This window comes from Lucilia sericata, unplaced genomic scaffold (genome assembly GCF_015586225.1).
Source record: "Lucilia sericata isolate MDLA Ls3-8-SP2 unplaced genomic scaffold, ASM1558622v1 Contig000003F_arrow, whole genome shotgun sequence".
Taxonomy (NCBI): domain Eukaryota; kingdom Metazoa; phylum Arthropoda; class Insecta; order Diptera; family Calliphoridae; genus Lucilia; species Lucilia sericata.
Window position 1 is genome coordinate 1923617 of NW_023994044.1, and position 72089 is coordinate 1995705.

Below are 72089 nucleotides of genomic sequence, written 5' to 3' on the forward strand. Positions count from 1 at the left end.
AATCTATGTCGATAGTAAAACTGCTTTTAGAGCATGGGTAGTTCATACGGTAGATTCGCGTCGTGGAATGGATTGTGGAATGCTTTTAGCGTCATTTCTGGATTGTTTTTGTGCAAAACACTTCCGCGGCAAATCGAGTTTCTAACCATTTATATGAATTTTTAATAGTATAATCTACATGTTTGGAGGGGGATAAACTGCAGTTCGTATCATTGCCTTTTCACCAGATAAATGTCAAATAATGACACTTGTTTATATCAAAAAAATCCGATTTTGTATTAAAAAAATTCAAATTTGTTTAGAATAAATATTGAAAACTTTGAGTCAGGATTCTTCTTATGGTCACTTTTTTCTACATATTTGTTATACAAAATTTTCATTCGAGACTTACAGAAAACTACTGAACCGATTTACATGAAATTTGGTATACTGATAGGTCTGACCTCAGGATCTGGATCGGACGCTACACCCCTTTTTACGGCAACTTTTTGTAAAACAATTATTATACCAAATTTACGTTCAGGCATAAAAAAACGATTTTCATGAAATCTGTTATAATGAATGTTGTGGAATGAAAAGTACGTAACATTACATCCTCAGAGCGTATAATAAATATATAATAATAAATATTATGAGACTCTTTTTTACTTTTTCACTACGCACATTTTTAGGTTCACTTTTAGTATAACAGCTATAACGCCAAATTTCTAGGCTATATATATATAACAAGTAGAAGTGTTATATTCGGCTGTGCCGAATCTCATATACCCACCATCAAACCGTATGCCATCATGATCACTCATCAAATTAACTGATCGTTTTTCATAAAATTTTTTAGACCGATTTTGGTTAATATAAACATGTTTACATCGAATAGCTGTACTCGCATTTTAGGGTAAGTTACCGACACTTTCCGCATGAAATTCGGTAGGAAGATTTAAGTTTCTATAAACGTTTCTTATATCGAATTTCATAAATGTACACGTATTTTAAGCGAGAAATGATCGTAAAAGTAATTTTCTGAAGGGGACCTTATGTGGGGGGGGTCAATTGTGGACAGATCCGCACCAAATTTGGTAGAGAGATCTCATCGCTTTACTCGTATTTTTAAGCCAATAATGAACTTTAATGTCATTTTCTGAAGGGGAGCTTATATGGGGATCAATCACACGCCGATTCCCACAAAAGTCAGTAGAGAGGTTTTGGCTCACAAGAAACCTTCTTATGTCGAATTTTATCTCAATACTCGTACTTTTAAGCCAGTAATGAGCGTTAGAGTAATTTTCTGAAGGGACCTTTATGGACCGATCCACATAAAAATCGGTGGAGATATTTTGGTTTTGGAGATTTGCTATGTCAAATTTCATCGCTGTACTCGTATTTTTAAGCCAGTATTGAGCGGTAAACTAATTTTCTGAAGGGTAAATTATAGGTAAATTATATACTTACTTATGTCAAATTTCTTCGTATAGTCGTATTTTTGAGCGAGTAATGAGCGTTAAAGTCATTTTGTGAAGGGGCCTTATATGGGGGGTAGGGTCAATTATGGACCGATCCTTGTAAAATTTGGCAGGAAGTTTTTGGCTCATATAAAACTTATTTATGCTGAATTTAATCGCTATATTTACACATTTAAAACATATATGCCCGTTAAGGGTCTTTTTCGGGGGTCCACTTGTATGGGGGATATCCGAAAACGCCCATTTTCAATACCAAACAAACCTTACCTATAGAGAATACTTCTGGCTCATTCCGTTCGGACTCTATCGTGTTTTCAACAGACGGACGGACGGACATGTATAGATCGTCTTAGAATTTAATAAGGACCCAGAATATACATATATACTTTTGTGGGTCTATGACGAATATTTCGATATGTTACAAACGGACAAAATCAATATACCCCTCATATTTTTTGATGGTGGGTAAAATAAAACATGAACCTATTTTCAAAAAATTTGGCAACATACAGTGTATTTTTGGAATCAACTTTTTGATCTAGACTTTATGCTTCATGAAATTTTACATGATAATAGTTTTATCGTGGAAGGTTGGGTTAGTTTACCGAAGAGAATGTTTAATACATCAAATCCGAATAAATACAAATATACCACTATTTTAAAACAGAATCGGATGTAGTTTCCTACGATCGAGAAAACTATAAGCTATATTAGATCTTGAATGAATGTCTACTGAATCTACGCTCCTAAAATAGGGTAAACAATATACACAGGTATTAATATTACATTTTCACAAAAATTCGAATTTTAAATCGGCTGTGGTCCTTATATAGCATTTAAATCTATATAAAAAATCATTCATATCTCCCCCTAAAATTTTTAGTTATATAACTCTTTAAAAATTTACTTTAAATAACTCTCAATTCGAGAAAACAATAAAGATTCGTAATCACTCATATTTTCCATACAAATCGAGTTTTATATCAAACATATAAAATTTAAATTAATTGTTAAATCGAGATAACAATAAAAATCTATGATCAATTAAATATATCATCAAAAAATTATCTTGATTTAAATTCGATTGCCATTTTTTAAATGCAGCTCAAATCTAAAAAAAAACATGAAGATAAATACATATCTTCATGGTTAGATATATATTCTTTGGTTAGATACATATAGTAGGTATATTGGAGAAACTGAAGGGCATATAGTAGCATATAGGCGAAAGTGATTGTCAAAGACCTAAGTCCCCTGTCAAAAACCTAACTGGTGAGAATATATTAGTAGAAGCACAAAAATAAACACTGGTAGATGAAATCCCACTAATAACACACAAAAAATAACGTATCAAAAATACATTTATTATTTAGTACTTTTTAAACAACTGAGTTTAATACATTCTCACCAGTTAGGTTTTTGACAGGGGACTTAGGTCTTTGACAATCCCTTTCGCCTATATGCTACTATATGATTAGATATCTTCACACATTAGACTGTCTCGAAAGGCAGACTTTTGCAAATCTTTTATAGGCATTGTTCATATAAAATTTTCCATTAACAAATTCCGAAATTTTTTAATTAGAGGAAGATGTGGATTATTTTAATATGTAAAATTATTTGGGTATCTTTTTTGTATATCTAACGACATTTGATCTTTTAACCTTTATTTCTTCGGATTTAATAAGTGGTGTCTAAATTCAGCCAAAACTTTAGTGTGGACGTATAAAAGCTAATGAATAACAAGTTAGAGTGCTATATTCGGCTATGCCGAATCTTAAATGCCATCCACCAGCAAGCTCCTTTTTAGCAGAGATGGGTGTAGTGCACTAAATTATTAGTGCATTATTATTATTATTAACTAGCACTAAATATTATTTCAAAAAATATATTTTTCACTAATTTTCAGGAGCGTAGTGGTAGTGAAGCTTATATTTTTAGTGATAATGTTACTTTTTTAACTATAACTCAATTGAGTGGTAGTGTAGAAAAAAGCACTACACTCAAATAGTTAAAAATTTGAACAGTCACTAACAAAAGGCTTCAATAATTTTCTTTGCAGTATTTTTTATGAGAATTATAGAATTTGTAAGACAATAAATGGTTCAATTTTTTAAAAGATACATCTATTAAAATGGAAAATACAGATTTTGATGAACCCTACATATGCAGTTATCCCAACAACATCTCATGCTTTAAAAAGAAATGGTTGAAACACGTAAATTCCAAAACTTTTGCCTTCTTTTGCTTAAGTATAATGATTTTTTTCTTTAGCGGAATGGTGGACTCTCCTCGAAGAATTAAATTAATAGGTCAATTATGTATCTCGATTGCCACTTCAGCTGCGTTGCCAGTTGCCAAAATGATGTGGTTACTGAATGTTTTTTAGGCAATAGCTTGGAAACTTTGTAAATAATGAACGTTTTATTCATTAATAATATTCGTCCAATGAGTTTTTGGTTGACTTAAACCATTTCTAGACTGACCTATTAACTTAAACTTTCCAATGAGCGAAACATTTCTCTGTTGAAAAAAATAGTGCAGGAAATTTTTTTTGAACTAATAATTTAGTGTGGAAAAAATTATTTCACTAGGATGTAAAAACAAATATTTTAACTATTTTTAAAATATTTTTAGTTAAAAATTTTAAATATCACTATTACTGAGTGAGGCTTATATTTTTCAATTCATCACTAAACGTAAATAAAAGTAGTGAATAATTTTGAACTACCACTAATTACACAGTGATACAGCAAAAAAATGCAGGGGTTCTCATATACCAATTCCATTTCGTTATAGTCCATAGAGTAGGAATATATTTTTAATTTTTCCCGATCACTTCGTTTAGTTCCTTTTTAAGAGCAAAAGATGTGAAAAAGAGGTATTTTTGAAGTTTGAACTTTAAAAAAATATATGTTTGGTAGTTTGCAACCGATTTTCAAATTGTATATTTTGTTTTAAAGATACAAGTGTTGTCTTTCAACCCAAAAAAATAAATCCAAAATTTATGATTAATGTCTTGGTTACGGCCATTTAAGTAAAAAAACTCACACTTTTTTCACAATTTTTAATTTTCATACTGCTTTACGTTGGCCATGAAGCAGTAACTTTAGCTTTTATTACATTTGAAAAAAGGCACATTAAGTTGGTTTGTTTCTGGTTTTCTTTGTAACAAGTTTAAAAAAATTTTATAAACATTTTTATACAAAAATTAATTTGTATGGAGAAAACCAAAAATTTGAGGAACATGCTATTAGAAAAATTGGCATAAATCATCCAGTTTTTCATAGATTTTTATGAAATAACAAGTTTTAGAAACCTTCCTTTATGTGATTCTTCAGGAAATTAATAAAAGATGAACTCACCGCCTCATGGCCAAAGTAGAGCAGGATGAATATGAAATTTTTTTAAAAAAGTGTGAGTTTTTTTACTTAAACGACCGTAACTCATTTAACCATAAATTTTGGATTTCTTTTTTTGGATTAAAAGGCAACACTTGTATCAAAAAAAATATCGGATTTGAAAATCGGATGAAAACTACTAAACTTATGATTTTTCAAATTTAAAACTTCAAAAATGGCTCTTTTTCGCATCTTTTGCTCTTAAAAAGTAAGTTAACGAAGTGATAGGGGAAAACTAAAAATATATTCGTACTCTATGGACAATAACGAAATAGAATTGGTATATGAGAACGTCTGCATTTTATTTTTCTTCACTTTTGTATCACAGTGTTATTAGTGATAGTTAAAAATTAGTGCACTACCCCCATCTCTGCTTTTTAGTAAAACCCATTTAACTATCTAATTTTTAGATAACTTGCCAAAATTTTTGTTTCCGTATTGAGGATACTAACATTTATACATATGTCGAACTAATTTTGATTAGGTCCAGAAAAATTTTTATTAATAGGCCAGTTCGAAAACATTTAAATACAATGATTTATCTATACACAGAATATACTCATACCGAATTTTACTCCAATAGCTTTACTAATTAATTAAATATGTGCGTTTAGGTGATTCTAGGAAGTGTACTTTATACAGGAGCTATGACCAATTAAGGGCCTATCCGGAAAAAATTCGTAGAGTGAATCATATGTACACAAAATATATTTGTGTCGATTATTTGATAATGTAATATGTGCGTTTAAGAGATTTTTTGAAGTGGACCTTATATAGGAACTATTACCAAATATAGACCGACCCAGAAAAAATTTGGTAGAGTGATTTATATTATTCAAAGATGATTTAAGTGATCTTCGTAAGTGGACCTATACGGAAAAAATTTCGTAAAGTGATTCATATAAAGACAAAACATATTTGTGTCGAATTTTATCAACATAACTTTATTTGTGGACCTGGAAGTGGACCTTATATGGGAGCTAATTGGTCATGGGCCCATTCGGAAAAAATTTCGTAAAATGATTAATATTTAGATAAAACACATTTTTGTCGCATTTTATCAAGATAGCTTTATTTGACAATGAAATATGTGCTTTTAAGTGATTTTCGGATGTGGGCCTTATAAGGGAGCTATGACCAATAATGGACCGATCCGTAAAAAATTTGGTAGAATGATTTGTACATGAAACATATTCAACTCGAATTTTATCACAATAGTTTTCATTGTCAATGAAATATGTGCGTTTAGGTAATTTTCGGAAGTGGATCAATTGTGGACCGACTAAGATCTATGTTGATAATATGATTTCTGTTCATATTATATTTGTGTTGATACCGATATATTTGAGGGAGTTGTTAATGATAAACTAATTTCCGGGAATATATAACTTTGTATGGGGGCTATTGGAAATATTGGATCAATTGTTATAAGCTGGAACATACTTGATCCTTGAAAAATAATGTGTGAGAAAATTCATCGAAATATCTTTGGTAGCTTCTGAGAAAACTACTTAACAATTGAAAAAAAACTTAATTTTTTTCGAGGTAGTCTGAAATTTTTACTCATAGCTTTTTACATCGTGAACCAATTTTGCTGATTTTCAATACCAAACTCTACCGGATAATAAAGAATACATTTGGGTGAATTTTTATTGCTTCGTTTTAACGTGAGCGTGTTTTACACAGACAGACGGACGGACAGACGAGCATAGCTAAATCGACACAGACAGATGAATATTTCTTGGTGTTACACACGGAATGACAAAGTTATATATACCCTCTATCACCACTGATGGTGGTGGAAGGTATAAAAATAAAATTTTTAAACATACTTTTGTATAAATGGATGGATTTTGAGAAACAATGAAAAATATAATAACAATTTTATCGTTATAAGCTAAATTTTGACATCTATTAAAAAAAGTATAGTCATTAAAGATAGAAAAACATTATCTTTATTTTTCAAAGAAACCCGGGCAATGGCGCTACACGCAGCTAGTTTACCATAAATTAGTTTTTTAAAAAAGTTGGCTTGTTGCCAAAAATCATAACAAATATTGTCAATCTAGCGTTTCTAAAACAAGTTAGCGAGTATGTCTCTTAGTGAATTTGTGTAAATGTTTATTTTAATAATATGTTTGTATCATGAATAAAACAATAATATATTATTAATGTTTTGTTACTCGGGAGAGTTTTCCCGTTTTTTCTACCTAGCGCGTCCCCGGGTGGCGGATAGAGGGTAGTGATGGACCATCTGTCCTTCCCTAGTTTTAGTTTCACTCAGCTGAGGGAGGGCAGATTGTCCACCTCCTGAGAATATTATATTCCCCGCGGACCAAAAAACTGGAAAAAAATACATGGAAAAAAGAAAATAAAAAAATAAAATTTACGGTGCAGGGCCTAAATAATCCTGTCACGAGTCGTAGTCATCTTGCAATCATGAGCGAAATACTACGTGGTTACCTTGGCCTCCGTGGCGGACAATGCGTCAAGTGTACAGCATGCCATTGACAAAAACATAGGGGTGAAAGAGAAGGATGTACTCGGAGAGAGCTCTAAGCTACATCAGCCTTTAAATATATGTGAGGGTTCCGACTCTGACAGATGATAATAACAACACCATTATAGCAAATCCCAAGAAGGATGAAGTAGAGCAAATGGTGAAAGAGGTAAGAAAATACTATATGGAACACAAATTGAAAAAGATGCTTCAGGATATCATAGTTAGTCAATCCCACGACATTCCTAAGGAAAAATCGGACTCTCTCACAAGATCTGAGGCAAAGAGGATCAGGTCTCCCGAGGAGTTGACAACTGAGAATAGACCTAAGAAGAAAAAGAGCTCCCCGTCTTCTAATTCGAAGTCGAAGCCAAGCCACACTTTACTCAAAGGAACCTCAAGTCAGAATTCTGCGAGTAAGGTTGACAACGCCAAGCTAGATATTTTGAAGACGAATTCACCAACCTCAAAGGTAAGGGTATCTCAAAAGAAACCCCGAAAAACGAGGAAGGAGAAGCTAGACGGTGTAAAAGAAAAAGAGCCGCCATCTTACTCCAAAGTGGCCTGATGAAGACACCGGGACGATCTCTGCTACGTAGTTTACGATTCCGGTAGTCCGACAGGCAAAATTCCAATAGAGTAAGGTAGAAGATCTGGTCAACAATACGATAGTGAAGCACGCAATCGCTTCAGTGAGAGAATCCCATAAGGCCTCTTGGAATAATGAAACGGTGGGTAGAACCACAGAGATCCTATGGGGTGACCCTGATGAGAGCAACACGAGAAATCTCCTCAAAATGAGCAAGTCTAAAGTTAGTATGATAATACGTATTCTGAGTGGACACACAGGATTACGAGCACATCTATGCAAAATTTGACGTGCGGTTTCAGACGAATGTACAGCATGTGGAGAGGACAGTGGAACTCGGGAGAACTTTCTTTGCCACTGTCAGGCATTCGTCGAAGTTAGATCCAAGTATCTTGGAACTGATGTTATTCCGGAAATAACATTCCTGACTAACACTGATTGGAAGATTCTTAGGTATTACGTCCAGGAAACTGAGTTTCTGAACACTGAAAAATAATTCATTCAGTGAACATTTTTTTCTTTCGTAAAAAAGAGAGGTGTATTTCTTCTGATTTGATGTAGTATACATCCCATTTCGACCTAACCTAACATGTTCTGTTAATTTCATATATCCATTTATTTATATGAATAATTATATTTTCAATTGCTTGTTTTTGGTGTTTTGTTAGCGATTGAGATCTGCAAAAGGGCATTGGGCTTGTAAACCTTGTAATCAAACTATAGGAAGATAATTCAATGAAATATGGCACATTATCTTCTATGGTACCGGAGACGAAGCCTATTGAAAATGGTTAGCATTGGTCCATTATTTCACCTAGCCCCTACACAACTCAACCCGCCGAATAGGGCTCTTAAGTTCACAATTACGTTCAATATACTCGTATCTCCACAAAAAGCTGCAAAAACAAGTTCTATACTAGCCTTGACGATCCTCATGAATTTTATACTTATAGGTTTTATTTAAATTTCAATACTTTTATTATTTTTTAATTTACTTAAACAAAGACGTTAACTATTTTAGAATTCACACAACAAAATTTTTGTGTTGTGTGAAGTGTCCACACTCTCGCTTACAAAGGGGACTCTACAGTGACGATTATCTTCACCCTCGTTTACAAAGAGTACATCCGTAAAGAAATACGAATTAGAGCCAACCAGATGGTTAGACGTTAGTGGAAATCACAATTTTTTTCGGATGCATTGACTCTTTGTAGAACTGCAGGGTGTTCATTATCTTTGCACTCAGACAAAACTCGTCATGTTTTCCCTTTTTCTCTTCACCTTCATTGCTTAAGTTTTTTTCAAGTGTCCCCTTTCTTGTTTACTCGGTGGACAGTAAAGTGACGACTACCCCATCTCTTGTTTACTTGGTCCACAGTAAAGTGAAAGGGCGACAGTTTCGCCGTCGATTACGAAGAAAACATTCGTGACGAATGTCCACAAACATACAAATAAGATACAGCTGGTCAGACTTCTCTACCTTTTTTAACTATTTGTCTGTTTAAATATCTATGACCAATTAAATGTTTTGCATTTTCAAATGAAACGCAGCATGACTCTCTGAATTAAATCTATTTATCATATCTCCGATCTAGAATTTCTTAAATATCTATGCCTTGGTAATGCAAATAAAGAACCAATCAAGATTCTGTGGATTGGATCGTTTAAACCATCACACATTGAGCGAAAATACGTATGATAATTTGACAGTCGTATGACTCTCTTCATTTCAAGGATTTATTTTTATATAAACACATACAAAATAATAAAACAGCTGCTCCAATCTTACTTTGTTATTGTGTTATACCAATAGTGTAAACGTAAAAAATATAAATCATACGACTTTAAATCACGTAAATTTCCAACATTTCTACGCTGATACAGGGTCTCGCCCGAGAACATGTATCTTATGTCACAAGAACTTATGTTTTCTCCTCTCAACAGGATTATCAACATCGGATGCAACGGTGCTGAAGCAAGGTCGTGGCAACATATTCCTTGCATCTATTTACCTGCCTTTCGATTCTCCGACACTACCACCAACGTCGGATCTGATGAAACTGGTTGAAGAGGCACAAAGGAAAAATAAGAAAATTGTAATAGGTTGTGATGCCAACTCGCACCATGTAGCTTGGGGTAGTACAAACACCAATCGCAGGGGACAAGCCCTCATGGATTTCCTTAATACTAAAGACTTGATAACATTGAACTTAGGTAATAAAGCTACCTTCGTCAATAGAATCAGAGAAGAAGTATTAGATATAACTATATGTTCAGAAGAGCTTATAAACGAAATTCAGGATTGGAGAGTTTCGGACGAGCACTCCTTTTCTGATCATCGGTACATAAGATTCAAAATACTAAGGCCACCACCAAAGCCGATAAAGTTTCGGAATAAGTCTAAAACTAATTGGACAATGTTCGGGACCTTACTAAAGAACCGTTTAGGTCAGGACACTTTTCAATGTCGAAATAAAGAGGATATAGATGCCAAAGTGGAAACGTTCACAAGTGCCCTGGTTGAATCGTTCGAGGACAGCTGCCCTCTGCGAGAGCGGAGATCTGCCCAGGAAAAACCCTGGGTAACTGGGGAGATCTGGAACCTTGGGAAGACTCTTCGCAAACTATTTAACCGGGCACGGCGTAAAAAAACCGCAGTATACTGGGATGAGTATCGTAATAAACTTGGTGAATATAAGAAGATCGTTCGAAAAGCCAAACGAGACTCCTGGAAACTTTTTTGTGAACAGGTAGATAGCGTAAATGACGTATCGAAGATAAAAAAATTCCTATCCAATACTCATATCCAACCGGAATCTATGATCGATGACACGGGCAGGAGGCTTGTGAATACGGAGGAGACAATGAAACTCCTAATGGACTCTCATTTCCCACCCGGTATATCGAATAACATAGATGAACCTATATTGGAGGAAGGGGAGGGTAACACGGAAATAGCTATTACATCTGACATGGTTAAAGGGGTAATCAAGAGCTTTGCTCCCTATAAAGCTGCAGGGCCGGATGGCATTTTCCCGGCACTTTTGCAGATGGAGGCGGGACTGGTTTCCGTACATCTGTCACAGATATTCACTGCATGCTTAAAATTGGCATATACCCCAGTTAAATGGCAAGATGCAAGGGTAATATTTATACCCAAACCAGGGAAACCTAGCTATGCGACACCTAAGTCCTATCGACCGATAAGTCTTACGTCCTTCCTACTTAAAACCTTGGAACGGATAGTCGATAGCATGGTTAAAAGCAGTATACCATACAAAGACCTTAAATATAAGCAGCATGCTTATGTAAAGGGACGATCGGTGGAAACCACTTTAAACGAAGTCGTCCACTACATAGGTGAATCTTTCGATAGCTAACTGTATACACTGGCGGTATGCATTGACATCGACGGCGCTTTCAATAACGTGCACACTGATACCGTTATTCAATCCCTAGACCAGTTTTATGTTGACCGGGTGCTCCGTAACTGGATCAACTACATGCTAAGGAACAGATGGATAAGCTGCGAGATGTACGATATAACTATCAGGGAAAAGGTATTTCGCGGTATACCACAGGGTGGCATTTTGTCACCTTTACTCTGGGTTACCACGATTAATAGCCTCCTAAGGACCCTAACCGAGAAAGGACTTAGACCTGTCTGCTATGCAAACGATGTCGTAATACTTTTAAAGGGAAAGGATCCAAATTACTTGTGTAGAAGAGCTGAGGAGGCTCTGAATACGGCCTTGAGCTGGGCTCAACCGAGAGGCCTCAATGTTAACCCGGCGAAGACGGAAATCTGTCTTTTCACAAGAAAGACAAAAATTTCTACATATACTGAACCTTGCTTCCTGGGCAAAAAGATACCGGTGACAGACAAAGTTAAGTACTTAGGTGTAATACTTGACCGGAAATTAAAATGGAGACACCACATAGAGGATAGGATCAACAAGACACATCGGTGCTGGGCGATATGTAGGAGAACCATAGGCATAAAATGGGGTCTTAGTCCTACTATGACAAATTGGCTTTATAAAAGCGTAATTAGACCAATTCTAGCTTATGCTTCAATAATCTGGTGGACTGCTTTAGACAAAAAGTGCAATATCAAACTACTACAAGGAGTTCAGCGTACATGCTACTTGGGTATAAGTGGTGCCATGTGTACTACTTCAACCAAGGCTCTGGAAACGTTGCTAGATATTCCACCCATTGAAACATATTTAAGATATGAGGCGGCGCTTACAGCCGAACGGCTCTTTACTTTAGGCGAACTGATCAAAAGCGGTTATAGGACACGTCATCAATGTATACTGGACACATTGGAAGGTTATACACAATCATCGGACGTGCCTGATCGCATACCAGACACAGAATATGTCGGAAACTTTGAAACGCTAATCCCAGATAGAATGTCTTGGTCAAGCGGAACATTGGAGCAAATACCAGTAGGAATCCGTTGCTACACGGATGGCTCTAAATTAGGGGACAAAGTGGGCCTGGGGTTTTATATTGAAGACCCAGAAACAGAAATATACCACCGTTTACCTAATCATAACACAAGCTTCCAGGCAGAAGTACGAGCAATAACGGAATGTGTAAATTGGATTAAAATAAATATCGCGCCCACAGGGCTTAATATATTTACCGACAGCCAGAAGGCAATTAGGGCGATATCAGGTGATAGAAATAAATCTAAGACCGTATTGGATTGTAAGAAAGCTTTAACTGAATACTCTCCCAGAGGTAAGGTTTACATCATATGGGTACCAGGCCACTCGGGAGTAATCGGCAACGAAAGGGCGAATGTAATAGCTTTAAAGGGAAGAGAGCTCGATGTAGTTAACATGGCAAACAGGATTACGTGCACATCTATACAAAATTGGACGTGCGGATTCAGACGAATGTAGAGCATGTGGAGAGGACAGTGAAACTCTGGAGCACTTTCTTTACCACTGTAAGGCATTCGTCGAAGTTAAATCCAAGTATCTTGGAAGTGATGTTATTCCGGAAATAACATTCTTAACCAACACTGATTGGAAGATTCTTAGGAATTACGTCCAGGAAACTGAGTTTCTGAACATGGAAAAATAATACATTCAGTGAACAATTTTTTTTCATGAATTGGAGCGCACAACAGGCCCGATAGTGGCCTAGGTGTATTTCTTCGGATCTGATGTAGTATACATCCTCCTATCAACCTAACCTAACCTACGACTTTTATTCTCTTTACTAAAATACGGATGGATATGAACAGATATGAACAGATTTCAGTGTAAATGCATGATAAAAAATTAATATTTTACTTACAAGTTCGGACATTTGTGTTAAAATTACAAGCAGAGTGGCATAGAATAAAAACATTTTTTTGTATAGCTAGGATACAAACAATATCCTTAATGTATTTAATTGCAATTTCGAATTTTTTGTTTTTACTTCTTAGTCGTAGTGTATATTAAATAAACTACTTGTGTTAAATATATCGTTTTAATACGCGTGTAATATTGCTGCACGTTTTTGTAACTGCTGCTGCTGTTTCCATAGCCACTTCTCTTGTAATTGAAGAAGATGATGCTAGTGATGACACTGACATACACAAATAATGTTTATTCAACAACAAAAACAATAGCACATGTCCTTGGAATAAGAACACAATGCAATTATATGCATGTTGTTATTTTTGTTTTAATTTTTCTCCTTCTACACATTCACAGACAAACTTACGTAAATATTTATATCTGTATGTAGGTATAAAAGACCATGTACATTTATTTGTAAGTGTTTGTAAAAATACTTTTCTTTAAATTGTTTTTTGTTATTTTGTATTTACTTGTTGTTGCACTTTCTCTTATTTATATAAAATTTATATACTTCAAAACCCATGCATATGTTCATACGTACGTTCATACATACATATGTATATAGTTAAGTAGTATATGCATATGTAAAATAAACGTGCTTACAAGCAAAAATTTTTTAATTGATAGCTTTTTGTTTTATTAAAGGAATGAAGAACTGTTACTGCAAGTATTCATTTAAAGGTTAATAAAGTTTTGAATTACATATTTTATAACCTTTTTTATTTCATGCTCTCTTTCTCGCAATTATTGTTATTTTATTTATAACATACACACACACTCACTATCAATTGTGTATAGGAAATATTTAGACGCCCAAAAGTATGCAAAACTTCTTATATTAAAATAAATTTCATTGCAAACATTTGTTTCCTTTTCCATTTTAACTTATTATGTAAATAATTTACACGATTTAAAACATCATGTTATTTTAATGTAATTATATGTGATTATTTTCAATTGGAAAAAGGTACTTATTATTTTTTTCTTTTTTTAACACAAGATGTCATCATCCTTTATTAGACAAATATATAACATTTTAAAACAGAAAATTGTGATGCACTAAGAAATATTTTATTTCGTATAATTACACTTGTGATTGAAATTTCACATTTTAAATTTCGATGATTTATTTACAAAATACATTTTTAATTAACATTTTTTCATGTTTCTTGAGTTTAAAGAAAAAGTTTTTCTTTCGCGTATTCATTAAAAATGACTAAAGCACCACTCTTTGCTACCACCCAGTGACCTGCGCCGAAATGATGAGAGCCGGCCCATCCTAGCCGCCGTTGAATTTAGAAACAGCCGCAGACAAATTAAAATAGTAAACAAGTAGGAATTATTGTCTGGCATGGCCGCCACCTTATACCCTACACCAGCATATTTCGCTGTATGCAATTTATTGATGAAAATTAATTTTCTAAAAGAGGCTTTATACGTATGGGTGTTAGGGTCAAATATGGGCCAGGACCCAAAAAAATCTGGAGGAGGAATTTATTTTTATATAAAAGTTAGTTAGGTATTTTAAATTTCATCTCGATACTAATGACATACATACATATGTACATACATACATATGTACATACATACATATGTACATACATACATATGTACATACATACATATGTACATACATACATATGTACATACATACATATGTACATACATACATACATACATGCATGCATGCATACATACATACATACATATGTACATACATACATACATACATACATACATTCAAGTTCTTTTAGTTAAAAAAATGGTTAAATATTTACACTAATTACAGTAACGCAAAATAAGAGAAATACTTCTCAAATTTATGAATTATTTGATTAGTTTGCAAAAAGCTTACAATAGTTTATATACACTCCCGCTCACTTAAATAGGTTCACTATTTTGTTTACATACAAATTAATTTTTTGCAAAAAATAATGGACTAATTGGTTATATAACAATTTTAATTAATAGCATAATGTCTTATGTATCACTAGATAAACAAACATTAGTGCAATACTTAGGTTCATCATCTTTAATTTACAAAAACAACAACAAAATGCATTTTTCAATAAACTTTTTTATTTTTATAAATATTTTTACAAGGTTTTAGGAGGCTATTCCAAAATTTTTACATTCTGGCATCGAATCCATCCATTTACAGCCCTGGCGGTATGGATCGGGGCATTATATTTTTGAAATATCCACGGCAAGGGTTCAAAGATATCCCAAAATGTGCAAAAAGCTGTTCCAGTATGGCATTACAATTATTACAATTCCTACTAGGTGAAAGAAATTGAAGCTCACATGTTTCATAATACGAAATTGCCGACAACTCAGGTAGAGCTCTTAATTTCAAAAATCATAAAAATAATTATTATATCGATCTGGACCTTCTAAATTAAACTTTTTTTCATCCGAAAAAACAAGATGTAGATATTGCTTTTTATATATATGTGCAAACTGAAGAGGGTTTTTCATTACGAGTGGCAATTGGAAAGGCTTTTATTAATTTTTTAATATTGTTAAAGCCTTGGCCCTTCTTACAATATGTTTTACTGCAGCTAGGTTTGCTGTAACAACCACTTTTTATTCAATTTTTGCTGCAGAATCACTTGACTTGGAGCCAGATTTTATGAAATCTCTTCTGCCTTCTTTTGTTATGACTGCATATGTACGTTTATTAATGTTTTCTTAATATTCAGACTGTTTTCTTATAAAATTGCAAATAACATTCTGAATTTGCCCAATTTTTTGCCAAATTCCTGTGATTTTGGACAGTTTCCAAAAACGCTAAAATTTTGCCATTTTATTCTTCAGTCAATGGCTTACCGCGGCCTATTTTTTAAAAAATATATGTCTATATTCGCAAACACCAGAATATGAATAGATTTTCCACTGAACTGAACTAAACTGATTTTATTCGGAATGAACCTAATCAAGTGAACCAAAAAAAATTTAGGTAAAAAACGTAGTATGTTAGAAAAAAATACTAAAAATCAGCTATTAGGCATTTCGCTAATTTTTGTCTTACTAGTGATACCAAAGACATCATATTGTTATCTAAAATTATAAAATTACTAATTAGTCCTTTACTTTTTGCAAATAATTAATTTGAATGTGAACAAAACAGTGAACCTATTTAAGTGAGCGGGAGTGTATCTAATGTTTAATCAAGTCTCAAATAAACTTAATTTAGATATGGACAACAAAAAGTCTGTATATCCATAATAATATGAATATATTAACGAGGCAATTTTTAAGTTTTTTATTTTTTTAAGTTGAGAAGTTTCTAGTTATTATTGTTATACTAATAACCAGGGCAAGGATTTGTATGCAAATGCATGTTTGTAGTCAGTAACTCAAAATAACTTTTAAGTAGTTTTCTTTTCGAATCAAAGAATTTGCAACAAAATGGCATCGATTTGTTGTTGCATATTTTTGCATATTTTGTTATAAATGCATGAATTGCATATTTTGCTTTAAAATTCATATATTTTGCATATTTCTAAAATTTTTATAGCATTTTTAGCATATTTTTTAATTTTTCGAACAAAAATTGTGTTTTTTGTATTATGTATATATTTTTAAAATTAAAAAAAAAATACAAAAAAATGTATTTAAAAAAATTTTTAAACAGTAACGAAATATCTATCTAAACTCCTTTAGACAATTTTTCCTAGGACCAATGGGTGAAAAGTTACACTCATTTGAAAAAACCCTGTATAACCGAAATGTCCAATTTTGATCCTCTCTAACTCCGGCAGTACTTGACCGATAAAGTTCTTCACCTATGTGTCTGACTATCCAATAGTATTGGTGCAAATTTCATCCAAATCGATTTTTTGAGTTGAGTCACTTGACACGAGATCGTGATTCTGTTAAATTGGTATTAGAGTACATATAGCGGTAACTCTGTCATCAAGAACCTATATATTTGTTGTCAAAAACTAAAGTTCTAAATATTTATACAAATTTACTTAAATACTATAAAAGAAAAATTAGTGTTAATAAATAAATTTCACAAGGAAACATTTTTTTGGTTCATATTTTCCCATTTTATAGTGCATTTTATAAGCGCATATTTTTAGTGCATGAAAATCGTTGCCTTGCTAATAACTATGACATTTTCCAGTTAAAAAATCCAGAATATTAGAAATTGTAGGTAAAGAATACGAAAAAAGTATTTTAATTTTTAGTCCTTTTCGACTTTTTCCGACTTTTTTCGACTTTTCGATTTTTTTCAACTTTTTGACTATTTTCGACTTCTTTCGACTTTTTTTCGACTATTTTTTTACTTTTTTCGAGTTTTTCCGACTATTTTAGAGTTTTTGACTTTTTTTCCACTTTTTTAAAATTTTCGACTATTTTTGACTTTTTTCTAAAATTTTCGAGTTTTCGACTTTTCCCGACTTTTACGACTTTTAACGACTTTTCGCCTTTTTTTCGAGTTTTTTCGACTTTTTTCGACTTTTCGCCTTTCAGACTTTTCGACTTTTATTAACAAAGTCGACTTTTTTCACAGACGATAGTCGAGTTATCGACTTTTTTGGAACAAAATAGTCGACTTCGACTTTTCGACAATTCTATTATTCGAAAGTCGATTTATAGAACCCTAATGTAAAGCGTTAAAAACGCCAAGTAGACAATAATTAAAGTTGTACGCTTGTATTTATAAAAAAATCTTATTTTGCTTTTAATGCACTCGATAGTTAAAGCACACTTTAGCCTTAAAAACCATTAATAAAATTATGATATTCATAAACAAATAATAAACGTATATTAACTATTGTGCTGATTTATGTTTAAGTTGGCAGCACTGTACAATATGGCTGTCATTTTATGTGTTAGTGTTGCGTACAATTAGGATAAAATATTCGTTGATTCGGTTTTCTTAATTTCATATTTTTGTTTATAAAAGATTTTTGACAATAAAAACAAACTTTTAAGAAAAATAAATATATATATGGCTTTAATAAATGTCTATTTAGTTCAGATGTATAAATATAACATATAATTTCTAATTATTATTAAAAGTATCCGAATAACGGATATTTTGCGACAAAATATACATCACATTGACACATTTTCTTATTTTTACTTATTTTCCTTGTAATTTTTGCAAATATTGATAAATTTCTTTGATATTTGACTAATTTTAATGCCGGCGAATATATTTTGCATTAGTATAACACTAATCAATATAATTTACATGGTTAATTACTTTATTACAAACTTTGAAAAAGCCAAAACAAATGATTTTGTTCATCATTTGGTTGACAGACGGGCATTTCCAAATTGCTTAAAAATAGTACTGGACAATTGGAATATTGTCAAATATTCATGCATTAATCCAATAATGCCTAGATTTGAGTTTTTTCCTCAAAATATAATCGTTTAAAAATTTTCTGGGATTTTATTTACAAATTTGTAAACGTTAAAATTAGAATTTTTAGATTTTATTTTAAAAGAAACCATAATTACTTTTCGCAATCAACCTAAAATTACCGGAAAATCTTTATCTGAGAAAAAAATTGTTAAAAATCAAGTTATTGTTGGCTTAAAGAAGGGTCGAGCCTACAATAAAATTCTTCTAATTGTCAATGGTTTATTGAAGGTGTTTTAAGCTATTTCACGTTTATAAATACGATTTTCCTGAATTTTGCCTAAAATTGTTTAATAAACCTAAAATAAGTTTTTATAAATACAGCCGGTAGTTTTTTATCACTGAACACTAAGAAGTGAAACGCTGTCATTTTTTTACAACAATAACGTTACGCTCTTCTCACAGACGAGTTCTGTGTAACTCCAACACATATGTAAGAATCTTACTCTCTCTCTCCAAACTTCAAAACTTTGTCGCGAAAATTCGTGGCTTATAGCACTTGAATATATTTTTCATCACTTAACTTTATATTTTATTATTTTTTTGCACACTTTAAATATATTTAATAGCCCGAAAAGATTTAATTTTTTACAAACGAAAAAATATTTTTTTATTTTTTTGACATTTAATTTTTGTTGCTGAAATTAAAACTGAAAAAAAAAACAATGTTGTAAATTTTCGTATGGTACAAGACAAAAATATTTAAAATAATTTATTTATTATTTCAATATTGCAGATTAAAAAGCAAAGATACATTCATATATAATGTTTATAGATAAATTATGTTGCAAAATATTTAAAGAAATCTTTTAAATTATAAATTTAAATGTAATAATTTTTTTCAATACTTTTAAATTTTTTGCAACTATGTTGGCTTTAGAATTCTACTAATACATTCTTAGAGTTAGGTCACAAAGTATACAGAGGTGTCACTTTTGACATTTAAAAAAGTCTAAAATCAGCTTTTGTTTGATTTTGAAACTCATGAAATAGTGGGTACAGACAATGATATTCTACGTACGACTTTACATATGAAAAATCAAATGAAATTCCACCCATATTTTAAAAAAGAGAACAAGAGCTGTATAATTTATATTTTTTACGTTTACACTATTGGTATAACACAAAGTAAATTAATAAAGTAGCGACACGAGTTGTTGTACAACAAACGTCTACAAAAACCACAGGTAATTTGTCATTGTTCGAAATACTGAACTGTCAAAATTTGCTTACAAAAATTTGTTGATAAACAACACAAAAAGTAAATCTAAAATTATTTTTTTATCAAAATGTTTGTAATTTTTATTAATTATGAAGAAATTATATGATGTTATTATTGTGAACCAATAATTAAATGAAAATATGGCAATTATTAGTGTACTTTCCAAAAATATTTTGTTATTTGTATTAAAAATCACAGAATTTTATATATTTTTTTAAAATTAGAACATTTTTAAAAATATTAAACACTTAAAATACACTTTTTCATATTAAAAACAACAAATTCCTCAGAAATTTTTACAAAAAGCACGCGTAGAAATGAAAACAAAAATGCAACATAAACATTTTTGTCAAGCAAGTTTAGGAAAAATAGTCAGCTCTTCAAATGAGTCTACTTTATAAATTTTATTTGGTATAACACAATAACAAAGTAAGATGGAAACAGCTGTTTCACTTTTAAGGGCCCTTTAGCTATAAAGGTGGAAGTACACATCACACATTGAGGCGGCAACGCATTTTACGCTTTACAAGCTGCAAGTTACAAGCTGCAAGTTACACACCACGCGTCACTTTGATCTTTCTATTACTGCTTTAAAAATCAAAATTTTAAGTTTTTGTTTATTTTTTAATATTTTTCTTTTATTGTTGGTGAAATTTATTTCATTTTAGTTTATTCTTATTCTACACAAATCAAAATACAACCCTGAACAGCTGCCGACGCGTCAAAAGTTGAAAGTTCCTGAACTATTCGCGGCAGACGCGTTACAAACTACAGGTGTAACTTTAAATGAAAATACACTATTTCAACTTTTTTGACAGAAGCCTATAACGCGTTGCCGCGTACAACGCGTGTTGTGTACTTACACCTTAAGACTTTATGTACGACTTGATCTAATGCGACAAACTTGTTTTTTGAATCATTTCAACGTGTGATGGTTTCATCACATATTGCGTTTATACTATCCCATCCGTTCTCTTCTACATAGTAAATTGACAGATTATATTACTTGTGGTATAATGTAAAAGTAGCTTTATATGTGTTTACATAAAAATACATCATCCCTGGTCTAATTGTATTTTGAATAATTTTAAAAAATAAGAAGAGCCATACGACTGTCAAATTTTCCTATGTATTTTCTATCAATGTGTAATGGTTTAATTACATATTACGTTTAAACGATCCCATTCGTTGTCTTCTACACAGAATTTTGACAGATAATTTCTTATTATGTACAAGTATCCTATCATTTTTTGTTGTCGATTTTTTTACAGTTTTTTCATTTTCTTGACTTTATTTACAAAGTCAATTTTACAATTTTTTGAACAAGTCTACAAAACGTCGATTGTTCGACTCTCCGAAAGTTGATTTGTAAAACCCTACAGACGGTTTATAAAATCAGCTGGTTGTCAAGATCTACAAAAAAAATTGTATTCATTTCGTTGACGTTGTCAAATCTGAAATGCAGAAAGAGGCACTTTAGACCTTTTTTACTTCAAAAGCACAATTAATTTTAACGTGTATCCTATTTAATGAATTACTAAATTAAGAAAAATTTGAGATGAAACTACTTTTAATTATTTTTATCGCTTATCACTTGTCCTGCACGGTTGTGTATGGATGGGATACTGAGGAATTGGAAATTTTCGATTTGGTAGAAGAAATCAATAAAAACTTTTACGAGTTTATGGGAATATCACAAGTAAATAAATGCATTCGATTATTTCTATGTAGGTACACTACTTTTATTATTATTTTTTATTATTGTTAATTAAAGAATGCCACCAATAATGAAATCAAACGAGCATTTCGTGGTCTGTCGATACAACTGCATCCGGACAAGAATCCCTCAGAAGATGCCAACATTCAATTTCGAAACTTGGTTTCAATTTACGAAGTTCTAAAGGATACATCAAAGCGAGAAAAATATGATAAAGTTCTGCGTGATGGTTTGCCCAACTGGAAATCTGCTTTGTACTATTACCGTCGTATGCGTAAGATTGGTTTATACGAGGGAGCCGCTATTCTATTCTTAATCATTACTGTTGGCCAATATTTGTTTGCTTGGGCCGCATACTTGGAGAAGAAATATACGGCCGAACAAGTACTTGGCTCAAAATTGAAAAAGTTACAAAAGAAGAACAAAAATATAGACATGGAGACCATTCTTAGTGAAATTCCGTCGCCTTCGTTAAAGGTATAATATATAAAAACGATTTTTAAATTGATAATACTTAAATATTGATTTCATGTATCCAGAATACATTACCAATACAAATACCTATGTTCATTTGGAATCTACCATCTACTATTAAGGAAGGTTTCAATAAAGCTAATGAGCTAAAAGAAATGGCCTTAGAGAAGCGCAGGCAGTATGTTGGAAATGTTTTCATTATTTTTATTACTAGTAGTCTGATCAATCAATTTATTGTAGGGAATTAGAAGAATTGAAACGTCAAGAAGAATTGGAAAAGGAGTACGAAGAGCAGGCAAGATTGCGTAAAGAGAAAAAAGAAAATTTGCGCAAACGGAAACAAAATACAAAAGCGCCTGAAAAAACTGAAGAGGAATTGAAAGGTTATTCCCAAATCCAAGGTAGAGAATTAACGGAAGATGACGCTATCAGGCCAGTAACACAAAAGGTATTGTAAACATCAATATTTTGTTTATTTACCTTAAAACGAACGATTCTTTTTCAGACATCTGTAAGTGGAAGCTTTTGGACAGACGAAGATTTGGCAGAGCTCATACGTTTAGTTAAAAAATATCCGGCTGGCTTAAGCAATCGATGGGTAACAATTGCTGAAACCATGAATCGTACAGTACAGGAAGTCACATTTATGGCGGCGAAAATGAAGGAAAACGGTTTTCGTATACCCGGACAAACAGAAAGTGTGGCCGAAAATATAGTACAGGAAACTCAGGAAATCGTAAAAAAAGAGAAAACAAGAAAAGAAAAGAATATCATAATACCAGAAACAAACTGGAGCCAAGAACAGCAAAAAGCTCTTGAAGCAGCTATTGTGAAATATAGAAAAACTGCCGGCAGTGACAGGTGGCAAAAGATTGCCAACTGTGTTCCAGATAAATCGAAAGAAGAGTGTTTGATTCGTTACAAATATCTCTGTGAATTGGTGAAATCACAGAAAAAATCCGAAGAGTCTGAAGCGAATTTGGAAGCAACTACAAATGTTGAAACCCCTCAAGACACTGAACAAGAAACTGAGAGTGTTCATACGCAAGAGTGTAAGCCTGTAACGGCTGAGGATTTAGCAGATGATTTATCGGAAAAGGGAGGAAAGAAACGCAACAAACGCAAAGAAAGAAGAAGACGAAGGGACTTCTCTTCAGATGAAGATTCTGATGATGCCTACTCGTACGAAGTTAATTAAATGTTTAATATAATTAAACTAATTAAGACCAGGGATAATTGACATAAATTTTTTCAATAAATTAAATGTATCATTCATTCCATGATGGGTTTATAAAATATATTGTTTTTTACCTTGTGCGTTAATTCTAGTTTATATTCGGGTTATATGAAGCCATTTTCAATATTATTTTTAGTTTCTCGGATTTTAAAAATCATGCGATATAGGAAGTCTTTATTGTCTAAAATATGCAGTATTATTGAAAATTCATTGTTGTAAAGAATAATAAATACTCTCTATAAAATTACGTAAAAAAACTTACAAATTCTTACGCAAAATTTAATTTTGCTCATTAGGAAAAGTGACATTTAAACAAAACTTTATCGCGATGTGTGAGGGAGCTTTTTTAATATTTGCAGAAAGTTATAATCCTAATATACATGAATGTAAATGTGTCCAAAGAGAGTGTATGATAATAATTTTTGGGCAACCTACAATTTAATCAATTATTTTTAAGTATTTTTAACTCAGTTTAATTGCCATTTAATTTCCTTTGTAATTATTAAAATTAATTAGATTTTAATAAAATACTAACGTTTTATTACGAAACTGCAGATTCCTTACTTATGTCCAACATTGAATTTTGGGATATTTCCGTTTCGTCTTCATCATCTTCTATTTCCATTTCAAAAATAATCATTTTCTTGTGCTTCTCGGAAAGTATAGAAGCCACCTTAATAAGAAAACAAAGTTAAATGTTCCTCGAATTTAAAAATAATGTATGTATGTAAATAACAACTTACCTTTCTGCATCCGGATACCGCCAAATTTGTGCAGACACTTTCGATAGCCTTAAAGCTCGTAATGTCTATTATATCGAAAATACTGTGACCAACTGCTAATTCATTTAAATTTATATTTTGTGGCAGAGCGTGTAATGAACATTTACCAGTTATTTGATCCAGAGGGAATTGAATAAAATAACTTTGATGTTTCATTGTTTCACTTTCTTTAACCAATAGCAAAGATAGAACATCGTTGTTATAAAAGTGCAAGTCAACAAATTTTAAATTATCAAGACCATTACTTAAGTCTTTGGTGAATGGACCGGGGATGGTTTGCAGACGAAAGCATTTCAACTGCGTAAATTTGTCATCAAATTCTAAAACTAAACAATCTTGCCATCCAATAGTTACAAGTATTAGATCGCGTTTTTTAGATTCACTCACGAAATACGATGTTCTAATAAAGTCGAAAGTACATTCGGAATTCTCATTAAAAGAACAACATACGAAACTGGAATCGAGTTCAAAACCGAGACTTATACTTTCATTGGGTTTTAGAAACACACTATCAATGGCCGCAAACATTTTATCGCGTTGCTGTGTTAGAGATAAACGTTTTTCGTGTGGATAAAGTAGTGGAGAATTGCGTAGACATTCATTTTCTTCCAAAAGTTTATGCCACAGATGATGCATATCAGTTTTTACAACTTGTTGCAGAGGTTTGTCTTCCAAATACTGACCAACTTTTTCCAAATTAAATTTTCTTTTTATAACAGTACCGTCATCTGGAAATATGTATATTTTTCTAAATGAAATGTACGAAATTGTTATTTAATTTTCACATAACCATACCGTTCTCTATTACACTGTCCTCAAAACTGTTTAAATATTCCGCCAAATATATGGTGTCTTCCATGGACAATTGCGCCATATCCTCAGTGACGTCCTGTTGATGTAGTCGTACTATGACAACACAAAGCCAACAGAAAAACAATTTCATATCATTAACAGACTGATCGATTACTTGTTGCAATTCCAGAATTTTCATTAAAAACGCACCGCAATCACGCAATGCTGCCTCTGTAGATTCACAAACAATAAGAGGCTGTCGGAAAAAGTAAGAAGTATTTAAAATTACTCTGCTTTAAGGTTTATTATAGGATTATTTTAAATATACCTCATAATAGTAACTGATTCTGGCCAGACCCTTGATAGTGTTAAGAAAATAAAACATGTTAATAGATGCCATTTGTAAAGGTTTTGATACCAAGCTCTGTATGGTGGAGTAGCTTAAATCAACAGAATTTTGAAGCTTTTTCACGCCTTTTTCCGTAAGATCTCTAATAATAAAAAATAAAATATAAAAGCTCATATAAAATAAAAACCTTTTAACACTTATACGGCAGAATTTTTAAATGCAAGATATGTAGTCAGGTAGAAAAATATCCTAATTTTATAATGAATTCTTCATTGATTTTATTATTTTTAACAAGAAAATACGGTATGGGTAGTATATAAAGAATTTTAAGAATATTGTATATAAAATATTGACTTACTGCATTAAAAATTCCTCTATTTCATGAGTGGCATAACCGAAAACCAATAATTCCATAAAATCTGCTGATAGCGATCCTTCTGTTTGTTTATTTGCATAACTTGTTAGCTTATTATCCATTTCCAGCAAAACCGTTTCCCAAGCTTCCAAAATACACTGAATGGTGTTATCTATGTAACTACAATATTTATGGAATCAAATTTATATAATGGAAAATAATACTACACAATTTATTTTTACTTTTTTGTTTCCAATATATTAGCACAATGCTGCGCTAAATGTATCATTGGTGAAATATATTCCTTCAATACGGTATTATGAAAATGTAGAATTTTTAATTGATTTCCATCTCGTAGTAAAGCATACATGGCATTAAAATCCCCACTTAGGCGGACATCATAGACATCTAATTCATCTGGATGCGAAACGTGTTGCGACATATCAATGGTTCCCGACTTTAATGCACCCAACAATAATAGATGAACTTTGCCACATTTCAATATTACTACCAGAAAACAAGGGGAGCCCTTAGCGAATGACTTATGCTCCTCCGTTTTAGATGAAACGCCTAAACTACTCAAATGTGGCAATGGCGGCAAAAAGAAATCATAGGTCAACTATATAAGCAAAACATTCATCGCAATATGAAAAATAATCTTTTTTGTAATATGTATCAACTTCTTCACCTCTGTTTTATTCCGATACAGCTGTCTATAGTCGGGAGCATTTATGGCTTTACTAAAGTACACCTTTTTTATATCGTCATCGTAGACTAGGTTTGAAACAGACTCCTCGCGCTCTACATCCAGTAAACACACTTGTCCATTGCTGTAGCCTTTTACAATTATCTTGTCATGTAGCATATTGCCTAATAATTACAATTTTGTGTACTTACCTACAGCTATGATAGTCTCATCATATTGCCAACTTAAACTTCTCACCTTGACACCTTCTCCAGGCGATGGAAATGTTACAATTTTTTGCCAATTTAATCGTTGAATTACTATTTCGCCTGTTCTGCAAAATTCATTTGTTCAAATAAATTTTATTTTGAATGCTGACTCTATCACATTCATCTGCTTATTTTTAATTATCAAAAACTATATATTTTTGTCACTTGCCTTTTTCAGTTCCGTAAGCCACTAGGTCCATTTTGTTACTCCATTCCATAATTTCTATAACGCAGCTCATGTGCCGTGCTCCAATTTGTTTCATGGACATTGATTGTGACATTTTCAGTATAGTTATTTTATTTCTACAAATTAAAATAACAAAATAAAACAAATTTAAAAACTTTCCAGATTACAGAAGGCGGATTTGTTTCTTGATGCTTCTACTTTTTAAATAAATCAATCACAATAAATTATTAACTCCGCAGTTACACTTACAAGTTTTTCTCTCAAGTTTTTCACACAAACTGTTTGTCAATTCTGCGACGCACACTGTCACGAGCGTAGCCAAAAATGCTTAAAGTCGAAATTTTATTATTTTTTTAACTTTTTGTATAGAAAACATTCCTATTAATTCAAATGTAAAATATTATTTAAAAATTGTATATAGTTTTTTAGGTATTCTAGCTCAAAGTTAAGGTTTGCATGCACATATGTACATATATAAGAGAAAAACCCAAAATTTGGCATTTGCTTGTCGTTATTTAAATTAAAATCTGTTTTGGTAATGGCTGATATATTTGTAATACAATTGAAAGGTAGATATATAACGATAATTGTAACACTGTTTTGGTGGAAATATCGATCCTTCTTGAAATACTGTTAGATAAAGGATACCTCCTGAGTATAACGACGATTTTTATACAAATGTCAACTTCTGTAGTGAATAAAAAAAAAACACCCGATATCACTTTCGAAATTTTTTTATATTATATTGCTATAAGCATAGTAGAAAAATATCTAATATTTTTCTACCATGGCTATAAGTAAGTAACATTTTTTTCTGTCAACATCATTATATTTTTGGGATATTATTCAAAAGCGGCTGCAGTTTAAGAAAAGTAATACATCTAATGTCTTACATAATATTGAACAATTTGTGGGAAATTTTATATATTTAAAATTTAAATATATAAAATTTTAAATATATAAATATTTAAATTTTAAATAATAATAGTGGATACATAGTAGGAATACCTAAAATTTACACTTTTAGAAATGAGCAATAATTGAACTATATACAGGAAAATCTATGTTTGAAACATAGTTGAGATACTGGGTGGATACATGGAAATCTCGGGAATGGCTTGCTCGATTGTACAAAAAATAATATGATATGAAAGGTCATGGAAAGGCATTTCAGATGATATTATATGAATTATTAACCCATTGAGTGCCAAAAGCTAAAAAAGGGTTTTGAAACATGATTTTTTTGTACAAGTGCCCATAATTCGAAAAGTGGCCGATATAAGAACATATACATTTCCCAAGAATTATATAGAAAACATTAATTTCATTTGGTTAATTTCACATAGCGTTAATAGCCGAAAATATATCGTCACCTAAAACGCAAACGGCCCAAACTAACCAAAAATTCAAAATCGATTTTATTATCGATTCTAATGTATTGCATCAAAACAAATGTCCACACCAAAAATATTGATTTTATTGAGAAAAAACAAAAGGCCCTTTAAAAAAAAACATTTAAATATTGAAGTCCAATTTATACATTTTTTATATATGCCATTGTCCACTATCATAAAAATGATAGGTTTCATTATTAAACAAATTGTTTATTTACTACAAATATTTCGCGTTGATAGGAGCAAAACTTACTTTTGCTTCTCCTGTAAAATTTTAAAAATGTTAGATAGAGAAGTTGGCGTTTTAGGTGACGATATGTTGTTGAATATAATTATATTAAACAAAATTAATTTGTAATGTTAGTATTTATTAAAGCTGCCTACACACTATGAGAGAACTCGTTAGATTTTTATTTCATACTGCCAAAACAAAATAAAATGTAAATTGGTATGATTATCAAAAAAATCAAATAAAAAATATTTTTTGTTTTTACACTGTCACATTTGAAATAAAATGAAACTTCAATTCAAAACAAATCAAAGAAAAAAGATAAAATTTAATTTTAAATTGGCTTTTGTTTCTATTTCAGTTATTTTCTGTGTTATTTTCTGATAAAATGAAAAAATCCAATTGTTTTGAAATTTTTCAAAACATTTTAATAAATCGTACGACTTTCAATTTTCCATCCGTATTTTCAGTAAGTCTCATTACATTTTGTATCTACACTATAATATTTATCATTTTATTTAAATTTGACATGTCGTTTTAGTTAACATTATGGTGTGTAGTCAGCTTAAATTATAATAACTTTTAAGGGCCAATCTTTAGGTGAAATATTAGCGATTAAATTAAAATTAATCCTCGAAAGATGTTTTTGAGGTCTCAATTAGTTAATTTTGTTTGCAAGTTTAAGCGCCCAATGGAGGTGGTTTAATCTTAAGCACGAAATGCAAAAGTGTAAACAGCTGATGCAAAGAAATTAATAAAATTTTTATAAATATAAACATTAAAATGTTCTATTTATTGATTAGTATAAATTATGGACACTTCAAAATACATTTTTTGGTTTTTAATTCAAGTTTTCATTAATTTTCATATTAAATTTACAATTGTCTTCTTTTTTTTTTGTAAAATATGCATTGTTTTGATAACAAACAGTAGGGTTCTATAAATCGACTTTCGAATAATCGAACAATCGACTTTTTGTCGAAAAAAGTCGAAAAGTCGAAGTCGACTATTTTGTTCCAAAAAGTCGATAGCTCGACTATCGTCCATGAAAAAAGTCGAAAAGTCGACTTTGTAAATAAAAGTCGAAAAAAGTCGAAAAGTCGAAAAAAGTCGATAAGTCGAAAAAAGTCGATAAGTCGAAAAAAGTCGAAGAAAGTCGAAAAAAGTCGAAAAGTCGAAAAAAGTCGAAAAGTCGGAAAAAGTCGAAAAGTCGGAAAAAGTCGAAAAGTCGAAAATAGTCGAATATTTTAAAAAAGTGGAAAAGAGGTCAAAAACTCTAAAATAGTCGGAAAAACTCGAACAAAGTAAAAAATAGTCGAAAAAAAGTCGAAATAAGTCGAAAATAGTCAAAAAGTCGTAATAAATCAAAAAGTCGAAAAGTCGGAAAAAGTCGAAAAGTTGAAAAATGTCGGAAAAAGTCGAAAAAAGTCGAAAAGTCCAAAAAAGTCGAAAAGTCGAAAAAAGTCGAAAAGTCGAAAAAAGTCGGAAATAGTCGAAAAAAGTCGGAAAAAGTCGAATAGTCGACCATTTATAAAATACTAAAAGTCGAAAAGTCTAAAAGTCGACTTTTAAATAAATGAAAAAGGTCGAAAAGTCGAAAAATCGACTTTTCATAAAATGGAAAAAGTCGACTTTTAACTAAATGCAAAAAGTCGAAAAGTCGACTTTTCGTTTCTACTATAGAACCCTAACAAACAGTGACATTTTCTGTTGTTTTGTATGGCAACACTGCGAAGTTTAATCTTGTACTCAAAAACATCAAAACATAAGATTAAATTTATTTTTAGATTAATTAATCTGATTATTAATTGGCATTTGATTACCATCTCAAAAACCCGCTCTAAGTGATTTTTCAAAAAAAAAAAGTTTCTGAATGTTGCATGACAGTAAAAAAAACAATTCTTCATTTTTATATCATGATATTTTTTCTTTTCAAGTGAAAAGTAAGGACAGGGACATTCATAAATACATACATATAATTCTGAAGTGTAGACTTACAAAAAACGTGATGCACTAAAGCCCAAGTAATATGTTATCAAAATTTTGTATAGAAAAGAACGGATAGGATCGTCTAAACGCAATATGTAACGAAATCATCACACATTGAGAGGAAATACATGATGAAACAGAGCACGACTGTAACTTCAAACAAAAACGTGTTCAAAACGACATAGGCCCATACAAAGTATAACAAGTAGTCCGACTCTTTGACAACAGTACCTAACTCTAAGCATGTGTTAGTGAAAAAGTACCCAACTCTGAATATGTGTTGGTAACAAAAATGTAATGTGTTGGTGCATTCTGAACACACAGTTTTATAAAAAATTTCAATTTTAAATTTGTTTGAATTTTCAATACCAAAAATTGAAAATCTGTTTGTAAATTGAAATTCAACAACAACAAAATTGAAATGTCAATAAATAGAAAAAAATATTTTTTCCAGTTTAAAAAAATTAAATTAATTAAATTAAAAAATTAAACAAACAAAAAAGTACCCAACTCTGAATATGTGTTGGTAACAAAAATGTATATGTGTTGGTGCATTCTGAACACACAGTTTTATAAAAAATTTCAATTTTAAATTTGTTTGAATTTTCAATACCAAAAATTGAAAATCTGTTTGTAAATTGAAATTCAACAACAACAAAATTGAAATGTCAATAAATAGAAAAAAATATTTTTTCCAGTTTAAAAAAATTAAACAATATTTTATGTGAAAAGTACGATGAATATATTTTAAAAAATTACAGATTTTTTGTGGATAGCTGAAATTTCGCGTACGATCCTTAAAAGTTGTCAAAAAAAAAAAAACAAGGTAAACTTTTGAGTGTTTTGACAAGTTTAAACCTCTCACAAGAGAGTTGAATTCACACGGAACTCGTAGATGTGAGAGAGTAATTTCCTATATATGAGAGTCGGACTACTTGTTATACTTTGGGCCCATAAATAAAGCTACGACAGTAACTAAAAATTCTCTCATATTTCTATTTATTTTCTTTTGTTTTTATTTTTCGTTGCCTATTTACATGGTTTTGTTTATAAAATGTATGAAAATATTTTGAAAGTATGGTAACGTTGTTGAGAGAATGATTACCTATAAATGTGAGCATAAAAATAAAGGTCCAAAGCAATGGTGGCCAAACATGCCCCTGCGGGCATTGTGTTATTCTCACTTATACACGCGCAATACAAATATTCTCAGCTACAAAACAAACTATACACAAAACAAAAACAATTTAATTTAGTTGCTCTCTTTATGAAATGATACACAGAGAATATTTTCAAAAGCCATTACAAATGAATGTATGAGTACTTTTTATAGAAAGATTTATTAGACATATAATTATTTATAATTATATTTGTATTTTCATTTGTTCAAGCAATTAATCGCCTAAATTGTATCGATTAAACGATTGACGGTTAATCATTTGAATACCTAATATGTAGATACATACATACATAAATACGATCCGTTTGTTGGTTTAGACGATCCCGTCCGTTCTCTTCTACACAAAATCTTGACAGAACCCAGCGGGAAAAAGAGGCAGTAAAGAGGCCTTACTAAAGGCATTATTTTGCAGACACAAGCACACCCCTCTGCATTGCAAAATCATTTCAATTTTACACGGCGTGTCATTGTCAGCTAAGTGCTTGCCTTCTCGCTTCTATTAAAGGGCTGATAGAAGGCTTACTTAAAAAGGCCTATTAAACGGTCTTCCGTTGTAGGCCTATTAGAATATCTTTCGCTGAACGCTTATAAGAAGACCTATAACGTAATGTATATAAGATGGTCTTCCGTTAAAGTCATATTAGAAGATCTTCAGTCAAAGGCTTTGTAAAAAGTCTGTATAGGAAATTATTATAAAAGTTTTAGGGATATATTCATAGGAGTTTATCAAAGTTTTATAAAACAAATTTTCATAAAAAAATTGATAAATTCTTATCCTAAGGCCCATAATCTCAATATCCGATTATTTCTCCAATTAACTAACCGGCGCATTAATTATTCGTTGCGATATACTGTCGGTTATATATTTTGAATTTCTCATACAAAAATTACATTTAAATTTTAACAGTCACTTATGTAAGGTAACACTATAGAAAATTGAAGTTTTTACAATTTAAAAATAAAAATAATTTTCGAGAAGAAATTAATTTAAAAATATATGAACAATGTCACAAAACAATGAAAAACGACAAAGGTAAAAATTTCTCATTGAATGAGGAATATTTGCTAGTTGACCTAGTGGAGATACACAAATCCGTACTGGAAAACATGAGACAAAAAAATGAAACTTGGGAGAAACTTGCTTCAGAATTTGCAAGTCAGTCTGGGGTGCAAAGAGCGTGGAAAGCGCTACGCGACAAGTACGAAAATTTAAAAAGAAAGTCTAAAGTGGAAATAGCTACCGAAAAGTGTGAAACCTATCGAACAGGCGGGGGACCTACTGCTACGTCCATAGTTTCAAATATATCCGAAAAAATTTCTTGTCTTATTGGGGAATCTGCTACTGGCTTGTGTAATCCATACGACAACGATGGTAATGGTATGATTATTATATGTATGTGATTTTATCTTAATTCCTTTAATGACAAATTAAACCAGCTAAAGTCAGATATCGACCGATCCAAATAAAATTTTCTAGATGGATTTGTATTCCTGTAAAACTTCTTTCAAACTAATTTTAATGTGATACTGACATTTAAAGTAAATTATTTCATTTAAAGCATTTTGTGAATGGGTCCTTGTATGAGGCTGTGGCAAAAGCGATCAATTCTCACATCACTTTACAATATGATTTCGAAAAATACCGCAGTACTATATTTCAGTACTTTTCAGCACTTAATCTAACTTGTAATCTTTTGACAAATAATCAATAGACTAATACATAAATTTGTCCATAGTATAGTTGTGTATAATCTAGTCTATAATCTAGTCTGCAGTCTAGTCTATAGTCTAGTCTATAGTCTAGTCTATAGTCTAGTCTATAGTCTAGTCTATAGTCTAGTCTATAGTCTAGTCTATAGTCTAGTCTATAGTCTAGTCTATAGTCTAGTCTATAGTCTAGTCTATAGTCTAGTCTATAGTCTAGTCTATAGTCTAGTCTATAGTCTAGTCTATAGTCTAGTCTATAGTCTAGTCTAGTCTAGTCTATAGTCTAGTCTATAGTCTAGTTTATAGTCTAGTCTATAGTCTAGTCTATAGTCTAATCTATAGACTAGTCTAATCTATAGTCTAGTCTATAGTCTAGTCTATAGTCTAGTCTATAGTCTAGTCTACAGTCTAGTCTATAGTCTAGTCTATAGTCTAGTCTTTAGTCTAGTCTATAGTCTAGTCTATAGTCTAGTCTATAGTCTAGTCTATAGTCTAGTCTATAGTCTAGTCTATAGTCTAGTCTATAGTCTAGTCTATATTCTATTCTATAGTCTAATCTATAGTCTAATCTTAGTCTATAGTCTAGTCTATATTATATTCTATAGTCTAGTCTAATCTATAGTCTAGTCTATAGTCTAGTCTATATTATATTCTATATTATATTCTATAGTCAGTTTTGTCGCCTCTTTTTTATGTAAGCTACGTAAGCGATTCTAATTGTTTTCAATTAAATTTTAGGATTAAATACTGAACTTAAATCAAAAACTGAAGATGTTAATGATTCCATACAAGAATTACAATCTAAAACTGATGATATTAATGATTTCATTCAAGAGGTAAAATAAAAGATTTTACAGTTTAACAATGCTAATATTAAATTATTTTTAGGATTTCGTAAATTTAATAGAGATCGACGAGGAGGTGGATAAAGAAATGTATCCATCATCGTCTAAATGGAACCCTACAATATTAAAGGAAAAAGTTTCAAGTAAACTTAATACAAAAAAGTTTAATCAACGAAAAACCAAATTAGAAGATGAAAAAATAAAACTAATAAAGATACAGCAGGATTTTTATAGGAATGAAAATGCCAGAGCTGCTGAAAAGCACAAGCTCGAAATGGAAAAATATCAAAACGAAATTACATCAATACGATTAAAAAATGAACTTATCCAAAATGAAATAAAAGAGAAAAAACAACGCATCTGATCATTTGTATATTTTTATTTACATTGTGAATTTGTTAATTAAATATTCGCAATAAATGATTTATAAACTGAAATAAAATTTGTAATATAAGTTTTATTAGACCAAAATATCTCAAAAAAATACTACTACCTTGCAAAATAACTGTTTATTAAAACGGTTCTGGCATTTGAATTTCTATTATTTGCATTTTCATGAACTTCGTTATCATTTTCAATAATTTCATTACTAATGTCGGGATGTTCTTCAAGAGGAAGGGGTTCTTTTCGTTGAGTACTTATATTGTGAAGCACCGCACAGGCAACGATAACAGTCATTGCAGTGTTAACAGCTATTCGCATCCTCATTGATAAAACTGGAAATCGACGTTTCCATACTCCAAAACATCTTTCAATAACGTTACGAGTTCTTATTTCTGACTCGTTATACAACTTTTCACAATTTGTTATAGGGTTAAGCAGTGGTCATCATATAGTCACATACCTTGTAACCACTATCACCCAAAGTATAGGTGTTTTTAAATTCTTTATTCTCAAGTCTAAATTTTAAACGGCTGTTATTAAATATTGTGCTATCATGGAAAGATCCGGGCCACCTTACTACAATATCTTGAAAAATAAGTTCATTGTTGCACACAGCCTGAACGTTAATGGAAAAATATCCTTTTCGATTTCGAAAAAGTTCTGCATTATCACCACCAGGAGATTGTATGCGCACGTGAGTACAATCGATCGCACCAATTACTTTCGGAAATTTTGCAGTTTTATAAAACTCATTAATATTTTTTTGCATTTAATAAATTCGCTAGATAGTGAAGCAATTGCTCGTGAAACATCTTTAACTGCTCGACCTGCTGATGATATACTCAGTCCACAAAAATCGGCCACAGTTATTAAAAAACTACCACTAGCGTAAAAACGCAGAGCTAACAAAAGTTTGGTTTCTGGTGATAATGCAAAATTTCTTAAAAAAAAAGATTAACCACATTATCACTGAATTATGCTATTTCTCACCTTTCCGTTTTAGATAAAATTGTTTGCTAATCCTGCTAAGGATATATTTACATGTTGACTTGGAAATTCGGAACCTCTTTCTAAAATTATCTTCATCCATATCCTCAAGGTAGTTTCGTCTATTTTTATAGATTCTCTCAGCATTTTCTTGAGGCTGAATCTCTTCAAATTCCTCTTCCATTGAGATTAATTCAAAAACTCTGCTGTTCATTATTTTATTTTTATTTGTGGATATAAAAAATTTTTTGTTTTTTAAAACTGAAAAAGTAACAGTTATGTCAATTTATTGTATCGATAAATTATTAACCGTATGATGAGTTCCTGTTAGCATTTAACGATAGTATAAATAATAAAATTTTATTGAGAAAACAAAATTGCGCTGACGGGCAGTATATCGTTCCGAAAAACGATAACCAGAGATTGAGATTATGGCCCTAAGACTTTTAATATAATTACCTAAGCAGACATTCTACAAAGCATGCGGAAGCATGGGTTATTAGGGAAGACATTATTAATAAATTCGACATTAAACATAAGAAATTGGCACATGCGTATTTTTAATTATAAAAGCCTACTTTACGAGAACTTTACAACATAAAGTTTTGCAAAAGACTAAATTTTATTTGGAATGTAAAAAAATACATTCTTCTGTTTTCAGGTAGCGGTTTAAAAAAAAGAGGGCAAAATAAATTTTATAGTGTCGATTTTAGAGAGCCAATATATAAAAATAATTGCAAACCCAATCATGTTTGAATATTAATAATTGTTTGTTTGGCATTGTTTTGCAATGCAACTTGTAATGTGCATGAATCCTACAAGAAGGGGGAGCTTTGTGCTTGTGGAATATCTTCCGCGAGAAGGCAATGAGGAATGAGTATCGAATCTTTTAGAATGAGTAAATATGTCTCTTAGAAGGCCTAAAAATCGAAGTCCTACCATTTTTTCCCGCTGGGAACATATTACTTGTGTGCTCGTGAAAAATAAAAGAAACCGTAACAGCTGTTTTATCAAAATACACATTTTTTGGTGTGGTGAGTTATTTTTGTTTACAAATATGTGTTTCTGCACGTGGAAAAGACGCAAAAACTCGTTTTCATTATTTACATTTTCAATATGTGTTTATGCACGTGAAAAAGTTTCACAAAAAATTGATTTTCATGAGTTACTCTAAAAAAAATATTTTTGATCAATTAAAATATGTATATAAATGTGGAAAGGAACAAATCTGATAAAATATAAATATATTTGGGTTTATATCGTTACAGAATGCGTTTTAATAAAAAACATTCAAAAAATGTTACTATGGTCATATATAGAAAATGATATATAACTGCTATCGGACGATCTTGTGCACGATAAAAACCTATATAGAACTTTAAGTCGGAAGTGTAGAAATCGGATGGCATACATTTTTTCCGTATTTCATCGTTCTAGGGTGTGTACTACAACAACAAACTTTTTTTTTACAAAAAATGTTACTATGGAAGTATGTATATATAATTTTTATATATAGCTGCTATTGGACGATCTTGTGCACGATAAAAACCTATATAGAACTTTAAGTTGGAAATATACAAATCGGATGGCATAATTTTTTTTTGTGGATTTCATCGTTCTAGGGTGTGTACTACAGCAACAAACTTTTTTTACAAAAAATGTGACTATAACCGTATATAGAAAATTATATATAACTGCTATCAGACGATCTTGTGCACGATTTAACCTCTATAGAACTTTAAGTTGGAAGTGTAGAAATCGGATGGCATACATTTTTTTAGGATTTCATCGTTCTAGGGTGTGTACTACAACAACAAACTTTTTTTTCACAAAAAATATTACTATGGCAGTATATAGAAAATGATATATAACTGTTATCGGACGATCTTGTGCACGATAAAAACATATATAGAACTTTAAGTTGGAAGTGTAGAAATCGGATGGCATAATTTGTTTGCGATTTTAGGTAGGGTCAACTGTGGACCGACCCTTACAAAATTCAACAGATAAATTTTGTTTCATATAAAAGTTGTTATGTTGAATTTTATAGCTATACATTTTTTAAGCCAGTTATGAGCGGTAGTAATTTCCCGAGGTGGACCTTATATCGGGGATAGGTTAAATTATTAACCGATCCCCTTAAATTTGACAAAACGATTTTGACTCCTTATTTATGTGGAATTTCTTTGCTATATTGGTATTTTTATTACAACTATTGGAGTTAATATCTTTTTTTACCTCAGGGGTGCTCGACTTCCTATATGAAGGTATAGATCGTTTGGTGGGGTTTCTCCGGACAAACGTATGATAACCTAGTTGGTTTTTCAAAAACGAAATTTTAAAAGCCAACTTGTTTATTCCATCAGGTTTCATACAACTGCACTTTTTTATTTTCCACATTATTTCATTTTAATTTTTTCAATTAAATTAATTAAAAATAAATATTTTTGGTTGTTGTAACAGTTCGACTGTGGCCGATAGTTCTTTCCTGGGGAAAAAACTTTCGGCTGATACAGCTGTCGCTGGGTTGACAATCTTTGGCCGAGTATGACTCGGGTCGTTCCGGAGCGAAGATCCAATTGTCGTGGAAACGTAATAATTTTGATAATATTTGTTTAAATTTGAAAATTTTATAAATATTATTTTTTCGTTTTGACATTTTCCTGTGTTAAATACAGTGCAACTTCGACAGACCGGACATGCGCCAGTCTGGTCATTCTAATAATTAGGACGCTTCTACATTTCGGACAACTTAAAATTTTTACCTCTACAATCCGGAAAAAATTTTTTATCCAAGAAAAAAATTAAATTCCGTGGGTTTCCCCTTTTTAACACGCATGTTTTGTTATTCTTACTTTTATTTACATTTTGCAATATCATTACTTCAGTTTTGGTTCATTCTTCCGCAAGCGTATTTGTCTAATTTCATAGCAAACAATAAACGCAAACATAACACACTAACTTTAACGGAAAAATTTGTTATTTCACAAAGTCTTGATGAAGGGAAAACTATCAGGCATGTTGCCGAAAAATTCCATGTTCCAAATCAACGATTTATGACATTAAAAAAATAAGAAGTGTCTTATCTTCTTCTATTATTTCAAATACCTATAAAATTCGAAATTTTGATCAAAATAAAAATTTGCATTGAGAATTTGTTTAATTGTTTTAAAATATTAAAACAGATATACAATTTACTTTTCTTTTTCACCATTATTAATATATTTTAATAACGTAATATTAATATCAAATATGCTTTTGAAAATTTGGACAGACGGCTTACAGCCGTGATTTTCAGCGTCAGCCGCTGCCGCCGTTAAATATAGTCGGCGCAGGCCTCTGCTAATTTGTAACAGCTGATATTATATTGGAATGATTCAACGCGCATTTAGGCCGGCGCAATTTTCCAGTCTTCATGAAAAAATTGTTGCAATTTTTTTATAACACAGTTGTATTTTTACGTATTTTAATTTGTAAATTTGTTTAAACAATTGAAACTAAATTGTTAAAAACTTTGAAACAGAATATATTTCTTATAAATATATAAATACTATATTTTAAACTAAAAAAAACACACAAAAATATAAATTTTAGAACACGCAAATAATTTCAAGTTGTTACGGCAACACTGACTGGAAGGCTGGGCAACCCTGCTTAGTGTAGAAAAATACTACTGCAGAGACAAAAAATTTTTTCACACTACAGTACTTGATTTGATTTTTGTCTGCCATTAATTTTTGTGAAAAATCTTATAATGGCATAGGTAAGTCAAATAATTATACATATTAGTTAAAATTTAAAAACTTTTTCATGTGAAAGTTGTGAAATTATGAAATTAAGTGTGAAAAATATTGTAAAAATTACATTATAATTAGAAAGAAAAAGAATGAAAAAATTCTGGAGTCTACCACGAGCTCAAGAACCTAGCGGACGAAAAAATGTGTGTGATTGTGTGAAAAAGTTCTTTTTGTGCAGACGTAGAGATCGAAACGAAAGAAAGAAATTAAAAATATCTAAAAGATTTAAAATTAAAAATCTAATTTTGTTATGAAAAGTGTTTAAAAATCATAATTTTCCTATAACTATTTAAATGAAGGGCATGGGAAAGCGTCGTTGCAATGAGAGAAGGTGGAAAAATTTTGTTCAAGGACACAATTGGCCCCAGTAAAGTGTTCAAATGAGTGTGTGTGCCTCTTCTTTTACTTTTCATACATATAAAAGTATTTTTGAGTTTGTGTTGGTTTTATTTTTTTTTGTCTACTCAGAGATTCCATGTTAGAATTTTGTGCTCTTTTGTGTATTCGTCGTGTAAAAACAGAAACGATAATTACGTTCTGTTCTGTTTTCGTACTGGGTGTAAAAGTAGTTATTGGAAAAGGAGACGGACGAGGAAACGTGTGGTCGTCGTAATAGGTGTATGGATGTTCCCCATGGTAAATTAGGGTAAAAATCTGTTTTATATATTATGCACTAGCAGAGAAGCTGTATTTGTTATTGTAGCAATGGTAGTAATTGCTGTAGTTGTGTTCTAACGATGTTGCTATTTTTTCTACCCCAGACTGCAAGTCGCGACTGCATTCATATTTAATAAATATTTTTATAATTTCTATTGTTTATTTCATGTTTATATTGGAATTTGTATGTCGGGAAATTGTATTAAGATAGCAAAGGTAAAGTAAAAACTAAATTCAAGTTAAACTGCAAATGCAGGTACTTAATCAACAACTTACTTTTCAATGACTACTATAAACTGTGCAATACTTAGGAGTCTAGTAATGAATTACAAATAATATTACCACCCTAATCATTAAAGGTTCGTACAACAACTTACTCTTCAATGACTACTACAAACTGTTTGCATTACTGAGGAGTCTAGTAATGGCTTACAAATAATATTACTAACGTAATCATTAAAGGTTCGTACACCTCATACAATGTTCAGTATTAGTAGAGATAACATTTTGAAACTTTCTGTTTTACGTCTTAATTATAGTATAATAAAATGGATCATTACATTTTCGATTATCTCGTTTTTAAAAATCCTTTAATAGGCCAGGAAAATTATTGAAAAAAAATGAGCAAGCTGTGGAATTTTAGATAGCTAAGTGAATGTTGGTACAGGGTTTAGTGTTGGGGTCTTAATTAAGGGGTGGGGTAAAAAGTAACATTTAATCCCATATACCTACGCTTAGCGAAATATTTGGAGTAAAAGTTTATAAAAATAAAATTTTTTACAAGTTTCTCGGTTATTGTAATTCCTATAACAACAATGGTATTCCATATAATAAAGTACTGTCAAAGTTTCTCTCCAGTTGAAATGTCTCCTACAATGAATTGAGTTAGAAAATATTTGGAGTAAAAGTTTATAAAAATACAATTTTTTACAAGTTTCTCGGTTATTGTAATTCCTATAACAACAATGGTATTCCATATAATAAAGTACTGTCAAAGTTTCTCTCCAGTTGAAATGTCTCCTACAATGAATTGAGTTAGAAAAATTATCTGAAATTTTTTATTTATCTGTTATGAATAGGTATAATATCATTATTATCATAATCAACACGTCAGTATTCGTTATTTTAATATAAATTTAAACTAAGGTATACCTATAAAAAGGTGTGATATAAAATAAAGCCAGTTGGCAAAAATATACAAATTTAACAATTTGTGGACAATTTTCAAATTGAAATCTATCCAAATAGTAAGTTTAAGGCTTTTTATTATATGTAATTCTAAAACAATCTCATTAAAAATTATAATTTTAAGTCCAAAAATTGCAGAGGCAAACATTGCAGCCGAGGCAGCAGAAAAACGATAAAAACATTTCATGATCAAGTTAAAAGCTGTAGACAAATTGTTGAAATAAGTGCTGCTGCAAGAAATTGATAGAAAATGCTGTAAAATATAGGTTTAAACCGGAAATTAGCGAGGAAATATAAACAATAACATCTCTCTATGATGCGAGAAATATGTAAAAAAATATGTTTTTGAGGTCTCAAAAGTAGGGAATCTCCTTTAAAAGTGTTATTTCCCATTCATATTTATTTATATCTACAAAAATAATCGACCAAATAAAAATATTAAGGACTTTAGAGCGTTGTCGGAGAAATCTTATTTTGCACGGATATGCACGAGACTCGTCGATGGCAAATGCCGCATAGATAAAATATTCTAAAGTTTATATTTTTTTATTCTTATTTGCTTTAAGTGGAAGTACTTGCCTCCAATGTCACAATGTGTTAAAATGCTAATGAAGTAGTAGTGAAAAGAAATTTTATTATCATTTTAACTCATTACCTTTTAATGTAAGTTTTTCCTGGGATTATTTTCTATTTACAATAATGTGGACAAATTCTTCTTAATATTTTTAACAATTTTGTGTGCAAAAGATAGAAATTAGTTTTTTTTTGTTAAATTTAGAATCAAACCAAAATTAAAGATTTTATGAAATATTTTAAAATTAGGTAAAAAACAATATTTTTTGTTTAATGAAGGTAAAGTTGTTTCATTTCGAAAATGAATTCTTTTCTAATAAAAAAAAACAAATTAGGGATTTGATCCCCATTTTAATCGATGTGAAATTCTAAGTATTTTACGGTAATTTTTATTACAAACAATTCCATTTCTCACTTTATTAGTAAAATAATCATAATATTCCCTTAAATAAAAAAATTATATTAAAATGTATGTCTATTTAAGCCGGCTACCCATCATAATATTCAGTAAAACGACATGTCGAATTTTTCAAATAAAATTAAAAATATTATAGCGTAGATACAAAATGTAATAAAACTGACTGAAAATACTGATTGAAAATTGAAAATCGTATAATTTTTTAAAATTTTTTGAAAAATTTCAAAACGATTGGATTTTTTCATTTTATTTGAGTTTTATTTTTATTTAAACAAAGAAAAAAATGAAAAACAGAAACAAATTTCAAATAAAAACAGAAACAAAATGAAAATTCACGTTTTTTCTTTAAATTTTTTTCAAATTGAAGTTTCATTTTATTTCAAATCTAAATGTAAAAATCAAAGTGTAAAAACAAAATGTATTTTCTATTTGATTTTATTGATAATCATACCAATTTTCATTTTATTTTGTGTATTTGTAGATTTTGTACCCATTGAATTGGGTACTGAACTTACATAAAATCTTAATATGTTATTGCTTTTGGTTAATAATGAAGTTTAGTGATCTCTCAATACTATTTTCACCTCTTTTTATAGAATTTTTTTTTAGAAATTCGTTATATCGAGTACAAAATTTTCTCGTTTATTCGTAATATAAAGTACTTAATGGAAACAATTTGCCCGTTCATTAAATCCCGAATTCGCTAAACTAAGTACACTGGTTTCCCGGTTTAACGAATACTAAGTTTAGCGAATTCGCGATTTAACGAACCGGCAAATTGTTTCTATTGAGTACCTTATATTTTTTAATTATGTACTCGATATAACGAATTTCTAAATTTTTTTTTATAAAAAGTGAAAATAATACAAAAAGAGCACTAAACTTTATTATTATCCAAAAGCCATAAGAAATTGAGATTCAAAATCCTACTGCAACATAATATTTTCTTCCATTAACGTTAAAACACAACATAATTTCGCTATTAGAAGTTGATCCGAGAGAAAAGCCTATTTTCGACCCACCATAATATACAGTGCTGTGCAAAATAATACTTATTTTTATATGTTTAAAATTTTTCGTAACAAATGTTTTTTAACTACCGACGTTAAAAATATTAAGAAAATAACAAATGATATGCAAAAAAAGTCTGTACCTAAAATATAGGAAATTTAATTCTTTATAGAAATTATATTAGCGTGTTAAAAAGTGTTAGTGATCTTTGACCACCAATATTTTGCTAAACGGTCACGATATTTATGGTGACTTTTAAAACCTTATTAATAATGGTAAGGAAAAGCTACATATCGTCCTTTTACGGCATACAGTTTGATGGTGGGTATATGAGATTTGGCACAGTCGAATATGGGACTCTCCCTTGTTACTTTTCATTTATTTTTTATTAATGAATGAGAGTGTGTGCCAATCGGTAACAATTTACTTGAAAATGTAAATTTTTGATAGATATGAGGTGAATAAAATTTTACTAGCTCATAGAGCTATATAAATTTTTGACAAATGAAAAGAATAATTTGAAAATCCAAAAAATAAAATATTTTATTATTTTAGTTTGTAATACATTTGTGATTGTAGAAATTTATTAAAAAAAAATCTATAAAAGTGTTTCTTTTATTAAAATAAATGCAGATTTTCTTGTGAAATTAGTGACAATTGTCAAAATTTAATGTAATCAAAAAAGATTTCGTTTGGCACAGCAAAAGTGATAATATTTCCCACCATAAGAAAATTTTATTTTACAATAGAACTTTGCTGCCGTTTGGCACACGGTCTATGTAGAAAAATTCATAGGTTACAGTATTTAATTTTAATTTGATTTAAAATTAAAATTTCTATAATCATATAACTAATAATTAAAAATAAAAATTAACTTATTAATAATAAATCATGCAAGAATTTTACACATTTTGGTCTTTTAGTAACCGCGACTGTATACTTGTGTCACAAATATTGAATTCTGCATTTTTACAGAAGTTGCGAATATTGGCCGTCTCTGGCTATATACTTAAATAAGTTAACAAGTTATAAAAATTTAAAAATTTGGCCAACGTTAACTTGTGCCGCCACGGCTGTGAAGAGGAAAATGATTTTTGCAAAAATGTTCGTACTAAAATTATATTTGTCGATCTTAATAGTAAATAATTGGAATGAATATGTGTGCAATTAACGATCCAATAAGATATAAAACACAGAAATCGGTTAAAAATTTTTAAAGTTATTAACAGGGAAATTAAAATATGCAAATTAATGTTATTAATGGTGCGCCGTGTAGAGTCTTAAACAAGATTTTCTCAGAATTTTGGCAGCGCATATTTTTTGCACATTTTATTCATAAGAGCATAGTTTTGAATGATTTGATTTTAATATATTTAAGGCATATTCACGTTTTTATGCTTTATTTTATAGTTATTTTTTTTAATTAGTTAAATGGAATCATATTAAACTTTAACAAATTAGTTTCTAAATAGAATATTTAGTCTCTATAATTATTGAAAAAGGTCCATCTTAAAACAATGAGACATTATATTGTTTATTTTTTGTTAAAAATCTTTAAAAGTTTTATTTTTTGAGCATACTTGTTTTAGAGCATCTTTTTGTTTCCCTGGTTATTACAAATGCCTCAGATCCTTTTGTCACAAAACACTTAAATGAGAAATGTTTAAAAAATTTTAATTTTTTAATTTTAAAAAATATTATTTGGAAAATATTCTAATAAAATCAAGAATTTACAATTAACAAATTTGTATTTACTTCAATGTGAGCTTTAATCTTCATTAGATAACGTAAACTGTATTTTTTTAAAACTTCAATTTCAAACATATAAACATTTTGTTAAAATATAATTTTACGATTTTTCGAAAATCCTAATGTTTTTCAAGGATTGAAGAAAATATGTAGGGGAATCAAGTAGTCATGTTATTCAAGGATAGTATGTAGGGGAATCAAATAGTAAAAAAACAATCTCACAAATCGACGGTACCTGAGGTTTTCGCAAAAATAAAACAATTTGTTCGTAACATATTTGAAAATCAGGCTTAATTCTTTACTATTATGCACTTTATAAAAAAACCTTTTCAGAATAAAAAATTGCAGATAATATGAAACATGTATCAGAAGTTTTAGTAAAGCCGAATAATGTGAAGGTCAAACTCAAATTATACAATATTAGGAAATTTTCATGAAAACGTAGTGAAATATTATTTACTTTTCAACCAATTTAAATGATCCCATATTTATGACACCGGAACAATACAAATTAACCCTTAAGCGTAAATATATTTTCATAATTATATAAAATGTATGTATTATATGAACTAAATATCCCATTCTATATTCCAAGAAAACTGTGGGTAATATGAAAAAACTATATTAGATTCGCTTTCGGCACCTTGAAATTCATGAAATCCGGTCAAGTTGGTTTCAAAGGTTTTTTTAACCTTCATTTCGTTGGCCTATGTTACCCAGCAAAAAAGTGTGGAAAAAGATGTAATATTTTCATCAAAACTAATAATCCGAATTGCTTTAAAATCGGGTGAAAAAGCAATGAATTTTACATTAGAATGTCATTGGAGGGATGTTGTTAATTTTTGGCAACTTTGAACTACATCTAATCTTATTTTTAGAACCAGAAAAAAATCCGATATTTGGATGTCAAAAATAAAACACATTCTCTTAATGACACGCTTATGTAAATTTCACTGGTTTTTCACCAAACCTTGATGTACTTCAAATATGTTATTTGTAATGACTTTTCTACATCTCTTTTCTCACTTTTGTCTGGGTTTTCATTTGCAAGGAAATATTCGGTTTATAAAAGTGAAAAATATTTTATCGCATTTTTTGTTGTAATTAAGATGTCGTTTGTAAAGTATGACATCAATTATTTTTTGCTGGGTATTTAAACTTAACTCACATGGTATTTTTTTCTAAGATTTAATATCAATAAATATTATATTTTATGCAATTAAGTTTTAATTATTAATTTTATTTATTTATTCAAATAAACAGATTATCAAATCTAGACCAATCGTTCTTAGTTGACAACACTATAAGGAAATTTTACTCAAGTAGACCAACTTCGTACAAAATGTTTGTGTGATTGTCTTGCGAAGGTTTCACTAATGGAGTCTAGCTGCCACACATACTACATAATACCTATTGGGCCGATTAACTAACTCGAACTTTAAAGACAAGTTCTTATAAATAGTTAGTTGAAAATAGAGAAATAAGTACGGAAAAAATCATTCCTGTTCTGAAAAACATTATGTGTTTTATAATTAAACACGTCGAATTGAGGTTATTGAACATTAAAAATGTATGGAAAAACGAGTCAAATTTGAAGTTTTTTTTGTATAAACAGGATGTGCTTCAAAAAAACACGAATATGTGAACGTAGTAAAATACAAAAAAGCCGTTTCGAGAAAAATGGCTTTGAAAGTTTAATGAAATTTTTTAAATAACTTAAATTAAACCAGATTCATATAGTAGAGCTTAGTGTGTTCCTTATCTATTTTTTGTATTTACGTTTACAACAAAAAATCAATCTCATACCTAAAACTTTAGTATTACGCATTTTTTTTAGCTCTCACTTCAAAAAACCCGAATATTGTAGTAAATGAGCGATAAATATATGTATGTATATATTTAAGCAATTAAGAAATATGTATATTTTTACATACATATGTAAGTTTGTGTATTATACACCTAAGACGGCGTTAATGCAGATAGTCCACACGTCATAGAACAATAGAATTACAAATTTATTTTGTCATGGTTGCATGCATCATACTGTTGGTTTTTGTTTTGTTGACTACAAGATCGGCATAAATGAAAAAAATTCGTTTTGATTAAACATAATTAAATGTTTTATAACATCCGGTAGACCGAAAGTTGTGGGTTCGATTCCCTCCTAAGGCATTGGTTAAAGAGCGCTCAACAGGTCCGATAGAGGCCTAGGTGTATATCTTCGAATTTGATGTATGTATATTAGACCGAATCACTCTGTATGGAAAGCAGAAACGTGGTTTTGTTACCCCACTTAAAATTTACCTTGCTTTGTTTTATAATGATTCCCAAAATATTTTAAGTAGTATAGCGATGGCCGTTCGTGAGCTGGACCAAATTGAAAAAAAGGAATTTTTGAATTATTTTTTTTTTAATTTTAGTTTTGTATGGGGTAGCGTTTGAAAGGTGTTTTTAAGCCGTGTACAATGATGTATTAACGATAACACATATTGTATATTTTTTTTAAGAAAAAAACTGTAAAATTAAAAAAAAAAATAACTAAAAAGGGACTTTTTTGTAACCGGTCCTGGGCCCAAATTATGGCATACGATATCAATCGAAATCTCCATTTAGATTCTATTGAGATTTCGATCGATATCGTATGCCGTAATTTGGGCCCAGCTCACGAACGGCCATCGATAGACTTTGAAGCTAAGTAAATATTGAATTGAACATGAAAAATCCTGTACCCCATAGGATATTTTCTTGAAAACTGACCAGCTCACGAATGGACACCACTAAACCCAAAATATTTTGGGTAACATATTACATAACCGCGAATATTTTGAGGGCGCAACTCAAGCACGATTTTTTTGAGTCCGTCTAATGTATATAAATCCGTTCAAACTAACTACCCAGCAAAAAAGTTAGGAAAAATAATTAGAATTTTCACCACAAATAACATACTTCCAATTTTAGTGAAAAACCTATGAATTTTACATTAGCGTCCCAGCAAAAAATAATTGATGTCATACTTTACAAACTACATCTTAATCACATCTTAAAATGCGATTACATATTTTTCACTTTTATAAACCAAATATTTCCTTACAAATGAAACCCCAGTTAAAAGTGAGGAAAGAGATGTGGAAAAGTCATTACAAATAACATATTTGAAGTACATCAAGATTTGGTGAAAGAGTAGTGAAATTTACATAAGCGTGTCATTAAGAGAATGTGTTTTATTTTTGACATCCAAATATCGGATTTTTACTGCTTCTAAAAATAAGATTAGATGTAGTTCAAAGTTGCCAAAAATGAACAACATCCCTCCAATGACACGCAAATGTAAAATTCATAGGTTTTACACCCGAATTTGAAGCACTTCGGAAGCACTTACTAGTTGTGATGAAAATTCTACATCTTTTTCCACACTTTTTTGCTGGGGTGTCATTGGATGTTGTTCAATTTTGACAACTTTGAACTACATCTAATCTTATTTTTAGAAGCAGTAAAAATTCGATATTTAAATGTTAAAAATAAACCACATTCTTTCAATGACATGTTTATGTAAATTTCATTGTTTTTTCAGCAAAGTTTGATGTATTTCGAATAAGTTATTTGTAGTGACTTTTCTACATATCTTTCCTCACTTTTAACTGGGCTTTCATTTGTAAGGAAATATTTCCCAGCAAAAACTAACCTAAGTCATACTTTACAAACGACATCTTATTCACATCTAAAAATGCGATAACATATTTTTCGCTTTTAGAAACCAAAAATTTCCTCACAAGTAATAACCCAGTTAAAAATGGGGAAATGAAATTTACATAAGCCTGTCATTAAAAGAATGTGGTTTATTTTTAACATCCAATTATCGTATTTTTACTGCTTCTAATAATAAGATTAGATCCAGTTCATAGATGTCAAAAATGAACAACATCCCTCCAATGACACGCTAATGTAAAATTCATAGGTTTTTCACCCGAATTTGAATCACTTCGGGTTACTAGTTGTGGTGAAAATACTACATCTTTTTCCACACTTTTTTTGCTGGGTTGGTTTATAAAAGCGAAAAATATGTAATCACATTTTTGGATGCGATTAAGATGTCGTCTGTAAAGTATGACATCAATTATTTTTGCTGGGTAACTATAGAATAAAGTAGGTGTTAATATATGAAAGACTGACACATATTTTCTAGTACTCAGTCCAAATAACCCGACTGAAAAATAGCAATAACGAGAACGTCATGTAATCAATTATGTACTAGATACATATCGCACGTTAAGTTCAATAGTGTGATAACTTAAAATTTGTTTTAACTATGTTCTACGAACGTCCATCATTATAAATAATATTATCCCTTTGAAAATATCCATTACTTGAAACTTTATTTCTTTAAATATAACACAATGTAAATGACCTGACAAGAACTAAAATTTATAATGTTTGTAATTTATGCCAAAAATTTCACGAAAAATATATACCTCAACTTTCAGAATTATTTGTTGTCTCTAAAATGTTAAGTTTCTGTTAAAAGCAAATTTACTACTATTAATAGTCAAGCGAGTGCATATTTTGAGTTAATTACATATTCAAACATCCAGTAAGATTGATGAGATGGAAATTGATGGGGAAAATTATAACAAAATTTTATGCGAATCGGAATAATGTGAAAATTTATTGGGAAATATATAGCACAACAAGTTTTTTCTGGGTATAAAAAGCCAGTTTTTGAGTTTGTCTTTCACTTGTTATATAATAAAAAATTGTTTTATAAGTAATCATAGCGTTTAATGTGAATTCAAGTAAAAATTTTTAAATGAATTTATATTTAAATTTTGCAGGATGATTAAGAAGCAGACTAATAATTAAAGGGATATAAACAAACGAGGCCAATACAAGGATTCTTTTCATCAAAGACCAAAAAGGAAATAAAATCCAGGGGAAGTGAAAACAATTTTAAAGTACATAACATATATTGTTTAAAAAAGTGAAAACAATCAGCAAATTTTGAAATCTTTTAAAGACACTTTTGCTGTTTGCATCATATTTTTGAAGCTAAAGGCGGTGGCACATTGTTTTTTTGTGAAGCATCAAAATAAATGCAATAATTACATCAACCAATAATTACAAAAGAAAAAAATAAAGAGTTATATCAAAATAAAAACTATAATAATTCACATAACCAACAAATATTGCAAATATTTCGTGATTCTTTTAATAAAAAATACCAAAAAGAAGTTTTAAATAAATCAATAAATTATTAACAATTTACATATAAATTGTTAAAAAAAAAAATAATAATAATCAACCAACTAACCAAAAAGTATAACGAATATTTATTCATTGTAATTTTTCGATTTTAATTGAAAAAACACAAACTTATGAATTGAAATATTGCATAAAACGAAAAACTGCAAAACTAAAGTAAAACTAATATTAATTTCAAAAGTGGCTTTTGGCGGATGATCGGTTCATACATACATCAATACAAATAAAAAAAGACAGGATATTCTCGAAGAAAATACAACAATAAAATCCAAAGACTTGCTTTGAAATTTATTGCATTAGATAATGTTTTATGCCATTTAAACAAAAAAAATATTAAATAATAAAAAATTACGGCCATATAAAAATTAACATTCTATTTAACAAAGAAAAATACTATAAATATCTATTACTTAACTAAATATATCGGGGAGAAAAATTAACCCTTTCAACGTTCCTTATTATACAAATACAAATTATTAAGAATTCCTTCATATATCGTATCTATCACCTTGTGTTTTAATCAAGCACGGTTCAAGAGTTTTTATATATGGCAACTCTCGAGGAATACGCACCTAGTATATTAAATAGCTCCGCCTCCAATTCCTCTTCTACAATAACTACCATTGCCACCACTAATAGCTGCACTTCTGCTACCAACTCTTTTGAATCCTCTTTACCCCCTATTACCAAAGCATTAGAATCCGCTTCTAATTGCAGTGCTTCCACTGTGGATTCAATTGTTGATAAGCTCGTCAATTCATTGGATTTAAGCGATACCCTTCTGGCTAGCAACGTGATTGCAAAGGATTTAAGAAGCGTTTCGTCGCGTTCGTCTTCAGTTGCTGGTAGCCTAACTTTGGGAAGCTTCGGTGGGGGCAATATGTTTAGTGAGGTGTTTGAAAGTAACATTGGAACTGAATTGGAGTCTGGTTCATTAGAAGACTCATCCGGTTCATTGGGAGAAGGCGGTGTTGATAAAAATTGCAAGATCTGCAGGTAAGTCTATCATAAACTTTTTTTTAAATCATAGCACAAACATTGTTTCCTGTTTTGTAGTTCCCGCTTGCAATCGCCTCGTGTACTTTCATGTCTTCATGTCTTCTGTGAATCTTGTCTGTCGAAGTTGTTAAACGACGAATCAGGCAATATTTCTTCATCGTCTTCTATTTCTTCTGTTGCCGGAGAAAATATTTCTACAAGTTCTGCTAAGTCGCATATTGAGTGTCCTACTTGCAAGCAAGTTACTGTGGTAAGTTTGATCATTTTAAATGTTTACATTATTAAAATTTAAGTTTGGAGTATTTTTAAATGATACTGAATAGATAAAGAAAAAACTTACAGGCTAAGAAAAAACTAATAGGCTTACAAATTTGCTACAAAGCAAATCATTATTGTAGCTATAGTTATTATTGCAAGATTGATTTATTTATCTAATATAACTCATATTCGTATATTAAAATGTTATAACTAATATTTTCACTTTTATAGGTTGGTGTCAAGGGTATTCAATCATTGACATGCGATTATATTTTAACCAATATTTTGGACTTGGCAACAATCGAATCGGAACAACTGCATTGCACTTCATGTAAAAGTAAGGAGAATGCTATTTCTCGCTGCAATGATTGTGCCAATTTTTTGTGCAGTGGTTGCGATAATGCCCACAAGTATATGAGATGTTTTGAGAATCATGGAGTTGTTAAACTTGAAGATTTGCAAAAGTCGGCCGATAGTGATAAGCCCTTGGTTATACATAAGCCACTTTATTGTAACGTTCATGTATCGGAGAATCTCAAGTACTATTGTTTTAATTGTCAAATCCCGGTATGCAATGACTGTTTGATTGCTGACCATAAGGGTAGTGAACATCATTATGATATAATTGGATCTGCTGAGAAATCGGTGCGTGGAGATGTTGAAAATTTAATGAAGGAGGCTAAATCAAAGGTAAGAAAAATTCGAACATTTTACATTGTTCGATATCACAACGAAAAAAATCTCAATCAGCCTTTTTCTTTTAAATAAAAATGTTCACATCTTCCTAGGCTAATTAAAGTTTCATTAAAAAAAATTAAATAAGTAATGTTTGCATTTAATTTTAGGTGCAATATTGTGATGATGCTGCTGCTAATTTGTCCAGTGCATTGACTGAACTTCAAACTCAACATGATTCTGCTCGAGATCTCATTCAGGACACTTTTGAAAATTATAAGAAGATTTTGGAGAAATGTCGCGATCAGGCTTTGATTGAACTTGAAAAATTGCATTCAGAAAGGGAGTTGAAAATAATGGATCTAATGCAAAATATTGAAAATACTATGGGTAAAATCGAAAACACTTGCAAGTTTACCAATCGTGTGTTGGAACAAGCTAATGCTACCGAATTTTTGTCCATGAAAAAGTTGATTGCTACTCAATTTATTAACTTGATCAATACTACACCCAAATGCGATATAAATTATTCGTTGACCTTTGATACGAAAGCGGAGAAATTTGAGCAGGTGGCCCAAGAGATGTTCGGCAAGTTTCGCACTGAATCTACTCCTCCATCTCCAAAAGAAAGCACTCCGCCACCAACATTGCCTGGCATGCCACCGAATATGATGAACGGTGGTCGTGTTGGCAATGGAGGCGGCAATGTGGGAATGAATTGCTCTAACAGCTCCCAGGGTCAGTTGACCAGCTCAGTTACTGCTAGCAGTCCGATTTCCTTGCCAACTTCTATGCAAAGTTCATTCGATGGTGATTTATATGCATTGGGAAATGGTTTTATGATGTCAAATGTTCTTACACCAGATTCCCCACCCCAAGGTCAGTCGGGTATGCTTCACCATAATCATCAGCTGCAACATCAAAGTAGCACTTCTTCACATCACAGCGGGGTAAATGGTTTCAATAGCATTGGGTCCATTGGCTCAGGGGCTGGTAATAATCTCAATAATAACATGAATGCTTCTTCCGCTGGCTTAAATGGAGCTTTGGGTGGCTCACAGTTGGGTTCTGGTCTGAACGGTGGACCACTTATGGGCCCCCAGGGATTGAATGCTTTGAACGGTACTGGACCGTCCAATGGTCTTAACTCTCTAGCAAATCCAATGAATAACAGTCTTGCTGCTGGTCTGAATGGTTCTCTCGGCGGAACTGGAGGTGTCGGCGGTGGACCACCAAATGGAGGCTACAACAGTATACTCGAATACAATTTATCTCGTCTTGCCAGTCTTACCGAAAATACTCCTGATACTCTTAACGACGCCCTAGTTGGACCGGCTGCTGTACCTTCCAACCAGTCGATTGTTCCCGCTTCTAATGCCCAAAACCAACATATAACTTTAGCTGACCTTCTCTCTGGTGATCAACGTGCTTTTAATAATCTACAAGCTCTCGCTAAGCTAGGCTTAAATAACAACGGTAAGTTTCATTTTCGACTTTTTCATATTAACCTTGACAACACATTTCAAGAGAATATTTGTTTTTTAACATTGTGTTTTTTTATTTGTATGCATATGTGTGTGTATCGTTTCCATAAAAAATTGCTTTCACAAAAATATGTTTAAATAAGTTAAATTTTGAACCAGATTCCGAAGACCATTTTGTAATACAATACCGATAACAATTGCGATTTTCATTCTTTGTAGTAAGGTACCCATGTAGTATTGAACAAGAAGATTCTAAAATATTTTGTAATAGCTTCACTAAAGCTGAGAGTTCATTCTTAGGAGAACATTCGATTAGTTGCCAATCTTTGGTGGAGAATGACTAAATGACAAATAGAGATAGATTTTTTAAGTTCGATTTATTACAGCTAAGACCTTCATAAAAACTTTAGAGCATAATTGTCTCTCTGTAATTAGTTTTTGTGAAAAGGCAACAATATTCCTAGCTGATAGGAGAGAAAGTTTGTTGTAAAAACTCTTAATATCTGTTGAAATCAATAATGATCTACTAAAGATACGAAATTTATGTATATCAAAAAACTTGTTATATTTTCAAATTATTCATCCGCCACTACTTCTGTTAAACTATTTTTACTATATCTATCTATACTATATCTTTTTTTCATTGCTGATAATTTGAATAAATTTTAATAAAATTCCAATTATCAATAGAACATACATACATATGTAATTGCATACATACGATTTATTATTTTATTTTTTTAGTATACATATGTATATTAGAGTGTCCCGAGTAACAGCATCAATCGATGCGTATTAATGTGCTGAACACGAGGAAAATAAAAATATTTTTTTTTTTTCGATTGGTCCTCAGTTCCCTACCAGCGATTGAAAATCCTGACCTCAGTATAATTTTTGAAAAATAAAATATCTTTTATTTTTTCGAAATGGGACTCAAAAATTCCGTAATTTTCTGTAGATTACGGGATAAAAAATCTTAAATTTTTTTGTGGAGTATGTTCGGTCCACAAAATGATTTATAGTGGGTTGGAGAGGAATATTATTTTCGCTTTTTATCGAAATAAGTGTAAAAATTGTCCTAATTTTTAGCTTATACAGAAAATGTTTAAAAAATATAATTTTTTAGATTTTTTTGAAAATTATTTGCCCCTTATAATACACTAAAAGTCGTTTTGCGGACCAGAAATACACTAACAAAAATTTTAATTATTTTTCCTGCGATAACCTCAAAATTACCTTTTCGAAAATATTATGCTTTTTTTGAACAATTGTACTGATATCAAGATTTTTAATCGCAGGATCTTTTCAAAAAAAATGCTTTTTATTTTTCTCGTATTTAGTACATTAAAACGCATCGTTTGAGAGGTGTTCCTCGAAAAAGTGGTCCACGGTACACTCTAACGCATATGTATAAACAATTTATTATTGTTTGTTTTCTTTGATTATATTTTTTTATTAATTTGTTTGCATTTATTTTATTTTTCTTTTTTTATGCTGTTGTCAACAATTTGTATTATTAATGCTATTAATTTTTGGTTAACTGAAAAAAACATACCAACTCCACTCCACTACCAACCACCACACACTCCAACTCACTGTCATTGATGAAAATTTAAAACAACTAAAACAAAATTCTTCCTTAAACCACGATCCATTATTAATTTTATTATTGTAATATACCTGATGATTACCTGCCAAATTGCCTACCACCAACCACTGTGTTGAGTACGCGATTTTTTGTTTTCTTTAAATGTTCTTTTTTCTAATGAATTAAATATTTTTTGTTGCCACTGGCTAACAATAATACTTCATACAATATACAATTATGTTAAAAACTCAAATTACAAATTACCAAAAAAACTATGAAACTAAACGGAAAACGTACTTATTAAATCGAAAAATATATATAAAATAAAATAAACTGATTGTTTGTTGATGTTGTTGTTGTGCTGATGGCGGCGCGTGTTATTTTTTGTTATAAATATAACTATTGTTATTGTTGTTGTTGGCATATTACAAGTAGATTTTCACACAGACATGACAAGCAATCAGCTTTTATCGAGTGGAGCCTCACCAACTGGAATTGATTGTTTATTATCAGATTACTGCCTACCTACAGCACCATCGCCAAGTCTGCCCACCTTACCACCGATGTGTCCTGGTGGCAATGGTGGTGGCTCAGTTGATGACATGAGCATGACTAGTTTCCATGCACCACCACCCCCGCCGCCCAATACAACCAGCATAATAACCGGTCGCAACAAGGCCACCCCAATGCAAATACGTTGCAAGTTTGGATCGCTGGGTACATCCAAGGGACAGTTTAATTCTCCTCATGGCTTTTGCTTGGGTGTCGACGAAGAAATTATCGTCGCCGACACTAACAATCATCGCATTGAAATTTTCGACAAGTCCGGAAATTTGAAATTCTACTTTGGAGTGCCCGGCAAGGAGGAGGGTCAATTATGGTATCCCCGCAAAGTGGCTGTAATGCATACTAACGGCAAATTTGTGGTTTGCGATCGTGGCAATGAACGTTCTCGTATGCAGATCTTCTCCAAGAGTGGTCACTTTATGCGTAAAATAGCCATCAGGTAAGCTTTTTCTTTGGCGATCAAAACCGGATTGAATATTACTATAACTTTTTAACTTGTTCTGCGCTCAACAGATACATAGATATTGTAGCTGGTTTGGCTGTAACGTCTAAAGGGCATATTGTTGCTGTCGACAGTGTTTCACCCACTGTTTTCGTCATTTCCGAGGATGGCGAGTTGGTACGTTGGTTTGATTGCAGCGACTATATGCGTGAACCCTCGGATATCGCTATTAGAGGTATGGTATCTATACGAAAGCCAAATGCATAAACACACACGCTTACATTTACAATATTAAATTTTGTCTTCCAGACAACGATTTTTACGTATGTGATTTTAAAGGCCACTGTGTAGCTGTCTTCCACGAGGACGGTACTTTCCAGTATCGTATTGGTAATGAAAAAGTTACTTGTTTCCCCAATGGAATTGACATTTCTAATGCTGGTGACATATTGATTGGGGATTCTCATGGCAATCGTTTCCATGTTGCTTGCTATTCGCGTGATGGCATATTGCAATCGGAGTTTGAGTGCCCACATGTCAAGGTAAGTCTTCACTTCTAAATTTAAACAAAAATCCTGTAAACTATAACATTATTATATGTGTATAATTATTTGTTATATATATGAGGATAAGTATAAGTTGAACAAATCCTCTTCAGATTTATCAATCCCTTGGAGTTCTTACATTTTCTTGCCTTTATAGAATTTTTACTGTTCCTCATTTCTGTATTTTTTTTTAAATCAAAGAAAGAATTTATATACTTTTAAAAAGCGTGGTAGAAAAACGGGGAACTAATGTGGAAAAAACATATGGTTGTAGATCTATCCACATTTCAATACGTTTTAATGAAAAAAGTACCATAGATTTTGACATTAATTTTTTACATTTTTATTTACATGTTCCAACTTAATTACAAATTTATTTAAACACAGGTATCGCGTTGCTGCGGTTTAAAGATTACTTCGGAAGGTTATGTTGTTACTTTGGCTAAAAATAACCATCATGTTTTAGTGCTCAACACTCTGTATGTTCAGTGATTGCAAAAAAGAAAAGCACTGAGTGCAAGAAACGATTTGTTACAATGTGGAAAAACTTTAAATATAAACAAATATCATAATCGTCATCAGCAACAACCGCTACAGCAGCAACAGCAAAATTTGATTCAAAAACAACAACAATTACCGCAACCACAATCTCAATCGCAGTCACAGTCGCAACTTCAGTTGAAAACCAAAGTTTTTCCTACAGCCAATAATACGGTTGTTAGTAAAAATCTAAATATATCGTCGTTATCAACTTCGACAGGAGCAGTACCAACAGCAGCAGTATCAGCATCAGCGGTGTCAACAGCAGATTTAGCAGCAATGAATTTCAATTTGCCTTTAATTAGCAAGCAGCTTTATAATGAAAATGGTGATAATATTGAACAAAACAAATTACATTTTATAGATTATGATGAAATTTAAGGCAATAATATTTTGTATTTTCATTATTTTTTATTAATATTATAATTATAAAGTAACAAACAAAACAAAGCAAAAGAAAGAAACAAAAACTATAAACACATAATTATAACAACGCCTCCAAAGATACGACGAAATTTTGAATTTACGCCGCCAAAAGCCAAAAAAATCATATTTTTTTTTAAACACCTCTTCTTACTATTATTATAACTACTACAACAACTATTACTACTTTTATTATAAATTATTATATTCTACATCGTTTTACACTTTACACTTTTTTAAATGTAGTTAAAAATATTAACAACAAACAAACAAACAAAAGGCCGTTTTTATATACAACAATATTATTATAGCTTATATACATATATACATACATATATAGTATATAATTATATGAAGAGATTTTTTTTATTTTAAAATATATTCCTTTTTTTATTATTTTTATTACTTAAAGATTTTACGGTAGAATTTAAAAAAAGTTTTCTTATACAAGATTATTTTATATGAAAATTTACTAATTTAAATTTTATCAAAAAAAATGAAACAGAATATTCGATTAAAAATTAAAAAAGAAAAAAAAAAACACTTTTTGTTTTTCAAAAATAAATCTCAAAAACCAAGCATACAATTTATAAAATATTTTGATCTCTTTGTATTCAAATCGTTTTTATTTGTTTTTTTTTTTTTTAATATATAGTTCATCACTAAATAACAAACTTATTTACAAAAACAAAAATTGTTTCTTTTTTTTAATTATTATTTTTTTGCCTTTAAACAATTAAACTTAACAATACAAAAGAAAAAACAACAAATGTTTTAAAAACGTTGCAATGTAAAGAAAAACAAAAACAAAAAAAAAAAAAACATAATTAAAAACAAAACCTATAAATATTGTTATTTTAATACTTTTTTAATTTTGTTATGTTTTCCTTTTTTATTATATTATTTTAAAGAAAAGTTTTTACTTTTTGTTAGCTCGTAAATGTATTTAATCTGTAAACACATTATATTCCTTTTTAATTGAATCAATTTCCCCATGTTATTTTTTAAATAAGGCTGGTTTTCCAAGACATTATTTTTTATTTACTCACTTGTGTTATTTTTTTTTTATAATAAAAATAAACTTTGTTAACTTTTTTTTAAATAAGTAATTTACTTTTTAAACTATTTACATAAACAAATGTTTTAGTATATTAAATATATAAAAACACAAACAAATTTTTAACTTAAAAAGAAATGAAAAAAAAAAAAACAAAAAACAAATAAGTTTTTAATATTTTACTTTGTTTATTTAATTTAATATTAACTTATGTGTTTCAAATATTTTCTTGTCATTTTTATTGTATTTTTTATTTTATTTTTTTATATTTATTTTTTTTTATTGTAAAGAAGAAATATATAATTTAAAAATAATATTTTTTTATTAACTATTACAAAAGAATTTTTTTTACATGTATACATTAAATTACACCATATACAGTTTTGAACGAACGAAAAAAGAAAATGTCGAAAATACAAAAAAAAAAAGAAAAGAAATATATATACACACATATATATATACATATATAATTAGTTGAAAATTATTTTTATGCGAGGCTGTAGTTTTTAATTTAAAATTAAATTAAAAGAAAAACAAAAAGAAAAAAAACTTATTAAAAAATCTATACCAATCATACCTTTTTTATATTACTATAAGCATTAACAACGATTACAAGAATTACCCAAAAGCAATCCTTTAAGAAAACATATTTATATTTTTAAGTAGTACCAAAATTAATGTTTTTCTCTACAACAACAAAAACAAGTAACAATTTTTTAAACAAAGCACACAAAAGCTAAAAAAAAACTAAAAGAAAAAAATTAAATATTTTTAAAATTCTTTCTGCCTTATTCAGCCTATATTTGTTTATACAATTGTCATTACTACATGTTGACATTTATTTAATTATTTTTTTTTTTAATTCTACAATTTATGTTTTAATTTGAATAAGGCAGACTTAATAGCTTTCTTTTTGTAAATTTTAGAATATAAATATTATGTAGTTAAAATATCAAACCTGAAAAATGGAAAGAAAAACTGAAAGTTGTTTTAAAAGCTCCCTCTCTTTTTTTTAAGAAAAAAAGGCAATTTTTCATATATATTTGTAATGTTTGGCTGTTTAAATATGTAGTTTTTTATTTGTTAATTTAATAGTCATATACAAAACAAATTTTACTTTACTATTTATATAATATACATTATACATACGTACATTTTAATTTTTTTACTTACATTTAATAATATTAATCGCCCACACACACACATACACACAAGTATTTGATGGACTCGAAGTGGTCGCAAATTCAATATCGGTTAAATGTTCAATATTAAATTCAATCATTCTCAACCTCGGTTTTAAAATATCTAAATTAAAATTATACGCTTCTGTTCTGTAAACCAAATCAAACTTTTAATAATACTACGTCGTCAAAATGGTCAATGTTTAAATTAAATATATATAATTATTTTCGAATATAAAAAGTTTAATCACTGTGAATGTGTTCTTAGCAAATAGCACATAGTTTTTCATTCACATTGTATTTGGTTTTAACCAATTTTCATATTCTAGATTTCTGTAATCCAATTCACTTTTGAAAATATTATAAAAAATAAGCTAACAACTCGAAAACAAATTTTGTTCCACTACTAGCCGTAAATTTAAAATGCTCTTTATTTATAATAATACTAATATTTTTGAACATTTCTAAATCTAAGTGTCCTTTTTGAAATTTAAAAAAAGTTTCAAAGTTTTGAATTTACATTAACAATTTTTACATTATTCCCTTAACGATTTAAGACGCATTACAGAATTTTATTATGAAAATCTAAGATTATTCAAATAAAATATAAATTGTTTGACATTATACCGTATTTCAAATACTTCTTCGGTTGAACATACAACGCTGTGGCCTATAGTCGGCTTGAATAAAATTTTGTGTGATTAATTTTTTTACCTTTAATTTTAATTTCGATTTTCATTTATTATAATTTTCTTTTTCAAGCATTTTGATAAGACGTTACAAAACAAAAGCTAATAAAATAACCAATATTTACACACACCTAAATATATTTTTATTATTATTATCTTAACATATTTTTTTACATTAACAAATAATGCAATTTTTTCAATCAATTGATAAATTAGTTAAAAAATATACATACTTTTATTATATATATACAAAAACAAAAAAAAAAAAAAAAATAAATATTAATTTACATGATCATATTTTTATTTTTATATAATATATCTAAAACTTTAAACTTTGTTTTTATAAAAAAGAAATTAAAAACAAACCCAAAAAAACTGTAATTCCATAAGCTTTTACTTTAACTATTAAGTTTAAAGTTTTGTTTCTTAGAATTATGTTTATTATTCAATTTACAAAACACAAACAAAGAAAGTTTTGTTAAACAAAACTTAAAAAAAAAGAAATATTTTTTTATTATATTATATTTTTAAATATACATATTTTTTCGCATCATAGAGGTTTAATACATAAAAATGCCTATTTTTAAATATGATATTAAAGTATAGTTTTTATTAGTTAAATAATTATTTTTTTCTGTTTTACAAAAATGTTGTATTTTTTTCTTGTTATAGTTTATACTTTTCCACCAATTTGCTTAACTTAATGATATTATAAAGCAACCAACAAACAAACAAACTTTATTTAAGTCAATCTTCATACAATAATTATACTTTACTTATCTAATTTTATTTTTAATTTATAAGTTTGTAATCCGTTTTATTCTTTGTTGTTATATTAATATTTCTTTTAATGAAAATGCAAAAAAAAAAACAAACAAAATATTTAAGTAAAACGTACAGTAGTGTTAAAAATACCAAGACTATTAAAATTATATCGATTCAATTTAGTTTTGTTCTGAAACAGGTTGTATTAAATTAAAAACCAAATGCATTTTTTTATATACAAAAATTCTCTATTTTTTTATTCAATAAGTATTTTTATATAATTTATTAATATTTTTTTATATTTTTAATAATTTATTAATATTTTTTAGTTTTTGTTTGTTTATTTTTTTACCAAATTTATTTTCGGATTGGCCATAACTTTACATTTTTTCTGTTTATTTTACGAACATTTACTTTATTATATGCAACACTAGTCATATACTGCATAATTAATACACACTTATATAATATTTTATTTTATTCGTTTTTTTATTTGTTTCTATAACTTTTATGTTCGTCTTTCTTTTTCTTTTCTCACACTTTTTGTATACTTTTTTATATTTTTAATTTACACTACTGTACGCTGATTTAGTACACGCTTAATAAAACGAAAAACAAAAGAGAAAAATATGTTATTGTTAACTTTTCCACCTAAAATGTTTTTATTTTATTTAATAAAATTTAATTTTAATAATTAATTTCTTTCTTTTTGTATATTTTTTCATTTGTTTCTGAAATAAGAAAAAAAGTACGTGACCCATGGAAAGTTTTTAAATTTTGTGCATTTTTAAGGGAGAGCACTTGTTGAAAAACATTTGATTATAAAGGATCTGCACAGACTTTTTAAGACATGTAATATTAAAAGAATTTCCATTTAAAGTGAAATTTTCGATAAAGAAAATCTATAAAATCTTTCAATGGAGAATGCAAAACTCGTAAGTTTGTACATCCAACAACACTATTTTTTATTCACTAAAGTTAGTCTATGGGTCTCTTTGTTATATTAAAAATATATATTGCCAGTAACTGGCAACTGTTGCCTGTCTTAAATTTGAACTTGACCATTAATGTTAACGTTATAATATAATCTGAAATCGATTTATCATGCAAAATCCGCATTAAATTTTGAAATACAAATTTAGTTTATAATAATTCTTTCTCAATTTGTATGATTTGTAAGCTACATTCACACCTATCAAATATTTGACGAAAAAGAAGTAACCACTAATTTTTGTAGATGTTTTCTTGATCTTATGTGATTCTTTTAATTGCAAATAATGTCGAAACTAAATGTTTGAGTAAATAAATGTTTCCTAAAATGTAAATGTCGATTTTTTGGGGGGTCAAGTAAATCTCGTCCAATATTTGATAGGTGTGAACATACCTTAAGAAAATTGGAATGTTTTTTCAAATTATTCTCAAAATGTTTTCAACTCGAATTTTGATCAACATCGTCAGCATTATTTTATAGTTGGGCGATTATTCTCGAAACTCGATTCGATAGAAAGATAGTGATTACTTCGACTATTGATTCGAAAGAAATATCTTTTCAAATACAATGCATTTAGCCAATAAATTTGAACAAGATTAAATAGAAACTTTATAAGTAATGAATGTTTTATTCATTAGTCTTATGAGTTTTTGCTTGACTTTGTAATTTCTAGACCGAAAACAATGTATTGCTTTATAAGCTGGCAACGCAACTGTAGTTCCGTTGCATAACCGACCCATAAGACTGTTGTCAACTAACGTTATTTGAGGAATAATAAACAAAAATGACAATTTTCATCGATATTTCCACAAAACTAAATCATCGCCACAGTTAAATGCGATTTATTGATTGACGATAACTAATAGTTGTAGATTTAAGTTTTATTTAGCATTTTATTACTAATTTCACGACTACATATGTCATTTGTTAGCAACGTGTTCAAACCCGACTTCGAAAACTAAGCAATTTGAAGCCCAAAATTTTAAAACTAGATTAGTAATTTAATAAAGAGCATATTTCAGTTTTATTTGTTCCATTTTAGTGTTAGTTGTTAAATAAGTCAGACATTCAAATTTTAAAAATGATTCGGTTTGCAGAACAGGGATGTATAAATGTTTGACACTACTAATTACGTAAATTTTGACTGCGAGTTTTTTCACTAATAAATATTAAAACTAATTATTTATACAGTAAACTACACTCAATAAAATAATTTAAAAACATTTATCAAAAACTTATTTTTACAAACATAAAAATGTATTTACAATTTTTTTGTATTGATTAATTTTAAAGCTTTTCTAATTGTTGATATTGTTTTTTTTTTCTTACAATCTTTTATATAATTTACCATACATATTATATTTATAAAACACATACAATACACATGCATATTGTTTGTGCATTAATTTTTAACAATTTTCAAATATATAATATACATTTATATATAACTTTGTATATATAATTACTATATACATTATAATATACATATATATTATTTAAAATAAAAAAAAATAATAATAAAAAAAAAACAAACAAATACAATCCTAGTGTATGTCAATTTTTGATGATGATATTTTACGCCTTATAAAAATTAAACAAAAATTAAAAAAAAATGAAAATATATTAACATATTTAAAAACAAATTCCCCCCAAACATTTGCAATAATAATAATATTTTAGGAAGATTTTTGTTTGTTTACAACAAATACCATAATTATTTAGAATTTTATTATTCATATTTATCTTTTCTTGAAATAAAATACAAACTAAAAAAAAAAACAAACAACAAAAAATATTAATAAGAATAATAATAAATCAAAACAAAAATGCATATAGAAAACATTTCATAATTTTTATGAAATAACAACCAATAAAAAAAAGAACTACAATAAAAAATGAACAAAATTTTAAAATGAATCAAAATTCCTAGACTCAAGTTAAAAATTAATAATAGAAAACAATTTTCCAATAGTTGAAAACCAAATAAATATTAATTTCATACACAAACACACACTAATAATGTGGAATGGATCTTAACTTATGACAACAAATTTACTTAAATAAATTAATAAATGAAAAACAACACAGAAAACATACAACATAAATAGATATTTCATAGATACTAAAACTACATAAGAGATCATATTACAAATAGTATTTAAATAATAACAAAAATGTAATATGTAATAACAAAAAAAAAGACGTTTTTAATTCAATACAAAATTAGAAATAGTTCTGAAAAATAACAACAAAACAAAATTAAAACAAACAACAACATAATTGCTTTACCTGGTGGTGTATAAGTTCCTCAAATACTAAATTATAATTTCTTTTTGTATCATTTATTATTTTAACATTGATATTTTTTATTTATTTCTAATTTATATATTTTATATTTTTTGTTTTATATCTTATTTGTTCTGTTTTAAAAATTTTATTTCAACCCAAAAACGTACTATATACAATATTTTTTAATGTTTTATTGCGAGTAATATTTTATTTAAACTAAAAAAATGTTAATAAACTTATATTTAAACCAAATTATAATAATTATTTTGTTTTATTATTATTTGTTTTTATTTTAATGTATAATCTTTATTATTGGGAATTTTTCACACTTCAACTTTACGTTTGTACGACGAATATAACGAGAACATAGTTTTCAACCTCAAATTAAGATGTTTGAAATACTTGCATGGCTTAAGAAATACTATAATATAATATATCGTAAGAAAAATATATCAAAATTGCTAAAAAAAACAGACAATTTCAAATCCGTTTTCTCTTAATACAACAAGTACAATCTTTCACCTTTAACATTCACAACAACTAAGACACTATAAGGAATCTATATATCGACCTTCGAACAATCGACTTTATGTAGAAAAATTTCCTATTTGAATAAAAGTCCGAAAAAGTAAAACAAACTCAAATATCGAACGGACGAACACAGCTACAACATCTACATTTACAAATACTTTGAGGTTTATGAAGAATATTGTTGCAAATGTATTAACAAATACCAGTGCGGAATACTTCTATGCCGAATTTTGTAGGCCATTCACCATAGTAATTTAATTTGATTATACCATTTACTCACAAAACTAAATCACTGAACTTGAAACGTATTTTAAAAATTTTTAACAAAAAATGGTTTTTATCCTTTTTATAAAGGGACATCAACATCTCATACAACACTCTCACGTTATCGTCATTATTTTTTAAGAACGGTCTGGCTTGTGTTTCTTCATAGTTGCGTCTCACTCGTACCAATTAAATACATCATTCCGTAAAACAGTTTCTAAGTTGTGCATTGCGTGCTTTCGTTTTTTCTTTTAAGGTTATGTTGAATTGAACTGGTGGAGACCAAATAATACTTTTGATTTATAATTTTTTCGGGGCTCCAGCTACCTATATGATGGTTTAGGTTGATTGGAGGGCTCTCTCTGTATCAACGTGAAATAACCGGGAAATTTGAGTTTTTTAATACCCGACAACAAACTTTTAGATTTGAAACAAATCTTCAAAAACTCGTGTTTTTTAATATTTTCGAAATTTTCTTAATTTGAATACATATTGTTTATATATATATAGTATGTATATATAGAACATAGCATAGACAAATTCTCGAAAGATCGAAAGCATGTATTCCGGTAACTGATTTCAACAAACATATGATTAAATTGTGGAAATTACACTATATATATATGTATATTTGTATATCCTTTTCGAGAAGATGAAGGGTATGAAAAGGTCAAACATTTTTAAAGTAAAATACTATAGAACCCTAGAATATATATCTGGTCAACCCCAACTAAACCCATCATCTGATGATCTTGACCGATCATCACAAAAATCCTACAACATGCTATCTGCGTAGGATTTTATTCCGATACTTACATTTGTAATCTCCTCGGAATTGAGCCTTTATAGCCGGATTTAAGTTTAATTTAATCTTTTTTTAAGAGATTTACTTAAGTGTAGGTGAATTTCATAAAAGGTTCTATGAGTTGATCTGAACAAAATTTCCTAATATGGTGTCTATATTTAAGAAATCTATTTATATATGATTTTCGAAAAATGGACGGACAAATATCGCAAAATAGACTCAAAAAGTTAGATGTACGTCCAATATTTCTATACTTTAAAAGCATTAACACTGTTCTTTCAAACCGTTAACTGAAATTCTTTAAAAATTGAAAATAATTTTTCAAATTAAATTCCGGAATAAAGGATTTTATTATCTGTTTTATAAAACCCTGTAACAATTTTGAAAAAGTTTTCACACATAGAAAATTGATATGCCTGTGAAACTAGATTCCATTTATAGCAATTCTGCGTACTCCGATTTTTATTATCAGCTCTTATGTCCTTATATAAGGACTTCAAAGTTTAAAGGACTTGCAATTTCAAAGGAATATTTTAAATATAAATATGTATGTGTTGTATGATGCTACTATTGGTATCAAATGAAAGCTGGGAATCTGTAAATTCTATCTATATTATTTATTTAACTAACTTAGATAAAAAATCATAAAAGAAATTAAATTAAAAAAAATTCTCATTTTCGAAACGAACATTTGTAACTCCTTTTTTTGTGACAAATTTTCTTTAAGTTTCCATTTCTTTTTTAATCCAGATGAATTGAAATAAATAATATTATTTTGAAGCAGAGGTCCTCAGCTACATTTGATATTAATATTACCAAATTTTTTATACAAATTTGGAATTACATCTTTTGAAATCTTATGTTCTTTAAACTTTAAAGTCCTTTTATCGGGGTATGAGAGCTGATTATGAAAAACTGATAATATTAAAGCGATTAACCTAATATTTTCAGATAAATAAAATAATCCATATAATTTTTTTTTGGAATTTCGTCTTAACTCTCTAAATATGTCTTCATTTAATTAATAATATTTCAGTTTAATTTTTTTTTCATTTACAGAAATATTTCAATAAAGTGTTAAAACAACATATCAAAATTTACACAGCGAATATTTTAATTTATATAAATATTTTTTATTTTTTTTTTGGGATTTTGTTTAATTATAATTTTAAAACTAAAACAATATATTTCCAACAAAAAAAAGCAGTGCCATTAAACCAAATGAAGAAAAACGATTAATAACAAAATTTAACCAATCCTAAATATACATAAATACATACTCTTACATAATTAAGAAATAACAGTAACAAAAAAGTTTATTTTTCTAGATATTTAAAACTAATAATATAATAATAAAAAAAAGAAAATAATATAATTTTTACAAAATTTCACAAACAAAAAACCAAATTAGAAATGAAGAATTCTAAAAATATTTAAAACAAATAGTTGCATAAACAATATAATTTTAAATTTATTTTTTAATTTTTAAAAAGTTTAGAGAAGATTTTAAACAAACAACTTGACAAAATATTAAAGGCGATAAGAAACATATAAAATTTAAAAATATATATTAAAAAAAAACTTATTCTTCCTACATTTTCTCAGTGTCTACATAAAAAAAAACAAAAACACATAAAAATTAATATACAAAATATTTTGATTTTATTAATTATAAATTGTCTGGGTTGTTAATGTATCATGCAAAGTAAAATTATATGAAATAAAACATTAAACAAAGTAAGCAAAAAAAAAAAAAAAAAAAACAAACACTTACTGGTTACAACTAAGTAGTTTTTTATTTAGTTTGTAAGCACTCGCAAAATATGATTACTTATTAAAATACTTAATTGTAATACAATTTTTAAATATACTCAAAATTATTTATAAATGTATATTGTATGTTTGGCATTTGAATCGCCCTTAAAAGACCTTAAATGCCTTAAATGGATCTAATAAAAAATAATTAAAAGAGGTAGTAAAAACGATTTCCGATATCGTGTTTCCATTATCCAATAGGCTGTAGAATTTTCATGAATTTGTTTTAGTACTAAATATCATAACTGCTTGATCCATTTAGGGTTAAAAAAAACATTTTGTAAAATTAACGAAATACAACGAAGGGCCGATTAATTTATTTGTATTTTGCATCAATTGCAACAACAAATATGTACATTATAATGATTAATATTTTTAATTAATATGAAACAGTCATATACATACATATACACTTATAAACAAATATTTATTATAATTAACAAGCAATAGATCTTAATATACATATAGTTAAAGACAAAAGAACTTAATCAAAATTATGATTTTAAATAATTAATTAATGCTCAATTCGAAATCAACATTTAAATAGTTTATCTTTTTTGATAGTTTTTACATTATTTTGCGTTGTTTACCTGAATAAAATTTCTTTCGGATTAGTTAAGAAAAGGTCCTGGTTTGTTTTTAGACTTTTCAAGGAAAGAGGGACTGAAAATTCAATACTATTGCAATTTTCAATATTATTTATTTTTCCGAAAAATAGTGCTGTACCACCACGATATATTATATACCAGTGATATATTATATAACTGGGAAGTGATACTATTTTGGTAGAAAGGTAGGAGGATTATAATCTGTTTTTGAAATTCGCCTACCCCTTCCGAAATCTTGAGATAAGTTTAAAAATCCGGTTTTTCGTACCTTTAAGCACTTATCAGTCAGTATCTTAGTTGAATCTCAACCAATTTTAAGTTTCTCAAGGGATTTAGAAAGAAGAAGAGGCCTTTACAATGACATATATAGTGTTTAAGTAGCCTGAAAAAATACATCAGCAAGCAGACTAGTTACTAGTCTAGCCCTGTCAGTAGTCTAGCCCACAGACTTAATCACAGACGACTTAATCCATAGACTACTCAATAGTCCATGCAGCAGAGTAGCCCATAGTCTATACAATATATTAGTCTATTGACTAGTCCATAGACTATTACTAGTTCATATATACAGTAAGTAAACTAGACAGTATACAATCAATACATACAAAATTACTTAGTAGTCATTCGGGTAGTCATCTCGGTTGCCACTTCAGTTACGTTGTCAGTTTCCAAAATGCTGTGGATATTGGACGTTTTTTAAGCAACAGCTTGGAAACTTTATAAATAATCATTAATAATATTCGTCCTATGAGAATTTCTAGATTCAAATCATTCTCTTATTTTAAAGCTAGCAACGCAACTGAAGTTCGTTTGCCACACATAATCGACACATTAGTCTTAGATATCATCGATTGCCTATACTTGATTATCCCCATGGAACATTTTTAAACTCACATCTAAAATAACTGTGGGCTAAGGGACCCTTGATCTCTACATGTGCATTCGCACCAACTAATCAGTTCCACAACTATTCCCTTGTAAGTTGTATTCGTACTAAAATTAACGAGCAAAGAAAAAAACACAAAATCGATTATTGATTCTATTATTTTGACTAGAACTGTATGCATAGAAGTATTTATATGTCTTGGAAAATAAATATTTAATAGATAAGATCAAATACAGACCAATATTGAAATATAATCTTAAAACTAAAATAATAAAAAAAGAATTTTAAAGGAAAATATTGAAAAAAATGGTTACGCTTTAATAATACAAAAAAAAAACTTAAATTAAACATGAAAGTTGAGGTTATGTTTACAAAATAATTAAAGAAAAAACTGAAGCAATAAATAAATACGTGGTTTTAAATATTTTTTTTTTTATAAATCTACAAAAACATAATGAAATTTATGTTTATTTTTAAATGTAAAAAAATAAACACAAAAATACTATAGATGATACAAATGTGTACAGGCGAACACCATTTAAAAATTTAACTTTAAAATCAATTATGATTGTTGGTCATCGCTCGTGAATTAAAATCTCAAATTTTCAATCAAATTGCTTTCAAACATTGTTAATTTAAATGGTAAATGGTTTAATTAAATTAATAATCAAATAGAAATCATAAAATACATCAATGTTTCTTCAAAAAGTGAAGAAAATCTTAATTAAACCCAATAAAGATGAATGAGTGTAAGGCCATCTAAAATAAATAATGCAGATAGATACAGATACATACCTACATATTATGTATTAAGTATTTTTCTTAGATTAATTTCAATTTATTAAATTCAAACATAATAAATATGATATATTTATACATACCTATCTAACTATGTATATTTCAGTTTTTTGTATATTCTACAATATACATACAAACATTGTAATAAAATGAAGTATTTTCTTAATATACAACACATCCTGTACCCTGTAATTTGTATGTATCTAAAACACTAATTAAATATTTAAAATGAAATTATAAATGAAAATTAAACGAAAACAAAACCAAACAAAAAAAATTATTGTTGTGACATTGTATTGTAGAAATTTGCCAATTTTAATTAAAAGTAAAACAAAAAACAAGAAAAATAATAATAAAACCAAAAAATATCCAATAAATTTTTTTTAGAACTTAAGTAAATATTTATATAAAATATACACTAATTAAATATTTATATACAAATATTATTTTTTAATTTTGAACTACACTTCCAGTTAAAAAACAAAAAAAAAAAAAAAAAACAGAAAAGAAAACATAAATACATATAAATAAATACAAAAAAATAAAATACTTACAAATATGTATGAATATACATTTATGCATATTTTAATTAATATTAAGACCGTTTTTCAGAATTTCTAATAAAACTTAACAGAAGCAAAATGATTTTTTTTAATTCCCAAAACACGCAACATATTTTTACATGAAATAAACTCCACAAATGTGCAAGTAGTAATTTATTAGAAAATAAAAGAAAAAAAAGAGTTTTGAATAAATTTTGAATAAAAACGTAATAATAAATACTATTTAATATAATAAACTTGCAGTATTGTGCGAAACCTAAGCAAATTTTCCTGACAGTAAAATACACCCTCAATAAAAATTGTTAAGGTTCTAAACAATACTGTATAAATAATATAAACAAAATAATAAATTTGAAAGTAATTTATTCCAAACTCTTTAAAAAATGTTTCACATTTTAAAGTATAAAAATTAATTAAATACATAGAAACAAACGAAAATGGAAAAAATCAAAATTTATACAAATTTAAAAACTCAAAAATATTTAAAAAAAATCAAGAAAATTCAGATAAATATATGAAAATGTAATTAGATTTTAGCAAGAGTTAAATGTGTTAGTTTTGTGTTGTGTTTAATATTAAATGTTTCATATTAAACATAAAAATTATAAAATAAAAAAAAATTCTAATTAGTTCATTTTTTTCAAAAAACAAATAAAAAAAAAAAAACATAAATAAAAAATGTATAAAAGCTGCCTCAATTTTTATTAAAAGAAATATAATATTAAAAGAAAAAAAAAACTTACATATACAAATATTTAGCCATTTTTTGGCATTATTTAAACAAATATTATTATTATTATTTTTGTGAAAAAAATAATGTTAAAAACACCAATAATCTTAAACTTTATCCTTCTTCAAATCTTAAATTTTAAACAAAAACCTATTTACAAAAAAAAAAAAAAAAAATATGTGTAGTTAAAAACAAAAATATATATATATATATAAAAATATGTATTACCACAATAAAAAAAAAAAATTATTAAAAATAAACATTTTGCTGACTGTATTCCTTAGGCTTTTTACACCGTTTATTATAAAACAAACAAGAACAATTATATAAAATATATATATACATACAAACAAATGTATATACTTACATGGCATACATACATATTATATATACAAAATATAAATATATAATATATATAATCTGAATTTTACATACATATTTATAAAATACATAAATACATGCAT

General features: G+C 29.1%; 5 protein-coding genes and 1 pseudogene across 9 annotated transcripts in view; 3 read left to right on the forward strand and 3 right to left on the reverse strand.

The window, feature by feature from the left end:
• Nucleotides 1-14438, reverse strand: part of LOC119599933 (putative uncharacterized protein DDB_G0289263) — a 19854-nt gene extending 5416 nt beyond the window's left edge. The window contains exon 1 of the mRNA XM_037949884.1: nucleotides 13267-14438. Within this exon, the coding sequence (XP_037805812.1) occupies nucleotides 13267-13320 (54 nt within the window). The 5' untranslated portion in view covers nucleotides 13321-14438. The remainder of the gene's footprint in view (nucleotides 1-13266) is intronic.
• Nucleotides 14439-19327: 4889 nt separating this feature from the next.
• Nucleotides 19328-27108, reverse strand: LOC119599947 (anaphase-promoting complex subunit 4). Of its 4 annotated transcripts, none has more exons than XM_037949921.1 (10): nucleotides 26751-26983; nucleotides 26525-26641; nucleotides 26316-26464; nucleotides 25870-26246; nucleotides 25631-25807; nucleotides 25252-25414; nucleotides 24927-25179; nucleotides 24093-24859; nucleotides 23885-24022; nucleotides 19328-19349 (listed from the first exon to the last, which is right to left on the reverse strand). In XM_037949921.1, exons 1-9 carry the CDS (start codon nucleotides 26860-26862, stop codon nucleotides 23891-23893), a joined length of 2247 nt encoding a protein of 748 aa, XP_037805849.1. In that variant the 5' UTR covers nucleotides 26863-26983; the 3' UTR covers nucleotides 19328-19349; nucleotides 23885-23890. The 4 variants fall into 4 exon arrangements, with proteins under 4 accessions (XP_037805849.1, XP_037805858.1, XP_037805841.1 ...); XM_037949930.1 differs by lacking the exon at nucleotides 19328-19349 and adding an exon at nucleotides 27018-27108 and having other exon boundaries at nucleotides 23578-24022; nucleotides 26751-26884; XM_037949913.1 differs by lacking the exon at nucleotides 19328-19349 and adding an exon at nucleotides 23578-23780.
• Nucleotides 21337-23431, forward strand: LOC119599968 (uncharacterized protein F54F2.9). The gene is made up of 5 exons (XM_037949944.1): nucleotides 21337-21620; nucleotides 21696-22115; nucleotides 22178-22290; nucleotides 22353-22560; nucleotides 22618-23431. The coding sequence occupies exons 1-5, from the start codon at nucleotides 21480-21482 to the stop codon at nucleotides 23308-23310; spliced, it is 1575 nt and encodes a 524-aa protein (XP_037805872.1). The 5' UTR covers nucleotides 21337-21479; the 3' UTR covers nucleotides 23311-23431.
• Nucleotides 27109-32577: 5469 nt separating the features above from the next.
• Nucleotides 32578-34476, forward strand: LOC119600077. Its single transcript, XM_037950122.1, has 3 exons — nucleotides 32578-32932; nucleotides 34006-34103; nucleotides 34156-34476. The coding sequence occupies exons 1-3, from the start codon at nucleotides 32578-32580 to the stop codon at nucleotides 34474-34476; spliced, it is 774 nt and encodes a 257-aa protein (XP_037806050.1).
• Nucleotides 34477-34601: 125 nt separating this feature from the next.
• Nucleotides 34602-35667, reverse strand: LOC119600086 (annotated as a pseudogene).
• Nucleotides 35668-39095: 3428 nt separating this feature from the next.
• Nucleotides 39096-59147, forward strand: LOC119599973 (brain tumor protein). Of its 2 annotated transcripts, none has more exons than XM_037949964.1 (9): nucleotides 39096-39246; nucleotides 49706-51128; nucleotides 51189-51381; nucleotides 51621-52079; nucleotides 52235-53540; nucleotides 55650-56142; nucleotides 56217-56380; nucleotides 56455-56687; nucleotides 57078-59147. In XM_037949964.1, the coding sequence occupies exons 2-9, from the start codon at nucleotides 50680-50682 to the stop codon at nucleotides 57180-57182; spliced, it is 3402 nt and encodes a 1133-aa protein (XP_037805892.1). In that variant the 5' UTR covers nucleotides 39096-39246; nucleotides 49706-50679; the 3' UTR covers nucleotides 57183-59147. The 2 variants fall into 2 exon arrangements, with proteins under 2 accessions (XP_037805892.1, XP_037805886.1); XM_037949958.1 differs by having other exon boundaries at nucleotides 55572-56142; nucleotides 57078-57953.
• Nucleotides 59148-72089: the final 12942 nt, after the last annotated feature.

Bases quoted from the DNA above. Each gene is read 5' to 3' on its own strand.
- LOC119599973 (XM_037949958.1), top strand. From the start codon at position 50,680: ATGGCAACTCTCGAGGAATACGCACCTAGTATATTAAATAGCTCCGCC. The intron at 56,143-56,216 runs GTAAGCTTTTTC...TGCGCTCAACAG, and splicing joins ATGCGTAAAATAGCCATCAG to ATACATAGATATTGTAGCTG. The intron at 56,688-57,077 runs GTAAGTCTTCAC...ATTTAAACACAG, and splicing joins TTGAGTGCCCACATGTCAAG to GTATCGCGTTGCTGCGGTTT.
- LOC119600077 (XM_037950122.1), top strand. From the start codon at position 32,578: ATGAAAAACGACAAAGGTAAAAATTTCTCATTGAATGAGGAATATTTG. The intron at 32,933-34,005 runs GTAATGGTATGA...ATTAAATTTTAG, and splicing joins TAATCCATACGACAACGATG to GATTAAATACTGAACTTAAA. The intron at 34,104-34,155 runs GTAAAATAAAAG...AATTATTTTTAG, and splicing joins TTAATGATTTCATTCAAGAG to GATTTCGTAAATTTAATAGA.
- LOC119599947 (XM_037949921.1), bottom strand. From the start codon at position 26,862: ATGTCACAATCAATGTCCATGAAACAAATTGGAGCACGGCACATGAGC. The intron at 25,808-25,869 runs GTAAAAATAAAT...TAAATATTGTAG, and splicing joins AATATATTGGAAACAAAAAA to TTACATAGATAACACCATTC. The intron at 24,023-24,092 runs GTAAGTTGTTAT...TTTCTTATTAAG, and splicing joins CGGTATCCGGATGCAGAAAG to GTGGCTTCTATACTTTCCGA.
- LOC119599968 (XM_037949944.1), top strand. From the start codon at position 21,480: ATGAAACTACTTTTAATTATTTTTATCGCTTATCACTTGTCCTGCACG. The intron at 21,621-21,695 runs GTAAATAAATGC...TGTTAATTAAAG, and splicing joins AGTTTATGGGAATATCACAA to AATGCCACCAATAATGAAAT. The intron at 22,116-22,177 runs GTATAATATATA...TCATGTATCCAG, and splicing joins TTCCGTCGCCTTCGTTAAAG to AATACATTACCAATACAAAT.